Genomic DNA, 62,031 nt, shown 5'->3' with positions numbered 1-62,031 from the left:
CCCCCCAAGAAAAAATTCAATACCCTGAGGTGAACGCCAAAAGAAACGCCAACGCGCTAAGATCGAGAAGCCTGTTTGAATGCCATGAAATCAGATCGAGTGCAGTGGCAACCAGACTGAGTACTATTCAAAGGAGTTGATAAAGAATCCAAGTCCACATCATTCTAGTGCATAAACAGATAAAGGTCCGAGATTGAATAAAGATATATCCGTAGATCTATGACAATAAGATAATACAGTAGTAGAAAACAATTCTCATAGGACAGACAAACATAACTTTAACCCGGCAAAGTATGCCTCCACTTTTAATGCGATTCTTTTAAGTCATTTATTTCTCCTTTTTTAAAGACATTTTTAAAGCTCAAAAGTCGCAATCCTTCATATTTAAGTACGGAGATTGCAAATAAACTCGAAAACAGTCATAACTAGGAAGGGCCACAAGTTACATGAAACTTCCAAAATGAAGTGACAGAGGAATAATGTATTTGTCACAGCTAAAATTTGCTGAATGTCAATGAACTTGGACTGGAGGTTATATGATATTTAATCATCCAAAAGCAGTCCCAGTGACATTTTGTGAATGCAACACCAGTTATAGAAATCACCCCCCCCCCTTTCCCCCCAATGGCAGTTGGCACTGATCGTACGTAAGTATACTTTAGTACACAAAAATGGATGGATCTCTACGTAATCTACATTGACTAAAGAAGAATATTTAAACAACAAAATAGTGAGAGTTTGGAGCTTGTAAGGCGACAAAAATTGTTTTAATAATCAATATTCATTCGAGGTTGATATTTTCTTACTAAGGGAAATATCTCCAGTTCTGGCCTTCAGATCGTAACAAAAAAGCAGGAATTGTAAAGTTGTTTTGCCTCGGTCTAAAATCATGAATCGGAAGTGCCCCAGAAACCGTGATTTAGAAACAAATAAATATCCCCTGTTAGTTATCAAACACCAGAATGCTGGACTGAGCTCCACGTCAAAAAACTCTACGGGCAATTTGGCGTCATAGTTGGCGTTTAGCCAGTTGTTTCACTAAACTGCAACGCATCTTCAGTTGGAAATAAGCAGGGTGACTATAATTTCATTTTAGCAATAAAAATGTCATTGCGTAAAGGAATTCTGGTTACTCCGGCTTTGCAGACATCGATAAGACTGATTCCTAATTCGAAAATGTTAAAAATATTTATTATTCTGTTTATATCCCTAACAGCTCTTGGTGGAAACTTGTATTGATGTAAGACAAAAGAACCACCACTATCAGAACGTTTAGCAACCGCAGAATGTCGAACTCCCCTGTTTGCAAAGTGCTTGCACTGTTTAGGCCCGATAGGAACAAAGAACGCGTGACGTCTGTGTGTGTGTGTGTGTGTGTGTGTGTGTGTGTGTGTGTGTGTGTGTGTGTGTTGGCCCACGTGAGAAAGCTTGGAGGCCATTTCTAAACCATTGCCAGAAATCGATGTTCCTATCAAATAGGACTACTGGTATTAAAAGGGGGAAGGGGTGGGGTGAAGTGGGGACGGGGGCATAACAGAAAAAAAATCAAAAGAATCACCATTAGCGGAGTAGATGTCACGGGTGGGTATTGATGAAAGTCAACCTGATGAGGCGAATCGGTTCCACATCCAACTTAATTTACTCTCTATAGAATTTTTTGTTTGTTGTAGTTGTTGTTGTTGTTGTTGTTGTTGTTGTTGTTGTGGTTGTGGTTGGGAGACGGGTTGTTTTGTTTCCTTTCATTTTTTTTTAGGTGCTGCATGATTAAAGGCCCCAGATTCGTGTATCCAATATATACGACAAAAGTCCCATAGGTGCAAGTGTTGATCCAATGTTGACGCAATTATTAAATTAATTATTCTTGGTTATTTAAAGGGAAGCGAACTTATGTGCATGTATTAAGGATTCGTCGGGTCATTTAGTGGTGCTTTGTCTACAAGAGGAAACAATATGTAAAAGTTCCATCGCATGGTTAATGTGCGCGTTTCGTTTTCATTTGTAAAACATAAAAACCTCTTTCGATGTAATCACCGAGTAGGGTGGTGTAAATCTGCGTAAAGAGATCAAGATAAAATATTGGAAATTGTGTGTGTGAGAGAGAGAGGGAGGGGGAGAAAGAGAAAAAGGGGGGGGGGGGTGAGGAGCCGCCAGGCATTGCTAAAATCTTGTATTTAAATACATGTATATCAATATCAGTAGTGACCACTCCCAATGAATAGGTCCTAACCGCCCTTACTTTACGAGTACAAACCGGCATTTTAACACCCCCCCCCCCCCCCCCCATCCAACCAGAGAATAACATTTTCTTTCCTTTCTCGTTTTCTATTTCGACACCAAATATTCATTAGTGTGAAATACAATAGTGCTCACTTCTGCAACGCCCAATACAAGTTTTGACACGAATGCTGACATATGCAGCGCCCAAAGCATGTTCTGAATTATATCGACCAGGGTACAAACCCGGTGTTTGCAGGTTGGGATTATATAATTGTGAACAGATTTTCACTAACACTAACACTTGGAAAGTGAACTTGACAGCACCTACAACAGTGGTGCATCTGATTTCGCAATTACGATACATGTATAAGAGGAGGTACAATGTTCGAAATCGACAGGAGTACCTACTTTTCGACACCTATAAATCTATTGTGTGTCCTGTGGGACGTTACCGAAAACAAACAAGCAAACAAATGAAAGTTAAAATAGCCACATTGCAAACCTCAGTTCAGTTCTGTTTCTAAACATTGACTGTTTCCGGGGCTCATTGTCCCTGACTTTCGAACAACTTATTAACCAAGATGAGAACTCTCTACTCAAAACTCAAGCGTCGCCGTTTTAGTACGTGGCTTACCCTCTTCAAAATAACAACACAAGTGCCTAAGTTATTTATTTAGATTAGATTTGTAACTATTGGCGATGTAAAAATGCCTGTTACCTGTTTATTAACCTCAACATAGCATACGTTCAATTTGTGCTCTAAAAATCCAAGTTTAGTCATTTTCACTTTTGCTCAAGTTGTAAGGTTTTATTTGAGTAAGCACTCTATTCTAAAGTTTTATCGAAGCAACAAGATATTTAATTAATAATATCTAGAATCTATTAGACAATTGCGTTATGACAGTGATGTTCTGGTAATCTGTATCTTTGAATACCCCAGTAGTAGATGCCAATATGAGAATGAGGTTCCACGCCACCCTGACTCAACAACTACTGCTAGTTTTCCTCATGTGTGTATGCCACAAATCCCAGGCGGACACTTCACCAAGCAAATACTCCATGATGACAATGGAAGAAGCCTACATTCAACTCCGGCAACACCTCTTATCCAAGCAAAGCATCATCCACAGAGTGCCACCTCCTGCTTATGGGTCAAATGAGATCAGCCTCAGCTTCACGCCCTTCCAGGTCTTGAATGTGGACGAAATCCAGCAGTCTGTGGACTTGTCATCGATGATCATTATGTCGTGGAGATTGAACAACTCATTGTGGCAGCCAGCAGATTACAACGGTCTACATGGACTATTTGTTGACTCTGACCTTATGTGGACTCCCACAGTTCTGACACCTAAAGCTATTACTAATCCAAAAATAGAAATGCCTTCTTCCATACTGGTGAACTACGATGGTACCTTGGTGGTGTATATTCCCGGGAAACTGAGCACTCTGTGCTACCTTGACCTTGCCAATTACCCGTTTGACGCACACACGTGTACTGTGGCGTTTGTTGAGCCCTCTGGCTTTGTTGAAGTGGTGCCTGACAACTTTCTTCCCAGTTATACTATTTCCGGTTTGTCAAAATACTTCAGCACCAGCGCTGAGTGGATGTTAGAGGGCAGCAGTTGTAAACTCATACAGGTCAGTGAATTCGTGTTGTGAATGGGCCATGGTGTACTGGTAACACTAGTGCCCTAAAGAGATAAGGGAACGAAGACACTAAAATTTGTGAGTTCCGATAACATGTCATTACCCTAAAATTACAAAGTTCTGTCTGCTAAGTACCTAGTTTTGAGAAATTTGACGTCAGAAATGTTGGGTTTTACAACATCTCAAGCTTTTTCAAATGCAATGTTTTGAAGATTTTGATAAAGATTTCGAATAATCTTACAATTTTGATACAGCAGATAGAATATTGGTTTCTGACCGAATGGTCTTAGTGACTGAAAGCGTCTAAAAATGCCAGGAAGAACTTTGTAATTCTAATGTAGCGACTTTGCTTTATGTAAACAGTTGGTAAAACGCTTTACAAAATTCGTACAACTGTTCATCTCCATGCAAGATGTGTCGTAGACAAACACAAAATCATATTTTGAAACAGTACGGTGCAAAATAATCTTGTTGGAGAGCTTCTTAGAAAGATACAACAACGACACAAGAGCAAAGCAAGCAGAAACGATAATTTTCAAAATACACGTCAAATAATAATATGTCGTTCGTTGTTGAGGCAATATGCTGTAGGCTTTGTTATCCTCAAAACACGTTGTGTGTGAAGAGCTTGTACTTTTTTATTTTGGAAAGCTTCCGTAACTCTCGTCTAAGAAGGCAGAACAACCATGATCTCCGCAGTTAATTTATAATTTATGTTTTGGATATCAAAATTTTACTCTTTTTTTCCGATGTATTCCCGCTCGTCAGCACAGTATATAGAAACAATGATAATAAATCTATGATTTTCGTCTCCAAGCATCGACGCCTTTCTTGCATTTCCGCTTCATTACAAGTTTAACGAGGAAAACAGTTTTAGTTCTTAAGAGCACAGGATATAACATCAATGTAAATTTATGCCTCCCCCCCCCCTTTTTTCCCCCCTGAACCATATTGTCTGGATGGATTGTGGAACTCCTCTCCACGACCATATAGTCATTGATAAGGGAGTCCCAAAGAAAAAACAAAAGTGGCACACTGTATACGGGTGGTTCCCTAAAGGAAACTGAGCGTGCTCGGACGCTGGTCAATGTCAATAATAGGGAACATCTTTTTTTGTTGGCTGCATAGACGGTGTTCTACAAAAGCTAACATTCCCTGCGTCTGCATACACAAAGGAAACGCTATCGCTCTCGGGCGTCGCGTGTGAGCGTGTGTGCATACATGCACACACACACACACACACACACACACACACACACACACACACACACACACACACACACACACACACACACACACACACACACACACACACACACACACACACACACACATTCTATATATATGTGTATATATATATAGATAGATAGATAGATAGATAGATAGATAGATAGATAGATAGATATATATATACACACATATATATTGAGCGTCATTAAAAACGAAACACTTCGTTTGCAGAGTCTGTACACGTTTGTATCAAATGAAGATAATTTGAAAGAGATGTTTTTGAAGTTGATTCATTTCCTAACAAACGTGGAACCTTTTCAACACATACTTCAAATCATTTCGATACCTTGTCATCCTTCTTTCAGAGTACCCCCTCAAGACACATTATTTTGTAGATAAGAGCCAATCGAAACTTTATAAAGATATCTCACTCTTAGCAAACTATATGGCCATCATTAACATGCTTAAAGACCAAAAGACGTCTGCATGGATTTTCTTACTTTTTGAGAGTTTTGTTTAGAAATTCTGACACAATATGGCGGCAGCGCGATCTCCAACGGCAGCAGATTCACAAAAAGACCTCTTGCACGCACTTTGCGGTTCAGTCAAGCAAATAAACTCTTTGGGTTCAGTTCATCACACAATCTAGCATATGCGTTTGTCGTGGCCGCGATTTTTGGCATTTTTTGGTCCGCGAATCGGGCAGAGATTTTTGCATTTTTCCGGCAAAAAACCACCGTCGGGAAGGAAAAATGATTTTTTAAACTACAACAATAACCAAAAAAACGGGGAATAATATTTGTGGAAAAAAAAAGAAGCCCAACCTTTTTACTTTTAGAAAGAAAGTTCATTTTCACTTTCGCTTCACTTCGTCTCTTTCTCACTTGTTAACACCACGTTGATTTGTAATTTTCATGTGAAGAATATAAGTATGCTACATTACATACTATTTATCTTGCTGTTTCTCTTTCATGTTTCCCTCTTTGTTGAGTTTTATTTTGTTGGCGTGTTAATTTTTGAAACTTGTTATTGTTCTGATGTGTGGTTTTCTTTTTGTGTGTGTGTTTATATAGCGTAATGTTGTTCCTACCTTTTTTATTGTGTTATGTTAGAGCGTGTCTCCACCAAAACCGAATACTGACACTGGCAGGCCCCTTGTGTGTGATTCCATCTATATCCTGTACTTTTTCTTGAATTACACAAGTTTAGGCTTAAAACGGCCAGTCTATGGATGGGTTGCCACGCGCCCTTATTTGTTAATTTTTTTGGGTTGTTTAAGTGCTGTTCTGATTTGATTTAATTCTGTCGGGAAACCTTTATTTTTGACGTTTTTATACTGTGCGTGGCTACAAACGATATTCTGGATGCTTAAAACAGAGCGCAAGATATTCTGGTGTTTCAGATTAAGTTACCTCTATCAACATATTGCTATATCACGTCATCACAGAGGGTTGAAAGCTTGAAAATTAATGGCAACTTTTTTGACAACTTTTGCCATTTTTGTGGCAACTTTTGGCAACTTTTGGACAAAAAAATGGCAACAAACGCAGATGCTAGCACAATATGTGCGCTGTTTGAGACATGTCCGGTGATAACACAGGCTAGACCATGACATTCGTGTTATGATCTTCCAGAAACTATGCTGTTTGTTATGTGGGCAGTGTGCGGGTAGGAGTGTCGTGTTGGATGACTGAGAGGTTCTAATTTTTTTCCCATTCTTGTTGCGCACAGTGCATACAGTGCTGTTGTCGCAGATTCGTTAATAGCAGTTCTAAATAAAGCGTTCTTGATCTAAGTGCTGGATAACTACTCGGCACCTCACATGATGGAAGAGGCATTTTCAAGCACACCTTGCATGCTTTCAGCTGTTTGTTTTGCAAGAAGGAAGAAATTTTCCTGATGTGACAGTATGATATGCCTGTCTTGAGCAGAGCTGGTCACTCGAAACTGTCTTTTTTTTTGGGGGGGGAGGTTAAAAGTCTATCCTGGACATCGCAAGTATGCTATAAAATCTTTGGATAAGTCAAAAAACAATACACGCACCACGTTTTAGCCTTCTTGCTGCTTCTCGGGCAGATTTTCTGCCTTGAACCAGACCGGGGCAAAACTCTCGGTCAGCTTCGCCCAAATTGAGGCATTTTTAAAGGAAAGAATGATCAAAATTAATTGCAAAAATGTCCAGACTTTTGATTGCAAAGAGCTACTTATCACCTTCTAAGTGAATTGAATTCTTTTCATGAGTAATATTGTGTCTCCTTAACACATTCTACCAAAGCACAGGTCACTCTGTTGTGATGAAAAGTACTCGTGGATATATCAAAAATCGTGGGCGTGTGAATTAACAACTGCTTACCTCTGCCTCCAAAAATCGTGGCGATCAACGAATCTGACTTTCTTACAGCCTTTTAAAAACGTTCGGTACCAGATAGATAGATAGATAGATAGATAGATAGATAGATAGATAGATAGATAGATAGACAGACAGACATTAGCGAGCAAAAAAAATTGCGAAATCTTACTTACCTTTTACATGGTGGTCATATTTGAATTCCGTTTATTACAAAACAGGAGAACTTAAACACAAGCTGGTTTTTTTGTGTGTGTGAACATTAAATTTTCACCAAAGACCTTTCCAGCTTCCGTTTAATGCATGAAAAATGCTCAGCGGCGGGTATGGCCACCCTTAGATAGGATAACATCAGTACATCTCCGCTACCTGGAAGCATCTAGGTTGTTGGTGACGTAGCGGGATCTGCCTCCATATCTCCTGGATAGCCACTTCCAGTTACTGCGCGGTTTTCGGCCTTGGTTTTCTCCCCTCGAAGCGCCTTTTAATGAGGCCTAAGAACTTCTGCTAGGTAGCGGGCAGCATTGACACCTCGAGTTCGTCTCTCTCTCTCTCTCTCTCTCTCTCTCTCTCTCTCTCTCTCTCTCTCTCTCTCTCTCTCTCTCTCTCTCTCTCTCTCGGTAAACTCCGTGGCGCCTGTTTGTCGTATCTACATAAAAGAGGCAATCGCCCGAAAAGAGAGCCAGAGACGTCAGTTGACATGGTACTGAGGCCAGTTGGGACACTCCTGGTGATGGCCCACGGTCAAGCCTAGGCCTTGGTAAGGCCGATGGCGTCTAAAGCCTACCTGGTGCAGTTGTCAGTTCCCAGTGTGTCGACTTATAGGTCTTCTGTGGGACTCCCTTATCAAATCTGGCGTCTCTCTGAAGTCGATTTGCACAATGCATCCAGACAATATGTTTGTCTGAACGTGCATCGGTCATTCTGGGTCGACTTGCCCTTTGTCGGTCCACCGTAGAATTCGTAAGCTGAAAGCGGGTTAACCGTCTCCAGATTACCGAAATACGAACACCAGAATGGTTGGCTACCACATTTGGTCTTTTTCCACCTTCCAAAGGGCCAATTGCTCTTTCCTGTTTTATTGCCCTTATTATACGTGGTATTGTCTTTGCAAACGCAGGCGAAAAGCCTTTCTTATTTTATACCACGGCTTTTATAGCCGAGTTCAGGTGAGTACTTTTCACCCCGTGTTTGCTTATTAAGACTGTGTTTCGAAGGCACCATTTACTTGTCTTTTTCCACGCTTAAGGTAAGAGGCAATAGCTCTAGTTTTCGGCGCCAAGCAAGACTGATGACTTCTGATTTCCCAAGAGCATATTATTATTATTATTACATACCATCGATGGTGTTCTTTTCAGACTTCTGCCATTGATAATTATTTAGTTATGGCAGAAAAGGGTTTTCGCGTTCCTTTTGCTCGTTATATCGTAAAATATGACTCTTTTTCTCATCCTGATTCTGAGTGCAGACCACAAACGAAGACTTTCCACTTGTCTCGATCTTGGGATAGCCTCTTGATATGGCTCCATGTCTTCCCACTTATTCATATGTGTACATCTTTCAGACTGAAACTGGTCCCCAATAGCCGCTTTGATTCCGTATTCTATGAAACAGGCGTTACTTTTCAGCTTCTTCTTACTTTGTCTTATACGTGGGGCCCCCTATGGCAGAGTGGTTTATGAGTTCAGGCTCACGGTACTGTCAAGACTATGTCCTTGACATGGCGTTCATGTGTATGTACGTAGGTTTGTCTGAATGCCAATGTAACCCAGATTCCCCCTCGGAAATCAATAAAGTGAAATTCAATTCATTTATTCATTTATTCTACCCCCCCCCCCTCCCAACTACACACACTTCCACCCCTTCCCAAACTTTTTTTCCATCCCCGACCCCTCCCAACGCTCTTTCTCTCCATCCCTTCCCTTTTTTCAGCCCCAACGTCAAGGTTTTAGCAAGTACACAGAATGCCGTATCACGATCAAAAGACGCAGCATCTTCTACACTGTGACCATCGTGGTGCCCCTCATCTTCATGTCCTACATGACGCTCATCGTCTTCTGGGTGCCTGCCGAGTCCGGGGAGAAAATCTCCTACGTCGTCTCCATCTTCGTCTCCATGACCGTCTTCATCAACTTTGTGATTGACGTCATTCCCAGGAGCACTGACCAGTTGCCTCGTCTGGTGTATCTGGTCACTCTCGTTACGGCCAATGCCGGGCTAGTAGCCGCGGCGACTGCTCACGTGCTCAACCGTTATCACCAACAGGCAAAGAACCAGGAGATGGATTGTCAGGGAGAAACTGGTGAAGAAGAATGCGCCAATACAAATCGACGGAGAGGTCAGAAAAGGAACTGCGTCCACCCAGGAAATGGTTCGGATTTTAAAGCAGGTTGTAAAAAGCATGCTTTGCAGGAACCCAAAGCGAACAGCATGCGCTATCTTGAGCCAAGTAGAGACAACACCAGGGCTTGTCTGGAGGATCTCGAGTTAAATTCCGATACTCAGGAAATGACAAAGCAATCAGGGGAAGCAAACGGTATGATATTCTTCACTCAGCAAGACCGTGGTGGAGAGCTAGAATCTGGCAACCCCAGCGTCAGCCAAACACAGCGCGGAGGAGTCAACTTTTGGCTCCGAACATACGACGACAAGCGTCTGGACAGGATGTATTTTACTGCGTTTATCATCGTCAGTTCGGTACTGTATTCGTTGGTATTATTTCTCTGAAAGTCTTTTATAGTGCAATTACAGGCGTTGGCGATCTGGGTGCCTTCAATCAATGAATAAACTATATCCAGCAACAACAACCCCCCCCCCCCTTTCCCCCCCACCCCCCCCCCCCCCCTTTTTTACGAAACGCCAAATTCACCAATAAAATTCTTTTTTGTTTGAAATTTATCTACTAGTATATAGTATAATTTCTTGCCCAAAAGAAACGTGCACGTACTGTGGTATGCATTTGCCACGCTTGAGAGAAAGCAAAAAATAAATCCATGTAATCAGATATATTTACCACAGTGCAGCGCATTGGGTCTCTGTGGTTGGTTGGGCTTTTTTACAAAGGGATTATGAGCAAACGTTGTTGCTGTTTGTTTGTTTGTTTGTTTTTTGGTTGTTGTTTTTTTTTGGGGGGGGGTTGTTGTTGTTATTTTGTGGGGGATTTTTTGGCTAGTTTTATTTTGCTTGTTTATTCATTGTTGTTGTTTTGGGGGGGGGGGTTTATGTTGTTGTTTGTTTTTGTTTTGTTTTGTTTTTGTTTTGTTTTTGTTTTTTTGGGGGGGGGTAATCAAGGAAACCAAGTCAGAGACAGAACCATGAATAAACTTTTGAAGTAAATATTGGAGTTAGACAATGCTGTATATTATCACCCACCTGTACTTTTCGGAATTGAGATCGATTTTGTACTGAGACAGAGCATAGACATTGAAACAGGCATTGGGTGGACAAATGGATCATATTTAGGAGATCTAAATTTTGCGGATGACATCTGACCACAGTACATGAAATGCAATCAGAAGAGCAACTGAATTAGAAATAGCTGCGGGGAAAAAGTTGACCTAGTAATAAATGTATCCAAAACAGAAGTGCTGCGATTAAAACGACTCGCATCACTCTCTTTGGACAACCCTTTCGGAAATGAGTAAATCCAAGTACCTTAGCATCATTATCTCCAAAACTGCAGACTGCATCAAAAATTATGCATGAATTGCTTTTGTAAAACTAAAAACCCAATAGACGTCAAAGATGATTTATTTGAAGACGAAATAAAAAATACATTGTTAGATAGCAATCAAAGACATGGAAAACTAGCAAAACAATTCATCGTTAATTTAAAACTTTCCAACCAAAATGTTATGAAGAATTTGGATAGTAAACTAAAATTAATTTATTACAAATAATGAAGAGTTGGAAAGAGCTGGAATTGAAGATATCAACACGACCATAAAAGAGAAAGATTGAGATATTTAGGACATGATCTAAGAATGCGAAAGACAAAAATTCCCCATCAGACATGGCATTGAAGACTAGAAAAGAAAAAGAGGAAGACCAACTGAAAGCTATAGAGGCACAATAAGGGATGAGGTGGCCAGGCTTTGTGTACCTAACGGCATCGGGAGAGAGTCCTGGTGTGAAATTTGAGTTCGAGAAGGGCTCAAAAGAAGGAAAATAATTCTGAAAAATTATACCTTTTTTTTGTGTAAAATTTGCGGTAGTTTACGGAAAGTTGCGGAATTCGAGGCCGCAAATTTGCATTTGCGGCCGCGAATAACCGCGATGACAGGTAAGTACGTAAGCGCATAACAGCCCACTGGTCTGTACCTCTGGTTACTAAGATTGGGATTTGGAATTTGGAAAGTAGCCTACAAACTCGCGTGAAAGTGAAAGGTTCTTGTTGCGTCGTGTTGAGTCGCGTGGGATTTCCCTTTGAAGTTGAAGGAATACAAGACCCGAAATTATCAGTGTGACTGCCTCACAATCTGTAATCTGTGGAATAATGAGACGGCATTACAACTTAAATTAAGTTCATGGTGATCCCTTTGAAAGAGCTTTGTCTGAAATTCGTTTTCACATTTTTTGTTCTCAGTTATTCTTTACTATTTTGGTTTTGTGAATTGTATGCTTCTCAAAAATCTGGCGTAGACTTTGAGTTTCAAGTCTTTGTTTTTATCGCTGGAAAAGTGGGGGAAATCTCAAACTTCTTTTTTTATCAAAAAAATATATATAATCACAGAGAAATTCCAGTGGAACTTGGTGTTTTGGTCACAAAAGGTATTGACTTAAACGTCGGGAGAGAAGTCGCTATAATCCAGAAATATCAAGAAAGTGACATTGTGATGTTTGTCGTGCGTTTTATTCTGAAGTAGGAGAGACAATAGGCCTACACGTGACTTTGAATGCTCTTTTTTTTATCTATACTCCCTAAAATGTATGTCCTTTTAGGAGAAGTTTTCTAAATAGGGTAATTAGTTTTCTCTGGGTTTTTTGGGGGGGTCTCGTGTTTTGTTGTTGTTGGTTTGCCAAGTGTCGCCATTGAGTCTTTAAAGTGTTAGTTATACATGAACATAACTGAGAGTCTTCTTTCTCTTACATGAGTTCAAACGGAATATAGAACAGCGTTTTCTGCCTTGAATAAACGACAATGTTACGTGAATGTGGTGCTGCTGTTTATGCTATTATTGCTTTCATATTGGTTACTGCTGTTTTTGCTGTTGATCATGCAAACGACGACGATGACGACGACGATGATGGTGATGTTGAAGATGATGATGAGGATGAGGAGGAGGAGGAGGAGGAGGAGGAGGAGGAGGAGGAGGAGGAGGAGGAGGAGGAGGAGGAGGAGGAGGAGGAGGAAGAGGAGGAGGAAGAGGGGGAGGAGGAGGAGGAGGAGGAGGAGGAGGAGGAGGAGGAGGAGGAGGAGGAGGAGGAGGAGAAGGAGGAGGAGGAGGAGGAGGAAGAGGAGGAGGAGGAGGAGGAAGAGGAGGAGGAACAAAGTTGAACCTCGTTTCTAATCGTTTATAATGTGTCGCCTACTGAGCGTCCCCTCAAGCTACCCCGAGTGACGGTTACACATCCAATTATTATCAAAACCTCGTACAGTGACCAGATATCAGTGTCCCAAACATAGTTTAACAAAGTTGTGCCGAAATATTACGTGGTTTCCACTTCTAAATGATGACAATGACTTTTTGTTCGTATAATGACCCAAAACCTATGCTACAAAATTTGACATGTAAAAAGTGTTTACGTAACTCTTTGAACTTTGATACAGTGCAGCCTCTCTATAACGACATTGTTGGGACCAGAAAAAAAATCTCGCTCTAAAGAGTTGTCGTTATAGAGAGGCAACTGAAATATTACTTATGATAAATATATAAGGCAAAAACGGGACCTGGGCACTATGTCGCTAAACAGAGGATGTCGTTATACCGAAGGTCGCTATAAAGATGATGAACTGTATCTCTCTGATTTTTTAAGGTGATTCAAGGTTGTGACATCTGAAAGGTGTCCTTCCAAGTAATCGCCTCTCACTGAGCCCTCCTTTTCCTGAGACACTACAGTGATCGTCAGGGCGTGTAAAAAGCCCAAAATGCCATGCCCGGTGGCTCACTGAATTACAAAGAACCTCTCTCAACTGTGTACATTACACGATGAAAAATAGATAAATTAAAGCATTACATACAAGAGTTAGACTAGTTATATTAAACAACAAAGTGCAGTTTCCTTTAAACTTTAAACGATCTCTCTGACACTAGGCAGACCCAAAAGTTACTCGAAGCTTCATTTCCAAGATTTTTAGAGAGGCAGGTTATTATCAGAGAAAGCAGAGAGTCAGTTTAAAGTGACTGACAAATATAACTCCATATGTTTTCTTAATCTACCCCATTTGAAAGCACGCACACGCGAAAGTCACCATTTAGCTTGAAATAGACTACTAACTAAAGCAACAAACATGATGACAAAACGTACGCACATTTACCATTGATATTGTCAAAAACGAAACACTAGTTTAACTTGCACGGCTAATTACATCGTTCTATCTCCTATAATGGCATCGAAACGAAAATATTAGAGAGTAAAGCATAAAAAACCACTCAAATTACTCATCGCCATAGTTTCTTGAGCCAAAACACATAATTAAAATTTGATAAAACTCATGCAGACGGACCGTCACATCCAAGACAGGACCTCTATCTCATGGACTTAGGTGTTGATGCCACTTCTCCCTTCGTCATGGAGGCAGCACATACTTGAGCTTCTTCTTCTGATAATTTGGGAAGGTCAAGTTGACTTTTAAATCCGTCCAGACCCAAGAGTTTGTTCCAGAGTCATACAGACACCGCGATCATCGAAGAAAGGCCTACTTGTGACTTTTATTGTACAGTTTTATTCAGAATAAGACCCTATTTTGGTGCCGGTTTTAAAGGTCTGTCGCGTTACGGTGGTCTACTGTAAGTCCCGCCTGATCGACCACAGCCTATTGCATGGCGTATGTCCCTCCTGACTGACCACTGTAACGACAGCATTGCGAGGGGTATTTAGACCAAATTGCGGTGTATGGGTGTGTGGATTACTTCATGTTGCGGTGTTGTTTACATCAAAGAATTTTACGATGGTAAAAATTATTATTGACAAGTAAGATAAGATAAGGGATAAGATAAGATAATACTTCATTATCCCAGAGGGAAATTTTTCTTGGCTGTACAGGACCGTAAAAACACTTGCAGGTATACATTTTTTTTAAATTAATTATATATTACTCTCATTAAAATTCAATATGAAAAGAGAAGTAAAGCTGACAAAACGTCAAACGTACATTCACATCAAATATCAAATGCATCCTTCAACCACATGCAGGAGTTTAAATACAAGACCTTTAGAGTTATATATAAATACATACTCCAAGAGCAAAACACATATATGCTCATTCTGACAAAAGCTTTATGCTAGATGATTTTTAAAAACGTCTTTTATGTCTTTCTCTCTTTGTTTTTGGATGTACATATCTGCCGCTGCGTGATCTTACAATTTGTATGGAAAGGGGTGTGATGGGTCGTTTATAATGCTTTTTATCTTTTTTATACGTGTGGTGTTATACATTTTATCCATTCTATTAAAATCATATCCAGAGATCTTGCTGGCTTTCTTAATGCTTGAGTCAAATTTTTCTATATCTTCCACCTTACAATTCCCACCCCAGCGGCAAATACAAAATAATAGCACACGTTCAGTCATAGAATGGTAAAAAAGGGACATAATCTTATTGTCAACACGGAAACTTCTTAATTTTCTTAAAAGTATAAAAGAAACATTCTTTGATGCACCTTTTTATGCACAAGAGCAGCGTGGGGATGCCAGTCAAGTGTGTTATCAATTGTTACTCCGAGATACCTGTAAGAGCTTACCACCTCTACCTCCTCATCTTTAATAAATAGTGGTTGCAATGGGTCTTTTTTACTCTAAAGTCTATTATTAATTCCTCTGTCTTTTTTACATTTAGTAAAAGGAAGTTGTTATCTCACCAATTTGTAAATAGATTTACAGCGTCCCTGTATTCATTCTCATTTGTTGTTATAAGGCTTTGTAGAGTGGAATCATCTGCAAATTTTATTAGTTTCATGTTTTTGTTATCAAAAGTACAGTCATTGGTGTAGAGCGTAAACAAGACAGGGGATATTACACAGCCTTGGGGCGCACCGGTGTTCGTGAATATTAGGTCGAATTTTACACCATTTAATTTTACATATTGAGGTCGATTGGTTAAGAACTCAAGAATCCAAGCTATAATGTTCTTGTTTATGTTCATGTTAATTAATTTTGAAACCATTATGTGCGGCTGGATTGTGTTGATGAATGCGGATCGAAAATCAACAAAAAGTATGCTGAAGTAATGTCTTGGTGCGTCTATGTGTTTGTAGATGTTATCTAAGAACACGAGAATGGCATCCTCCACGCCCCTCTTGTCACAATAGGTGGCGACAACAAGTGACTAGAAGGGATTATTTTTCAGGAAATCGATGAGCCACTTGGTGCTTACTTGGTTGGGGAACAGGCATCACTGCAGGCGACACAATGCCATAGCTGCTCCTCCCTGCTCCCTAGGATCCACAAAAGGGTCTGCTTGCTGATCGTGCCAGTTATCAGCTGTTTGGATATTCTTCTGGCTTTTCCACGCAAGTTGCTTTCTCTCCTCGACCCTCTAGAGACACCAGCTTCCCTCTGTCTTTCCATTATGTATAATGTGGTGCCTTCATCTTTTTTGTGGTCGTTGAACCATGCTGTCAATGCCGCCATGACTGTTGGTGGATCTAACTGTATGTTGCCCCTCTAATCTCAGCATGGCAGACTAGCTTATCAGCACGGTACCGGTACGTTCATTGCCTCGAAAGCATGCATGACCAGGGTTAAAGATCCATAAAAGCCAGCACCCCAGAACGCCCCCCCCCCCCTTCCTCTGCTCGCACTCCCCCGCCCCCTCCCCAACAAACTTCATCAACAAAAACATGTTTAATACAGCCAGTGACTGTCCTAAACCAATATAAAAGTAAATAGAAAATTATGTAAACTGATCCTTGTTACAAGCCCCAAGCCTATATAAACTGGTGGATCTTCAGCTTGACCAGTTGTCAGACTGGTCCAGTGGTACACTTTCAACTAAACCAGAAACAACGCGGTAAACCTTCAACTAAACCGGCACCCACATTTCTTCCACCAAAAAAGAGTCTTTATTAATATACCCACCAGAAAATCCTTGCAACTGTTTGATTGTGCTGAGCTTTGTCCTACAATGCTCGAGAAACCGAAACGTCATTCTTGTTCTCTCTTTCCTCAATCCATCTCATACCAGTCCTCAGTTGAGAGCCCCATGCCCTTTGTACTTCTTAAATATCCAACTTAATTTTGGTTTGTGCTATCTGACACCACGCATTAATTATGCTGTTAGGGCTAACGATCAAACATTTCTCCATCGGAGATGAGGGTTTAAGTTTTCGTATTTCTCTTTCACAAGGATTTCACATTACTCTGAATCTTTTAACAGGTAAACATAAACGTAATAAAATACAACTACTTAATAGCTCTGCAAAGATATAGCCCCACTCCTATCCATTTTTCTTTTCTTTCTTTTTATTTTCTTCTTTTTTTTTTACATCAAAATGCCTTTAAAAGTCTTGCAAAAGCATTGGCGTTTTAGCCTTCTGTAAATACCGCTTTTTATCGCAAAAACAGTGCTTGGGGCTATAGCAAAAGTGGTACATGTAGGCTACAAGCTTAGTTAAGGATGAAAATCAAATTTCACAAAAATCGACTTCAATGCATAGTTGTTTCAGTCAACCAGAAGTGCATTATATTTTTAGAACGGTTTATCAGAACTTTTGACTTCAAGAAAAAGAACTTTAAAATGATATAAAGAGAACGTTTTATCGTAGTAGGGAAAGGAAACTTCTTCGGTACATACAACATACAAGGATTTCTCTCTCGACGTACCAGATCTACTACGTGCATTGGGTGTATCTGACAATGACTATGATCCAAAAGATTGGAGAATTTTTTTCAGACAGTTCACTAGTGTTTGTTACTCCATTGGGAATGTATTTGGATCCGTTCTTATTGATCTCTCTGTTCTTCTTAAAGAAGAATGCAGTCTAATAAAACATATGCAGGGACCACAACAAGTGTGTGTGTGTTTTTTTGTTTGTTTTTTTGTTTGTTTGTGTTTGTGCATGTATAAGTGTATATGGATGGATGGATGAATGGATGGATGGATGGGTGGATGGATGGATGGGTGGATGGATGGATGGATGGATGGATGGATGATTGGATGGATGGATGGATGGATGGATGGATGGATGGATGGATGGATGGATGGATGGGTGGATGGATGGATGGATGGATTCTTCAATACAGCACAGAATATCCAATTGTAGAATATTTATGTAATGAGAGCAAGAACAGATCCCTGCTTAACATTAATTTTAGACAATCCGAAAGATTACAAACGTCTTTACCTCGTCTTATACTAGGTCGACTACCCTCGTTGAACACTCGGACCTGAACTGTTTTAAAACAAATCTGTGAGTAATATTTTAGTCAAGGACCCACCAAGCTACAAGTAGGCCTATAGACATATATTATATTACCGTAAGCCTACACATAAGTAAAAATAGTAGGCTAATTATGTTCTACATTGAGAGTTGAGAGTGCAACGATCAGCACAACATCTTATTAAAGACTTTCGGATGACAGAGAAATAATTCAACTTGCTTGCAAACTTGCAGGACGGGGGTTGTAATACAAAACTATTTGTTATTTATGACAATTAGACATACACATAAATAAACAGATCATGTTCAACACTGAGTATTTATCTTTGTCGAGATGACCACAAATAACAACTCATGATAACAACAAATAACAACAAACTACCTTAAAAACCAAGTAAAGGTAACTAAATTAGGACGTTTGTGTTGATATCTGTCGTTGTTTTATTGTTATCAGTTGTTATTTGTTGTTATCTCGACAAAGATAAATACCCGAAAATTTGAATGACGAAGGAATGAAGCTGTTTCAGTCTCGAGATCTCAAAACAGGACAGGTCACCTCCAATACTGACAGTGTAACGACTGGCATAAAAAGTTACAAAGTTAAATAGATTTAGATGACAATAAAGAGCATGTCGGCTTTTTAATCTAGCTTCTCGGATTACTTGGCCTACTAAGGCTTGGTTAGGTTTAGTCATGATACATTTTTACGTAAAATTGCAAGATATAGGGGGTAAAACAAAATCTGTTTTGGCTGTTACAAATTACTTGTAGACATAAATAAATAGATTAGGCCTATGTTCAACACTACGACCAGCAGAACGTATTAATAAGGACATTAATTAACATTTAGCGACAAAGAATAAGCCTGTTTCAAGTCTCTGAGTTCGAAACTGGATTTGGCTATTGTAAAGTTAGTAAGCTACAATCTGCTAGTAAAATTGCAGACCCAGGTTGTTAAACAAAGTTATTTGTTAGTCGTTACAAAACTAGACAAACACAAAAAGAAATACATGTACCGTGTCCAATATAAGAGTAACAAACGACCCCAAAAAAAAGTGACTATGTAGATTTGGATGGCAAAGAAGCTCCCCAGATCAACAGTAAACTTGGGTAGACTTTAGTCAGTACAAATTTACAGGGAAAATTGCAGGACAAAGGTTGTAAAACATTTTTTATAATTAGTTGCCATGTCAAAATTATAAGTATTATAATGGTAACGAAAAGGAAAAGAGCGAAATGCTCTCTCTCTCTGTATTTCCGTTTTCTTGCGGCCAAAATATAACTTCCTCCTAACCTATAAAATTGCCTCTATTGTAAACAAAATGGCCGCGCACAAGACATTTGAAATGCATTATTTTTAGATGTTATGGGATAGAGTTTCTCTTGTATCTATGGATTCTTCTCCAAGACCAGCCAGGAGATTCTCGTGAGTTGTTTGAAAATTGATTTTGGTTCGATTCAGAATCTGTAACTTAATGTTACTAGCGACAGTCTAAATGATAAATGATTCTAAACAAAACTATTATTGTCTATTGACTGTGTTGACAAACAAGGCGAAAGGAGAGACCAAGACACCGAAGTCGAAAGTGAAAGCCAAAAACAAACGAAAATGGGGGGGTTGTATGATCATACCCTCACTCCCCTTAGCTCTCTGCCTTTTTCAAAGATGAGTTTATGCTTTGTTAATATTAAATTCCAAGTTGGTATTGTTCATTGTTTTAGAGTTAGATTCTAGATCTAGGGGTAGAGGAATTTGTCAAATTTGACAGCCACTCTCACTCATCATGAATCAGTAGCCAGTGGCCTACTCAACATACTACTAGATCTAGAGCTCTAGATCTAGAGCTCTAGAGTCTAACCAGGTCACTGCGCATCTCTTTGGGTGCGCAACCCCCGGTCTCCTGCTTTGTTTTGGATATAAGAACAGCGAAAACGAGGTCACTTTCTGTGAGTGTGAGCATGCGCAGAATGCAGCTTATTTCACTTTCGTTTTGGAGGTTCCCGTCAACACACGTGATTCTACGGTGTCGGAAAGTTTTGCCTCTTCATATTAATGGTTTTCATAACCGGTATCGGTGAATTTACTAGTCTAAGCTAAGCGCTTGAGTAGTCGATTATTTAACCCATATCTAGTTAATCTAGCTTTAATGTATCGTAGAATGTATACTAGAATCTACTATCGCAGGCTGCTTCTTAATGCCCAGGAATATGCCAGATTGGGTTACGCACTGAAGCAGACCAAATTTATGCAGTCCGTTTCAGTGCGCAATATCGGCTTTTTTGCTATTTGGCATTGATAGTGTGGCTTCTGGGCCCTTTGCCTTTGTTTGTTTTACTTATTAAGTTATTTCTTTAAATGACCTGCATTGTGCACTGAAACAGACTGTTTTCCTTCCATTTGGATGCATTATATTCCCCTTCTTGTGTCCACAGCACCTTTCTTTTTATCCATTTTATCAAAACACATACACACGGTGTAAGGAAATCTCCTGTTAGGGGGCGCACAGCTCCCAAAAAGAACACGCCTCATTGACCTTGTTGGCCTTCCGTTATGGTCAGTACAGGAATTTCTTGCAAGGAAAAGAAGACAAGGCCAGGATAGAGAAAGATGAAAAGTGTCAGAAAAGAGCTAGAGTACATCCTGTGGTGCGATATAAAACAGTAAGCAATCTTTTGTGGATATATCTCTGGAAGTTACAGGTCGATCTCCATGATTTTTTCACCAGAAGTTAGAAAAACTTCCTCTCTATACAGTGTAGCGCATTACTGTAACAGCAGTTTAAAAATTTCTATATGTTGTGGTGGTGTTTGTTTGGTAACGTGTGTCTGTTTGGTGCGCAAGGTGTCTGTTTGGTGCAACATATAATGTCGTCTGGTTGGGTGCACAATAGTACCATGTTTACAGCTCCAGATCTAGATGTAGCTCTTTTCTGACACTTTTCATCTTTCTCTATCGTGGCCTTGTCTTTTTTTCCTTGCAAGAAGTTCCTGTACTGACCATAACGGAAGGCCACTTAGGTCAATGAGGCGTGTTCTTTTTGGGGGCTGTGGGCCCCCAAACAGGAGATTTCCTTACACTGTGTGTATGTGTTTTGATAATGGATAAAAAGAAAGGTGCTGTGGACACGAGAAGGGGAAAGAAGAAAACAAGAATTAGACTATACCTCTAGACTAGTATTTTTGAAGGAAAAAGACACAAAAAAGAAGAAAAAAACGTGAAAAGAAGAAATTGAAAAAGAAAGGTGCTGTGGACACAAGGAGGTGAAAGAAGAAAACAAGAATTAGACTATACCTAGACTAGTATTCTTTTAAAAAGGAAAAGGACAAAAAAGAAGAAGAAAAAGACATGAAAAGAAGAAATTGAACATTTTGGAGATTTAATTTCCATATTAATTAATTTTGACATGAATACATACTGATCATCTTCCAATGGCAATATATAATGCATCCAAACGGAAGGATAACAGTCTGTTTCAGTGCACAATGCAGGTCATAAAGAAATAACTTAATAAGTAAAACAACCAAAGGGCCTAGAAGCCACACTATCAATGCCAAATAGCAAAAAAGCCGATGTTGCGCACTGAAACGGACTGCACAAATTTGGTCTGCTTCAGTGCGCAACCCTATCTGGCATGTTCCTGGGCACTAAGAAGCAGCCTGCGATAGTATTTATCGATTCTAGTATACATTCTACGATACATTAGAGCTAGATTAGCTAGATGTGCTAAATAATCGACTACTCAAGCGCTTAGTAAATTCACTGGGCAAAACTTTCCGAAACCGTAGAATCACGTGTGTTGACGGGAACCTCCAAAACGAAAGTGAAATAAGCTGCATTCTGCGCATGCTCACAGAAAGTGACCTCGTTTTCGCTGTTCTTATCCAAAACAAAGCAGGAGACCGGGGGTTGCACACCCAAACAGATGCGCGGTGACGCGGCCCTACTCTAGATCTAGATCTAGAGCTGTAAACGTGGAACTATTGCGCACCCAACCAGACAATATATGTTGCACCAAACAGACACCTTGCGCACCAAACCAGACACACGTTACCAAACAAACACCACCGCAAAATATAGAAATTTTTAACTGCTGTTACAGTAATGCGCTACACCGTATAGAGAGGAAGTTTTTCTAACTTCTGCTGAAAAAATCATGAAGATCGACCTGTAACTTCCAGAGATATCCACAAAAGATCGCTTACTGTATATATGGCACCACAGGATGTACTCTTGTAGACAAGGAGTAGAGTACTGGACTAGAGGCCCCTCTGTTCCTCTACGACAGACTGGCAGACTACGGCAGTGCTGTCCTATAATGTAAAATAATTTAGATAATGTTAGGCCTAGCTTACTATGCTCTGTCTTGAAAGGGGTTGATGAATGATGTCATTTAAAATCAAATCGCTCGGTTTATCTTGTTCTCGTAATCTCAAATCTTTGCACACAGGTCAAGTTTAAAAATTGGATGATCAACAATCTAAAATAAAATTCATTCTTTCATCATTCGTACATAAAGTCAGACACAAAGAAAGTAACTATTATAATCTAAGGTTGCAACACATTTATTTTGATGTTACTGTGTTACTTCAGCCAAAATTTCAGCAGGAAAGTAAACAGTCCGTAGGAAAATAAAATCTAAAGGGGATTTATAGAGCACGCACCTTTACTAAAGTAAAGTACGGAAAATTAAAAAAGTTTACTGCTGCTTCCCACAACACACACTGTCCATGAAATGCGGTCCAACAAATGGGTTGAGTATTTTTCAAGAGTAAAGACTCACGTGGAGATGACTAGACAGTGGTGAGATGAAATCTAAGCTTTAACACTAAATTGTGGAGGCAAAGTGGTCTCTGAAATGTCCCAGAAGAGGTGGTGTTGCTGTCTGAAAATATTCATGAGGGACTGAGATCATGCAAAACCTGAGCTGCGACCATCCATTTTAGTAGCACTTTCGAGAAAATTTAGTAATAATTTGACAAAACCAGATCCTGAAAAAAGAATGGTCCACTCTACAACACTTTTAGAAAGCTGTCATAGATAGGAATAGGGGGCTCTCGTGGCCTAGAGGTTAAGGTGTTGGCCTCTCATTCAAAGGTCCCCGGGTTCGAATCCGGGTAGCGACCGAAAAATTTTCTTCTCTAAAATTGTCTCCTTTCACCTCCTTTCCAGCTCTAGCAATGTTCTGTTGTCTGCTTTCAATTCCACTTTCTGCCCCCACCCCCTCACCTCCTTTGCTCCCTCCTCTGGGCTCCTGACTCTTTCTGCAGCCTTTCTACTGCTACTCCTTGGCTCCTCCTTACTGCTGTCTTTCTGCCACACCTCTGATCTTCTGGTAGGAAAGATCTACACCTAGCCTTCTCGGACAAGGGCGAAAAATCTCGGAGGGCCCGTGTGCAAGTTGCGCACGTTAAAGATCCCTTGGTGGTCTAAAATCGATAAGAGTAGGCTTCGGCCGCCACCCGGGCAAAAATTCCAAATTTCCTATCAACTGAAAATATTAGGTGTGTCCCGCGAGCTCATATGACCTATGCAGTTGCGAGCGCCGTAAAACACTTTACAAAAACAAATAGATAAGAATTGATTTTTTGTGTGCTGGTAGAGGGTGTTGGTGAGCTATCTATCTCTTTCGAACTAAATGAGCTGATATTGTTTTGGGCTGGACAAAACTACTTACTCTATAATGTGAACACCCTTTTGAAGAGGAAGTCAAGTGACAGGATCTGGAAATTTAATTGACTGGTAGAGAAAATTTTAGAATATCGAGTCTAGAAAAAATATGATTTTGGATGTAACGGGTTTTGCGTAAAAAGAAGATTTTTTTGTGGTTCTGAAGGATGTTTTGGGTTTTGGCTGAACACTGTGCATGTGATAGCCGGTACCGTAACATATATATATGTGTGTGCATTTTTGTATTTAAGAAAAAAAATCTCAATATTTTCCAAACGAAGTGACTATTCGGACTCGAGTCCGAATATGAAAAAATGTTATTCGGACTCTGATTCTTGTCCAGCATGACATCACTTCCGACTTCCTGTGACTCGTGACTCCGGCTTCCTGTCCTGCCTCACTCGTGACTTGCCTCAGGCTGGGTAGAGACCGGGATCACTTTGGGCAAGATGGCGTTAAATTGTGCCGGAGCCGAGTTTTTATCTTATGATGAATTTGAGGCCGGCCTGAAAAGTTAGAGCGCTTCTAATAAATGTTTATTTGTCAAGAGGTCATCAGAAGCAATTAAAGATGGCTTGTTAGCGTGTGTCGGGGTCGGATGGGCGGCCTGCACACGTGTGGCTGTGTGTGCGTGTCAGGGGAGGGGGGGCGCTATCGGTCCAGGCGTTGAACGTCGCATACGCGTCAGCCCCCCCCCCGGCAACTGATCATTATTACAATAAGCTAGTCTTGACGTACATCTACGAAATGAATTGTGCGCTGGTCTATGGAATCAAAAGTTGCCGTATGCTCGGCTCTACACAGCAACACAACTCACAACTTTTTCTTGGTAAACAATCGAGATGACACAGGCTTGTGTATTTGAACGAATCGGTCTTCTTTTTTTTACACAGCTCATAATATGTAGGTGCCAGGAGATCTGCTAATCTTCAATTTTACCTTTTTCTACAACAAAGAAAGTTGGAAACATGGGGGTGGGGGTGGCGTATCAATGAGGCGGCGGGCATCGGATCGGCAGAAAAGGTGTGGGGGAAACTAAAAAATGGCGGGAAATTGGAAGCACTGAACGTTAGATCTATAGAACGAAGACACTTCCTTTTTTCCGGACCCGTGTCCGAATAACATTTTTTCTTATTCGGACTCGAGTCCGAATATGAAAAAATGTTATTCGGACAATGACAGAATAATAATGTCACTTAGCGGGTTTTGCTTCTCACCCGTCATGAGCAATTTGTAGACTAGGTTACTGTAAGTCGTTTATTGTGTGTGTGTATTTTTGTTTGGTCACTAGCCTGCAGAAGTGCCCTGCAAAGTTTAGTGGGCATATATTTCTTTCCAGACATAGTTTTTGGGGGGTCAATGGGGTCTAGACGTAAGTTAACTTGTGGCCAGACTTGGCTAAACAGGTGATGTACAAAATAATTTTAAGCATAGCCATCACTCAAAAGGTAACATTTATTTATTGTGTAACGACGCAGTTGGAATCAGGCACTCATCAATTTTTAGGCATATATGGATTTATTGGTATCATCTTAAAGCCTGTTCATTTGCCTTGCTTTTTGTGAGAAAAAAAATAACCTATTTACCTTAAATAGAAGTCGAGATATTTGCGATTGATGGAGGTGGGGGTCACCGGGTTCAGAGGTTATCGAGAAAATGGATGCCGAAGTCTGGTGACTTATAGCTTCTGCTTGAGAGTTTGAAAGAAAATTTACAGATTTTGTCCCTTTAATCAATGTTTTTCTGTAAAATCCACACAAGTGTGTTTTCAAGTGGACATAAAACAATGTTCAGCCAAAATTTTAAAAATTCAATAAAAATTGCCAAACCAGCAGAAACGTGACGGTTTCTTCAAATTCACTCAGCTGTTCACAGGCAGCCGGCTACTTTAGTTCTACCAACACCCCGCAGTGCCCCGGCGCTCAGCATAACTCGAACCAACCATTACCAGCTGGTCAAGAGGTCAGCGAGGGGAATTTTACCTGACTGACAGATTCGCTATGAAAATGTTATATAATTTGCAGTAATTTTTTTTAGGCTTTGTTTTACCTGCGACTAAGCCCAAACTACAACACCAACTGTGCTTCAAACCGTATTCTACGAATAAGCATCATCTGACATATCTTAAAGCTATCTTGCAACAAATTAAGCAAGGTAAAGAAATATGAGATGACGAAGAAAGAAAAATGGATACTTGTTTAAAACATTGATAGAAGGTCAGGGGGTCATGTTTATTTAATTGAATTTGAACAAATGATGAAAAGGAGCGGTTTGCTGACGAGTTGAACAGGCGTGTTTATTATTTTGACAAGCGCCTGATTTCACCATGATGCCTCACATATATAAATAATATATCAAAGTCAAATTGAAGGAAATTGAATGAAGAATACATTCAAGCATGAAACAAGGATTAATTTTAAACACATATATATGCATTACAAGGGTTAGAATGGGTGATGGCGATAAGAAAAATAAATTTTGACTGAAAAAAATTACGCTCACCAAACATATCAAAGCAAATCAGCATGTGTTAAGCCAAGAGTGTAGCCTATATCCATTAATTTCTGAATGCACAGCTTTTTATTTGAAAGCCATAAATCTTCCCATTTTTGTTTGTATATATATATATTTCTACTGATTCTGGTTACATCGTTTAGTTGATGTAAGTCACTTGTTTTTCACCGAACAGATGCTTTGACAAAGTGAAACTAGATATTTTCATTTTCTAAATCCATTCCCAAGTTTACAATAACAATAATAAGTACTTAGGTCTATAAATAACGAATCGCATTAAAACAAAACAAAACTGAGGTATCCCATCATTGCTGATATATTGGCGATGCATCTGCAAGGGGTGTGGACTCGCGTAGATATATCAGCGATACGTCCAGGAAGAGTTAACAGGTAATTTAATATGAGACTATACCTTTAGTAAATTTTTACTTTCATTTCCACACACAGGCCCTGCTTTGGGGGTCAAACTGCAGTATTTTCTGATGCAAATCACACACATGATAGCCCTTAAAAGTGTTGCAAATCAATTGCTTTCAAGAAAAGGGTAAACCTAACTGCAAAACATCAAATTATGGGTTAAAACATGGGGGCATAAAAATTCAATTTTCTGTTTCCAAGAACTCTCAAGCAATGGAAATAACCAAATTTTGGCGGTCTATTTTCTCTAATTTCACCTCTGAAACCAGGCGATCCTAACTTCCTTCAATCGCAAATATTTCAACTTTCATTCAACATAGATTGATTATTTTTCACCATAAGCAAGGCAAATGAAGAGGCTTTAACATGATACCAATAACCCCATATATACCCAAAAATTGACGAGCGCCCGATTCCACGACGTCGCGACACATATATATATGTAGATTTAGATCCGGTCAATTTTTACTCTATATTCAACTGGACTTTTCAGAAAATGTTTTATGGAATTTTTTAAAAGAAATGACAACAAAACTATTTTATTTAGGTGGATACTTCCTTCTCTAGTTTGTATTAGACTCAGAGGAAATTGAATGAATAAAAGTCCTTTTTTTTCGTCAGAAGTCCAAGGTCTAGATAATAGGTGCAAGTTCAAGTTGCAAATTTTCTGTGAAAAAGATTTAGGTGTTGACTTCTGCCTCTGTGCCCTATCAGCGTGATGGTTGAAACTTAGTTAACTTTTGTCGTCATTACCTTTTCTGCTTTCCCTTCTGTCCAAACATAATTGTTAGAGAGGTGTTTCCGCCATGAAATTCTGAAAGCAATGAATTTTTATTTAGCTTTCAAATTTTACCTTGTCGTAAAAAGTTTTCATTGTATCATTTTATTTTGAATGAATACTATACTTTAATTTTCTCAAGTTTAACAAAATAGCCTCTTAGCTTTTTTATGATGTATTGTCAACATGCTCATTTCACAACAGCTTTTCTATAGTGATTCCTAGTTATCTTTATGCCTGGGTGATCTTAAGTCTCATCATTTATTTCTAAAGCTGGAACATTTTAGTGAACCATATTCTAAGATTAAAAATTATCTCTTTGTTTTTACTTACTTACTTACTTACTTACTTACTTACTTACTTACTTACTTACTTACTTACTTACTTACTCACTTACTTACTTACTTACTTGACTTACTTACTTGACTTACTTACTGATAGTTATTCGTTATCTCCACACTGTTTAATAAACAAATTAACTTCCTCAAGGTAACTTTTTTTGCTGTAAATGGATGATTCCTATAATGGATGAATCTTCAGCAAAATTAATGTCTGTGTTATTTATTTTTCTGTTTACATAATATAACTGTTGGAGTAGATGGTATAAATAATTTGTTATATGTACATGACATCGCTTTTCATTGGATAAAAAAGTGAACAAAAGACTATTTTTTCTTAGAAAGCTAAAGTATTTTAAAGTTGATAAAACATTGATGTCCATGTTCTACCATTCAACCATAGAAAGTATTATCAATTTTTGTATAACAGCATGGGCCGGGAACACAAGACAACAAGATAAAGAAAAATTAAATCGACTAATACGGAAAGCATGTAAAATTTCAACATCTTCATTCCCCTACTTGGATGAATTGTACATAACAGCTTGCACTAAGAAAATTAATTCCATCTTTTTAGACAACAAACATCCCTTGTTCCCTCAAATAAAAACATCAGTCAGAAGTAAAAGACCCATGCTTCTGATCTGTAACAAAGAAAGATACAGAAGGTCATTTTTACCATCATCTATCAAAATGCTTCCATCTTAACCATCTATCTTGTTTAGTGTACTTACGACCTTAGAGCATGCATCAAAATAACATTGAGTGTGTATCTAGCTTACGATTATTATTGTTTAAATTGCTGCTCATTTATATTATGTATGTGATTGTAAGCCTACTTGTGTGTGCATGTGTGTGTACGTGTGTTTGTGTGTGTGTGCGTGTGTGTGTGTGTGTGTACTCGTGGTGGAACACCAAACCAATGTGCCAGGATCTGGACAATAAAGATGTATCTTATCTTATCTTATCTTATAGTGTTATAGGCTGATAAAAAAATTAACAAAAATTGCTTAAGTATACCAGATGTTTCAAGGTGTTTTATGGATTCAGAAACACTAGCTCAACACCTTCAACATTTCTTTTGTCTTTGTAAGCAAATTAAAAAGGATCCAGGTCTTCAAGAGCATTAATTATTTTCTGAAGAATTTGAATGCAACAAATGTCTGGGCCACAGGCTGCAAGTCATAGATAAAATACGAGACTACAGGTACAGCACAACTTCTGCTGTCTTCCATAAGGACGGAATGACCAAAATCTTCACCACAGATGCAGTATCCAAAGAACAAGACTGATTCACATGATAGTTCAGAAACAATTGATGATGAGGATATTGTGTTAACCACTCTGCCTCTTTGGCTCTTCTGTTTAATCCTAAAAAGAAGACTGTTAAATATAGTTTGTTTTTTTAAGTTGAAATATGATGGAGATTTTGTACCTTGTCCTTTCATGTGTATTTGTGATTTTAACCCTATCCATACGTATGTTTTACTATTGTATCCAAACGACGTGGGGAACTCTGTGCCACCACTTTCCAAAGAAGAAATTTACTCGCTAATCCAATCCATACGCTTTGCATAGCAGTCTGTCAAAATTATTTTTTTTTAAATACTGAAAGTTTCAAAGAGATATTCGCACTAGAAGTATACTGAAATGTGTGAAGAATACAACCTCAGGGGTACAAAATGACCCCCGGGCGTACGGATAGGGTTAATTTGCAAAGTATCTTTTATTCACATTAGTTTAATCTGGTTCGTTTTTTAATTGTTTTGTCTCGTTGGGTTTTTTCCTCAGTCGTTGGCAAACCAGCAAAAGGACATTTGTGCTGGATGGAGTGGTTCACAAAACTACAAATGACAAAGGAAAGGGGGTAAGGAACAGATTTTCTGTACGTAGACAGATGATGGAACAATATACAGATTTGCAATATGATGCAAATTTTAAAATTCTATTCTATGTCGTATTATGGCTATGATGTGTGTTTGTGTGTTTTTTGGTGAGGGAGGGGGATGACAATAATAGGCCAAATGTGTACTTTTTCTTGAATCATTTGTTATTCTTAATAAAAGTCAATTCCATCTTTGAATCATGAACCTTGGTTTTCATACCATTTGAGGCTGGTAATAAAGTTCAGGAGTCGAACCTGTCTTAGATGGAATCGCTAGGGAGCGAGAGAAAAATTATGTCTTGGACAGGGGAATTTAAGGAGAGAGGGGGGGATTCTAGAGGCCCAGCCAGGATGATCAAGGGCCACTTGTCTGTTCAGCAAGCAGTGGTCAAAACTTCACACTTCTCAAGAGCTATTATGGCCTGTCTGATAATAACATGCCCCAGTCTTCATCCATTGCCACCAGTGTTTGCATCTCGTATATAAGTCCACTGTTTGGCCTATTAAATGCAGAAATGGTTGAACATCTCCTTTGCTTCAACCCTTAGCCCCACCCATTGGTTTAGTAAGCACTGTCAACCAATGCCACCCCCTCTAGTGCATGTAACAAACCACTTGGGAAACTTTTTTTCTCATCTGGCCATACAATCAAGGTAGCGGGCATTGGTCAAATGACCCTCAAGTCACACCCCTACCCCCCTTCCTGGCCTGGTGACATGGCGTAAGGGTCAGAGCCAATGGAACCTAACTTGATAGTTTTGTTTGAAATCAGGGCTGAGTGAACAAAGCATTTTCCGTCTAAGGTAAAAACCCTCCAAAGGGAAGGAATTTCTCTTTCCGTTTCCGTGTGAGGCAGGTTTCCATTTTATTTTTGCTAATTTTTGTGAGGACCAACTTTAATGAAAAGGTAAACCTTGAATTTTGAAATTGATGATTTGTTTCTCTTTCTTTCAGGTACCTTCCAAAACAGTCAAACCAACAAAACCACAAAGTAAGAGCAAGCTGAAGTGTTGTTCTAACTATTATTATTATATGATATATTGTTACCTGGATGTTACAGTAGTGTGGTGTATAGCCTCAGTTTTGAATATGAATGTTTTGGGTCGTATTGTGAAGTGTCAATTCCCATTTCTCCCATAAGTGCAAAGGAGTTTTGGTCTTAATAAAATAATGTTTCCATGCTGTGAAAGGTTTGGTGATCTTTTTATTACGATCGGAAATAAACCAAACAGAAATTTATTTTCTTGTTTGTGACGTTTGACCAAATATTTTGTAAGAGCATAGAAATGGCCTTAATTATAATGGTTTTAAGCTGACTAATAGGTTTCTTTTCTTTTCAGGCAGCAAAGGTGTGAAAGGTGGTGTGAATGAGTTTATCCCTGAGGCATCTGATAGCCTGCGTAAGGAGAAGCATGTGTCACCACAGGAAAAAGACCTATCGTTAAGCAAAGGGCAGGTTGTGAGCAATAGTCCCCGTCTTTCAGAGGCTGTTCTATGTTTACATCGTCTGAATCACACCCCTGGTGAATCAATACATGTTGATGACCATGTTGACAGTGTTGTGCGTCCATCTGTCATTAAGGCAGTGGATAATGATGATGTGGCATGTAGCAGTTCACAAACTTTGAAAACCAGATCATGTTCTTCTGGAGAAAGTGACAAAATTGATGTGACACCCAATGAGACTTTGTCACGAGACAAGGCCCTGGCAAATGTTTCCCAGAACACAGATTCTGAGGTGGAGAGAGCGAAAACACATCAGAGTCCGTCTCAGATTGTGGTTCAAAATGGAAGTGTCAGTGATGGCGACACTCCACACCACATTGTGAAAGATGGCGTAGATGAGTCAGATGCGTCCAGCTCAAGCACTGACAAAGAGAATTCGGAGAGAAAGGGCAGACATCGGAAAGACCATCACAGTCATGAGGTCCCTGGCATCTCCCCTGCCAAAAAAGCTAAATTGGAAAGTACTTCAGAGCATCCTACATCATCTGATGCAACACCTTTAGTCGAGGAACCTCACCAAGATGACAGTGTCAAAAGTTCAAACAGACTGCGAAAACACTCTTCTTCTAAATTGAATAGGAAATCTGAAGTGTTGACTAAAAAGTCCTGTATGCCAAGCGCCAGTTTCAACGAAAGTGATAGTACAGAAAGACCCCGTCGTCTCAGAGACAAAAGTTTGCTGTCTACACCAGAATTTATGTTGAAACAACGACAATATCCTGTAGATTTTAGGTTTCCAAAACGTTCTCCTGATGGTGTCTCTCACAGTCGAAAAACATCCCCTCTGGCAGCTAGCTCCAGAACAACTCATCGTGCTGAAATTTCTGATGCTCGCACATCGAACTCAATACGCAGAAAAGCACAGGCAGGCTCCAACTCCAAGAGCACTTCACATCATGATAAAAAAGTGTCTCCAAAATCTGGAAGAGTGAGTTCCTCTCACAAAAAAGAATTCATAAGCCCAGTCTCTCAAAATAATTCTCCAAAAAGTAAAAAAGAATCAGCGATGCTGAATTCCAGTAAGAGAAAAGATACCCTAAGCTGTGACTCTAGTGTAGGCAAAAAAATGTCAAAACCAGGAAAACAAAATTCCAGTAAAACTTTTGCAAAGGACCTAAGTTCTTCTCGGGAACGACCTAGTCGTCTCAGAAATGTAAGTTTGCTGTCGACACCAGAGTCAATGTTGAAGCAAAGACAATATCCCATTGACTTCTGGTTCTCCAGCCATTCTCCCCAACAAGGAGATTCTTCTCTTCTGCAAACCTCCACCAAGGTTGCAAGTTCCAAAATAACAAAATGTGTTGAAATGTCGAACACAAAAACTTTAAACTCTCAGCACAGTAAACAACGCCCAAACTCAAAGTCTCAGTCCCGCATTTCGGCTCAGCGAACTTCTCATCAAGGCAAAAAAGCGTTGTCAAAGTCAACTGCTGAGAATGCCAGTCAAAGCTCGGCAGAGGCGAACTCCTCTCGGAAAACACAGCGAAAGCTTTCCATTCCCCGCCGCAGTGCCAATAAAATCCTTCAAACAGACTGCGAGACAAAGAAGACAAGAAGAGGGAACAGACAGTTCGGACAGCAAGATGAGTCTTCAGTGGATATGGTAAGCAACTGTTCTTTCCCCATTCACCTTTGACGTCAAAAGTTGAACATGAATCCCAACGATCACATAGTTTTTTTGTTCTCAGTCATCTTAAAACATAATAATTGTACCCCCCAACTGTGACCCCACTGCTACTCTAGATTTGTGCACTAAATCATGCAATTGGAAATGGGGAAGGGGGGGGGATTCCAATTTAACTTTTACCCCTTTGGCTTGTCCTTTGTTCCTCCACTTTCGGGAGTAAGCCTTGGCTAGATCTCTACATGATGCATCTGCTCCGCTTTTTTTTTTCCCTTTGACTTGAAATACTGCTCTATCTGTATCATTACACCTACTCATTGTTTTACTCTTTTTCTTTTCTAGGTTCAGTTTTTAGTTCTGAGTGTCATTGTCTGTCCATCTTCTTCTTCCATGTCTGTCTGTTTGCTGCTTCCTTGTTGCTATTACCTTACACCACAGGGGCAACATTTCCAAACCTTTACTTCTTTGTTTTTGTTGACATGTTTGACTTAATTATACAACGATCTCCAGCTATTATATTAGCATGCACCTCAGGTGGCAAGTGAGAGAGGAGGGCCCTCGATGAATATACACTGAAAGTATAGTCCATTCTCATTGCTCACACTGTTTTTGATTTGTCAAAAAAAAAATTGTCCGACAATTTATGGCAATGAAGGTTGCTGCTAGAGGAAAAGCTTGCTGTTAAAGGGGTTATTTATGAAGAAATATTTGGTTACACAAGCTTATGTTGCTGTTAGGCAGAGGTTGCTCTTATCTAGTTGCTGTTATGTGAACATAACCACACTTCCGGCATGCTTTACATAGGATCGTGCTTTTATCAACTTGCCTCCTCCTGTTCTGTCAGACAACATACTCCTAAATATGTTTATTTGTTTCCCTCTCGTGTCTCCTGTGTGTGCTCGATATATTCACATATCCATACTGCAGGCTTCAGATGAAACCTTCAACATTGTGAACCAGAGTCAGCAGTCAGCCTCTAGAACTCTCCAGAAGAAGTCCAAGAGTCCTCCCAAAGCAGCTCCTGTGGTCTCCAGCTCACAAAGAAAGCATCACGTTTCCTTCAACGAGACCGTTGTTGGGAGTCAGAGGGCACTGCAGAGGAGGAACCTCACCAAAGTGTTGGAGGAAGTTTCTCAGAAACACACCCCCCCTCGGGGTTCCAAGAAAAGTGAGTTGATAATGAGGTTCACTGTTTTATTTGGAACCTGTCTAATATTTTTGTTGTTCAGGAAAAATGTATTATACAGAGACTTTCTTTCAAATAGTCTTGGTTATACTTGTCAAAATGAGGTTGTGTCAAATGCGACTTTTCATCTTGTTTCTCTATAGTTTGAATGTTTTTGTGTTGCATGTGGATTCTGAGATAGAACTCGGGTTTTTCTCAAGGAGCTGCAAATAACTTATTATAGTCAAATAACTGACCGTGAGTATTTCTCTGTAGAGTTGTTCATGTTTCTCATTTATTCATTTCTGCTTTTAATATTGATATGGTGCATCCTAAAAAATCAAAAATCTTTTCCAGAAAATGTCACATTGGTTTGCATTTACCTCAGTCTCTTTAGATTTGAGTCTCAGAATCCTTTCTATAAATATATTCTTAGATATAGCTCATTTTGGTTAGACTGCATGTCTAAAACCGTTTCTAGAAAAATGTATCAAATATTTTTCTAGATTGATTTGTTGAAATTGAAGTCTCATAATTATTTCTAGAAAGGGGGCTCTCGTGGCCTGGAGGTTAAGGTGTTGGCCTCTCATTCAAAAGTTCCGGGTTCGAATCCGGATAGCGACCGAAAAATTTTCTTCTCTAAATTTGTCTCCTTTCACCTCATTTCCTGCTCTCTAGCAATGTTCTGTCGTCTGCTTTCGTCTCCTCTTCCTGCCCCCACCCCCTCACCTCCTTTGCCCCTTCCTCTGGGGTCCTGATTCTTTCTGCAGCCTTTCTACTGATACTCCTTCGCTTCTTCTTACTGCTGTCTTTCAGCCACACCCCTGATCTTCTGGTAGGAAAGATCTACACCCAGCCTTCTCGGACATGGGCGAAAAATCCCGGAGGGCCCGTGTGCAAGTTGCGCACGTTAAAGATTCCTTGATGGTCTAAAATCGATAAGAGTAGGCTTCGGCGCCACCTAGGCAAAATTCAAAATTTCCTACCAACTGAACGTATTAGGTGTGTCCCGCGCGCTCATATGACCTTATGCAGTTGCGAGCACCGTAAAACACTTTACCAAACAAATTTCTAGAAATCATATCGTCGGCAGAGAATTCTAACCGTCTAACTCGAAATTTTCTCGAATTGCTTTTTTCCTTAAAATAGATCGACATAATGAATGGCTACGTCCTATTAAAATCTAGAACAATTTTGACAAACAAAAGTCTTGTTTTAAAGAGAAATTCTAACCGTATATTCCGACTGACTTCCGTGACTGAAGAATTCTAACCGTCTAATTCGTTTAGGTAGCCCGCCATTGTGGATCACGGCGATAACGTTTTGCTCTGAAGGAGGCGTTTGATTATAAATAAATGTTAAATCAGAAAAGGCTGCTTTTGTTAAAGGGTTGGTTGACTGTGTCGAGCCTGTGGAGAAAAAGGAAAGAGAAAGCAGAAGATCGTAGTCCATGAAGTACCATCTGCGAGTGAATGGGGCCAGAGTCAAAGTGTGCACGGCTTTCTTCTTAAGTCCTGTACTTTGTTACTAGTGTGTTCACATTGTTCTCACATGTGGGTTGGGTGTAGCAGAGGGTGAGGTTCCAGACCAGAGAAAAGGGGTTAGGGAGGAGACTACAGCATCAAAGGTATTTAAACAGTTTCTTCGTGATCTGCCCAAGTTGCCATCTCACTATTGCCGAAGGACTCCAGTAAGTTATACTTGGAACCTGTTTTCCAGAGCTTACAGGCAGTGTACCGCCGTTTGTATAAAGAAAAGTATGAGTGTGTGTGGGGGGGGGGGTTCTTTCTACCTTCAAGTTTAAAGAGGAGATCAATGCTATGAACCTGTCTTTGTTCCATCCTCGAAAAGATAGGTGTGATCTTTGTGTGGGCTTTGAGGAGGGGAATGTGGAAGAGGGGGCATACAATAAAGACAGCAGGCAAGAAAAACTGCATTGGCAGCCCCAAAATCAAATACATCAAAACAGACCAGCAATCAGTTCTGCTATATCCACGCACCAATGCTTCTGCTTTGTACTACAAGACAAAATTGAATGTACACAATTTCACAGTATAGGAACTACAGAGCAAGGACTGTGTATGTTATGTCTCTAATGAATTCGAAGGTGCTCTGACTGCAAATAAATTTGCTCCTTGTGTGGCTGATTTTTTGTCATCTGATTTGACTCCAGATCATTATATTCAGATGGATGTTGTTGTATCCGAACTGCAAAGTCACAATGAGTTCTGCACTGCTACATTTCAGCTCTGTCAATGGTAAAACTGTAACATTAAAATTCCTAGAGAAAGGCTATACACAGATGGAGTTGGACAGTGCTCACAGCACATCTACTACCCTGCTGATTATGTCAGGCTAATGGAAGATAGTAGGAAAGTGAAGCCATATGGAGTCAAGTATTTGACTCATTGTATCTTTTCTGATTTCATCAAACTAACCAACCAGAGTTTACACACCAGATGGTCAAATTAAATACAAACTGGGATTTGATGATGACTGGTCACATCTGCCTTTGAAGCGCGACGAGTCCACAGACATTCTCCATAAAGACATGAAGGGACTGCCTCTGTACCACGGTAGAAAGTTTAATTCGTCCATAGAGAACTTTAATAACAAATGCAAGAAATGAAGTCTGTTGTGCCATCTGCTTACCACAAGTTCTATGACAATCTAGAATTGAGTACGTCACCAGTGTGCAAGTTAAAACCCACGGTTAAGTCTAATTTGATATGCAGTGTATTGTGTTTTGGTTTATGTAGTTTATTTTTAGCTAACCAGAGCTTTAGCTTCATTGGGTAGAGCATTTTAAAGCCTCATAATGGTGCTTGGACAAGAGGATAATTCATTCCTGTTGACACTGGATGCTGCTATGGCGTACCTCATCTTGATGACTTTCTATGTAAAATGTGTTATTTAATTAGGCCATACTTTAGATGGGGATGCATTATATGAGGTTTAGTTGAGCTTTAAAAAAATCATATTACTTCTAGAGTCTTCCAACCAAGTTAAACCATGTTTTTAGAGTTACAAGCATTTCAGTTTCTTCCACTGGAGAACTGATGGGTGGCTTTTCAATCTTGCTCGACTTCGAGCCAAGACCAAAATCAAAAAACCAAACAAGAATACGAGACCTTTTCTTTGCCGATGATGCTGCTGTTGTCGCTCATAATGAATCAACCCTACAAATAATCCTGTGTTTAAGAAGATTGAGATAGCTGGGCCATGTCAAGAGAATGGACGACAACCGGATTCCGAAGCAATTTCTCTATGGACAACTTGCCCAGGGAAAGAGACCAAGGGGAAGGTCAAAACTGAGGTACAAAGACATCTGCAAAAACAGATTACCTAAGCTTTGAGTAGATGTCAGCATCTATGAAGAAATAACCGAGGACAGGAAAACATGGAGGAAAATGATAAATGAAAGAACTATTATGCTAGTGATTAGGAGCAAGCACTGCGACAGAATCTGCACTTCAAACAGGAAAAAAGTAGATCTAGCCATAAAAGAAGCTCCATGAAGACAATTAGTATACGGAAATTCTTCTCTGCCCCCCCCCCCCCCCCCCTCTCTCTCTCTCTCTCTCTCTCTCTCTCTCTCTCTCTCTCTCTCTCTCTCTCTCTCTCTCTCTCTCTTTCAGACCCCTCCCCCCTCTCTCTCTCTCAGTCCCTCCCCCCTTCTCTCTCTCAATCTCTCTCTCTCTCTCTCTCTCTCTCTCTCTCCCTCTCTCTCTCTCTCTCTCTCTCTCTCTCTCTTGTAGCTAGACAAGAAACCAATCCTTCTCACAATTTCCTTGAGAATGGAGGATCAAATAGTAGCTTTATAGTAAAAACTTAAGGACGCACTTAATCTGTCGACAAGCCCATTGCCTAATTAGAATTATGTGGAAATAAAGTGCGACGTTCAGTGTTAGATATAATAACAGTATTATTGTTAGATTCTAGATCTACAGTACTATGTAGTACTAATTAAAACTTTTATAGTAGGTTTCCTATTGGATTGACTGCAGGTGTAGTCATTTCGAGTTGTTCGGTAACGCTAACGTGTCACGATGACTGAGTTAGACGTAACGAAGCGTGTGGAGTCCCCGCCGGGTTGGAGAATTCTAAACGAACAATTCGTTCGTCGACACTTGGACGGTTAGAAATCCAAAACTGAGCGGTCTATCCGTATAACTCTGGTTTAGGACTTAAAATAATAAAATTTCGGTAATTTTGTTTTAAATACTTAAAAGTAGAGTCATGTATTCCAGTCTAGCGCATTTAAAGACGGTAAATCCCCATAAGAGCCTTTGAATTCAGTTTTTTGTCTCTCCTGCAAAATTTACTAAATCGGAGTTGGATGGTTAGAATTCTCCGCGGACGATATCCTAGTTATCTCTCAGTTTCTTTCGATTGCAAATATTTTTAATCCTCTTTGGATATTGTTGGATTGATTGTATTTCAGTCTGGAGATTTCAACGTCTGAGAATCCTTTGTCACTATATTGGTACTCCATGGTCAACAACACAAATAAGCAATTATTTGCCAGTTCTTATATTTGGTCGCCTGAGTACAACAACCCTGTATCCCACAAAAACAAAATTTTACTGGAGAAGGAAAAAACTTTGTCAATTCATTTAACAATGTTTGTTAAAAATTTAAGTTGGAATGTTCCACTGGCAATGTTTATTGAGCTACATGTCTACAAATTTGACACAAAATCGGCAACGTTACATTTAGTAGAAAAAGGCAAAAAAAAGTTTTTTGTTATTGTGTGGGTTACAAGGTTGTTGTACTCAGGCGACGATTTGTTCTTTTCCCCCTTTCTCAAAGTTTCGGTTTTCACGCGATTTTGTGCCTTGTAGCTGGTTTGACTCATCAGCCTTCTGTGGCTTCTCCTCTCAGGACCATAGGAGTCAACTTGCCTGGAGACAGATTCAGTGATAGCGGTTATCAAGTTCGCAATTTTGCCAACATTTTAAACAATATAACTTTCTGCTCATGGTAGGCAGCAAACCGCTAAATGATAGCTCCATGTTCCAAGATTTATACTGCTTTGGAGCTGTTGTTTTACTTTTTTTCAAGTTTTCATTTATGGTGTTTGTTTGGTGCCCACTTTATGGTATTTTTAATATGGATTTTAATCCGTACATTTGAGTCAGAAAAACCCAGCTTTTCAGATTTAATGATTTACTCTGTGTTACCTAATATAATATGTGACATCAGCAGTTTTTAGAACATGTAGTACCATTCATTGACTGTTATTTTTCCTCAATGTTTCAGCAGGTGGTCAGACTGTCTGTTTGTGGCGAGAGGAAGGCCAGACGTGTGTGGGGACAGACTTGAGTCCGCTGGATGTTATCTTTGACTCTTTCCTGGATCTGGAGCATCAGTTGTGGTGAGGCATGGGCAAAGGCGGCTTATGTGGAGCTTTTTTTGTTGTTGGTTTTTTGGGGTTTTTTTGTGTATATTTTTGATGCCCTACCAGACACAAATAGTAGTTTTAAAGGCATGTTCCTCACTACGAGGTTTCAGACATTCGTAACGTGGAGGGGGGGGGGGGGGGGGTGTTGTCATGTCCCCTGATGGTTCGAAAGTGAACTTTTTAATCCCGCCAAACCCTCTGTTGTTTGTTTTCTTGGCATGCTTATTTAAAGCTTTGTTGGAAAAAGATTACCGCATATTGTGGTGCCTTTAGGTACTGCCTGTCACTACAAATTACAGTGCTAGTGCTTTCTTGGTACAGTCGAACCTACTCTTCCGGCCAGCTGTATAAGGTAATCACCTATATAAACAGTCGCTTCCCATGTCTTCTCTTGCCTATTAAAAAGAATTTTTTACACAATAATGAGACAGTCACTCATCTCCTTGATAATACGGTGGCCATAAAAGACAATATAGTGATACTTGTAACTGGTCAGGCAAATGCGTGCCTGAAAGTGCTGGTTGCAGCAAGTAGTCGAAATTACCTAAAGTGTAACAGCCACCCATTGTCAAGGAGGAAAATGGTTGTCTTTGAGTTGGGGGGACGTCTTGGACAGTGTCGTTACATTCAAGAAAAAAAAAAGCAAATGAGAAGTGGTTGTCTGTACAGTTTTTACTTGTCTTGAACAAGTAATCATTGAAGCATGTTCAGCTGTACAAGAAAAGGGTCACTGATCTGCACCATGTTAGATTATAGGGACCTTGAGTCTCATAACTTTGCTACATCTTGATCTCAGACTTAACTCCTTATCTCCGGCAAGCCTCTCCCAGCGGCTTGCGGTCAGAGCCGAAAACAGGTCTCTTTTATCGGATTTCATTCATTAGATGAAGAACTGTCAAAATAGGTTCACTTGTTTTGATTTAATGACCCATTTAATGATGTTTTTATCATTTTTAGATGTAGTACCAAAAAGGGCCCCAGCGTAATGGGTTTAACCACCCCCCCTCGGAGATAAAGAGTTAAACCAGACACTAAAATTTGGTTGTACCCATGCCTACTCGCTGCATTTACTACACTGAACAAAAAAAAATGTCCACATATTGTGTGAGCAGCCTGTAATATTTTCAATAATGAAATTATCCTCATAGTGTTTCTGGGGTTTTTTATAAGTATACTTTTGTCAGGAAAGAAGTGATCCTGACCTAGAGAAATCTTTTTCATCAAGGGGCGTGATGCTTTAGTTTGTTCAATAACTTTGAGCAGGTAGATAATTGGTGCTGAGATGATTACATTCAATTTGATAAATAACAATTATCATTGGTAAATTCTTGTTTCTCTCCTCTCAGCGAAGCGGAAGATGACCCTGTGGCTAGGAAACTGGTTCAGAAAGTCTTTAAAGGAGTGAAGCAGGCAGTGAAGCCTATGGTAAGTCTTTTTCTGTTTTCCTTAAGTTTTATTTTTGCTTAAAATGTTATGATGATGACGATCCAGTTTGCACGATGATCAGTCTTTTGGTTGCCATAGAATCGATATTGTCTTGATTTCTGTTTTTTTTAAATAAATAGTACAAGTAGTGTTTAATAATAATAGATAGCATTTGAAAAGCGCAAATCCCCACTCTATGCGTTTCACAATCTATACTATTACCCCAGCAGACCTGAGAGCATTCTGAAACAACCTCAACTTCCTGGGAAATATACTGTGCAAGCGGCCATTTATAGGCGCTAAAACACTAACATACTGACAAGATCTTTCACTGTCTATGGCCTTGTACCCATTCCCACCTGGGTGAAGTGAGGAAAATATGTGTAAAGTGCCTTTCCCATGGACACAACGTCGGGCCTGCGGCTCGAACCACCAAACCTACAACCTCACGATTACGAGTCCGGTAGCCTAACCACATGTTTACCATGTGATTTGTTGTTTTGGAGAGCTGAGGATGAAATCTTATATCATATTTTTCTCCACTGTAACTTGATACTTCTGTTTTCTCTTACATTTTGTTGTTGGTTTGTGAAGGGCAAAATATGATTTTTCCACAAATTTATTCATTTTTCTCAGTTTCAGAGTGGGTGGTTGGCGGGTGCTCTAGTGTGGTTTGCTCTTTCTTTCCTATCAAACATCTATCATCTTTATCTCCCCTCATTCTTTTTTGTGTTTGTTACTCCCTTGTAACACCTCTTATCCTTGGCTCTTATATGACCTTATTGTGTTGCAAGTGCCGTAAAACTCTTACGAAAAAATCAAGTTTCAGTTTCTCAACTACGGGAAAGATAACAAAATGAAATGAAATAAATCATTTCTTGTATAGTGTCAATGTCAGACCATATGCCCAACAGTAATCCTTTATGTGTGTATTTTAGTTTTCAAGCAACTGAAGTTTTAAAAACGAGAATGGAAAGTCTCCATGATATGAGGTCTGTTTGAATAGATTAATTTTTCTCTCAATGTATTTGGGGAATTGAAAACTATTCTCAAAGACCAAAACAATTCGCATACCTGCCAACCCTACAGAAAAAATCGGTAGATCACCGACTTTAGGGTCAAACTACCGATCCACCGATTTTGAGATGAAGCCACCGACTTCGGGATTCAGCAGGGTGACTGCCAGGCCCCGGGAATTTGAGAAAGTTATCAAATATTTGAAAACCAAATCCGATAACGCCCGAAAGTTCATTTTTGCCGGTCGCGATTGTGATTCATTCGGCTCCCTCGAGAGTATGTTTCTTCACGCAGACAGGCGGCTATGGTGGCAAGCGGGTGTGATACCGACGTTTGATCGGGATAATCAACATACACTTTCACTTTTGTTACCACCCAGAAATTTGCTGGTAGTAGTTTGATAACGCAACATTAATTGTAACAACATGCAGACTGTGCATGGCAAACGCTGTGTCGCCTTGAAAATAAATCAATATTTGTGCTGTGCTGTCACTTGTGAAAAAGAAAAGAAAGTTATAGTTATACAAGCGTCTTGTCGGGTTCGCCATTGTGACCGGTCAATGAACTTGCGCGTTCCGTCACATTGTGAGCACGGGCACTTGTAGGGGTCACCAAAGTTCATTCAAAGTCTGAGCGCTGCGTAGTATAGGACTCCGGAATGGGGGGAGGATTTTTTTTTTTAAAGATACACTCGGGGGAGAGGGGGGGGGGGGGGTGAAGGCAACACCAGGGGACAAAAACTGAACTTGGAAGCAAATTTTAGTATTCTAAATTTTTTTATTACCTCTAGATCTAGAAAACTCTCTGCAAAACGCGTGTTGGTGCAGGCCTTGTGTGGACTCGGGATCTGTCCTACTCTTTCCTTGTAAACTCTGCAAAGACAAAAGGCCAAGGCTAGGCCTAAGTCATCCAAGGCCCACTTTTTCTTCATCTTTTTTTCTTTGCGTCTGTTTTTGTTTTTTTGATTGGGGGGGGGGGTTGTTGTTTTTTGGTTTCATTTGTGTGTGTGTTCGTGCAGGTATGAATAGGACAGGAACTGCACCAACTACTAATAGGGTAAATGCCTCAGGTAGTTTTCATATCAGTCAATTTTTTTTCTTAGTCATTTTCTACATTTGTTTGAAGTCGCAAACACAATCATGCATATTTGATGTGGGTCAAAATAAAATATTAATAAGGGTCCCAAATTAAGTATGCGACAAGAGGTAATATAGCCTACTACAGATTTTTTTAGGTCAACTACAGATTTTTGGACAAAAATTTGCGTCCAACTACAGATTTTGGCCCAGGCAATGTTGGCAGGTATGAATTCCTGTATTGAGAAGCTGCTAACGTTTTGTGTGGGGTTTTTTTGTTTTTTTTATTGTTCTGTTGTTCCTTATTATTTACTTCAACAGATTGTCAAAACTCAACTAATAAAAGACATGCAGAAAAGCTTGAAAAAGGTGAGGCCTGTCTGTTCCTTGTCTTCATTTTCTTCTTAGATTATGTTAGCGTTCTTATGGATACACAGCTATAAATAGCTCCTAAATTTTAAAAACTGTTTTGTGTTCGTGGTTGATGGGTGTAGTTTGTTCCTTCTTTCCTATCAAATATCTATCATCTTTATCTCTCCTCCTTCTCTTTTGTGTTTGTTACTCTCTTGTAACACCTCAAAACTTTGGCACTTGTAATCAGCAACTAATTGTGTCGCAAGTGCGTTAAAACTCTTACTAAAGCTATTATATCTTGAGTGGTGGTGTGAGGATAAAAAAACAGAACATATTTTTGTGATGAACATCGACTCTTTTTATAATGCTGTTGACATTGATTGTAAAATGGACCGTCGGGTAGCTGTTGTTTCCTGGCCTGTCAGGTCAAGGGTTTTTTGTTTCTGATACTGCAGTAGAGGTTGTGTAAGTTAAAGAAAATACCATGTCACAATACTACACTTGAAATGACGCAGGGATTGTTTGCTTTTGAAAGTAAGTTGAATTCCCAGATTTGTGGTGTCTTTATTTGCTGATGGTCAAAAAGTAATGTGGCAGACTGAACATGACTTACAGGCCTTAGTGGAGGTGGTTGGCAAGTGATCTGGTGTGGTTTGCTCATTCTTTCCTCTCACACATCTATTTACTTTATCTCTTCTACTTCTTTTCTTTGTATGTTACTGTCTAGTAGTAACACCTTTAATCATCGGCTTTTATATGACCTAATTGTGTTGCAAGTTCCATATAAATCAAACTAAAACTCAAAAAGAAAAGTGTTATCCATCTTGTCATTTCGTTATCATCAAGCTCATTTGTCCTCAGAAAAAAGCTCAATGTGCCAAACTGATGGGGGACCTTAAGGAACAGGAGCTGGTGAAAGCAAGGTCAGTGGGATCTGTCTTGGTTGGGCTACACCCACGTTATAGGCTTAACGACGATCAAGACCTAAGACAAAAATGCTATCTACTAAACATACAGGACTTTTTACTTTTCAGCTCCATTTGTTTTCTCCATCAGGTTTGGTATGAAAGTAATTGCTCCAATGAGCCTTGTGTTACGTTCTACCTAATGCTATTTGATGCTTTCCAATATGTGGTATGCTATGAAACCTTAGTGCAACACATTCTCTGTGATCAAGATTTTAAAATCTTTTATTGATGTTGTGCATTGTCGTAATAATTTCAAAGGATACCTCTGTATAGATTGATCTACCTTACACTGCCTCAGAATTACAAAGTTCTATCTATTTTGAGTTATTAAGACCATGAAGTCAAAAAAACAAATGTCCTATCTGCTCTATCAAAATCGTAAGATTATTTAGAGTTGTTATCAAGATATTCAAAGAATTGCATTCTTAAAAGCTTGACATGATGTACTCAAAATCTTTTATGTTAAATTTCTCAAAACTAAGTCCTGAGCAGATAGAACTTTGTAATTCTGAGGTAACGATAAGTTAATATCCTACAGTAGGAGACTAATTTTATAACCTTATAGTAACGCAGTAGATACAACCTCCTGCACTAGATTTTTATCTACACTTAAATACGTGTAGTTGACTTTTACTTTGAGGATGGCTGGCAGATGCTCTGGTGTGGCTGCTTCTTCTTTCCTGTCAAACATCCCTCTTCCTTATCTCTCCTCCTTTTCTTTATATGCTACTCCCTAGTAACATCTCTAATCTTTGGCACCTCTATGGTTTGAGTTGCAAATGTCATGAAATTTTTACTTGATGTATCAACTGGGCCAAGTGTGCACTTTTCAAATTGACCTTACTATGTCTGGTAGAATGACAGAGGGCACCATTGGTAGATCATTGTTCTTTTCTTTCCCACTGTTATTTTGTAAGTCTGTCTTGCCTTTTCTTTGTATCAAATGACTGTTATCTTGTCAAATTGCTTTTCTGTACTCAAAATCAAACAAGATGTTGAATTTCTACTGCTGCCAAACTATAAAGATAATCTATTTTTGTTTTGATGTGGCTTTGTTTCCCCCTTCTTGAAGGCTCCAGAGCCAGGTGTCGGAGCTGCGCGAGGGACATGTGGACACACTGTTGAGCCGATGGATGACCGGCTACTCTGAGCTCATGTCCACTTTTGACCACAGCACATGAGGGTGGACGGGACAGAGCGTGTTGATGAAGTTATGCGAATTGGGGCTCCAGACGATTTGTGGACAGTGTGTGTCTCTTCTAGGCTACAGTAGTCTCTGCCTAAACGCACGCCATACAAAAGCACGCTCCGCTCAAATGCATGCTTTTGTCGTATGATGAGGTTTTTACTATATAGTTCAGATGTACGAACGCACGTTCGCTTCTTCTAAACGCTCTCTTCGATCCGCGAAAACAAGTCGAGACAACCGGATATTCGGTAAAACTGCCCCCCCCACACAGAACAAAGAGAGGGATGGACTGGGTTTTCACACCCAATCTTCAGCAAACACATAGGTCTAGGACTGGTCAAGTAGTATTTTGGGGGACTGAAATGATTTTTGATTGGTTACTCGAAATGTGTCTTTGAGAGAAGTTTCCTGACTGATATTTGAATGACTGCAAACGTAATGTTGAGTTAGGCCTATGATGCGCAACACACGTTAATGATGTAGGACTCTGGGTAGGCCTCTACAGGGTTAAAGATTAGGCTACGCTCAAAGTACTTTTAACATACTTGTTCAACAAATCCGAGAAAAGTTTCTCAAAATGTCTGATTCTGATGTCTACCATGAATTATTTAAGTTGCAATAAATGACAGGGAGTCGGGAGTCTTTTCTTGGAAAGCCGCATGGCTGAGTGCTTGTCCATACCCTTTGACTATCACGAACAGTTTCCTTTTGTCTGTTCCTGACATTTTATATTGCATTTCATGCTCTCCCCCCCCCTTGACCAACCCATTCAACGCCTTTGTATATATTACCGCTGTCAGGGAATCCTTCACTAAACAGTCATGTGTAATCACATTATCGGCTAGTGACCCTCAGCCCCCCAAGGAGGTCACTAAAATATCAAGGCAATGTGATGGTTGCGTTCCTTCCTCTCTTTGCACAGGTTCATGTAAACACACACTCCGTATAAACCCATGCTAAGGAGCCCTCCCGAACACCGTGCATTTAGGGGGAGACTACTGTATATTAACTACATGTGTGGACTTTTTTTTGTGTGTGTTAGCTCTGCAAATCTATATTGAGGTAATAATATACATTGTAAAGCGCATGGAACTTGCCAGAAATTTGAGCTATACAAATGCCAACTATTTTTTAAAATTATTATTATTATGTGTTTATCAGTGTGTATGTGTGTGCGAATAAGAGGAAAGAACAAAGGGGCTTTGAATGGAAGTTAGAGACAGTCTCTGATCAGAAAGATACAAACAAAAATTCATTTTTGTACATTGCATACCAGATTTTTTTTCTACCTTATATGGGATTCATGGTCTTCTGTTTTCTTCTTACCTCTGTATTTCTCTTTTCTTTAGGCTGCTGCTTATGTTAGATTTTTTATATACAAAGATTTGCATTATTCGGAATACAGATTGAGTCTATGCCCTCATCAACTCTGCTATCTTTTATATCTTATGCAGCATCGTCACTGTCATAACACAAATGCCTTTGTCATTTTTTGCTGTTTGTGAACATTTTAAAGAATAATTCTGACCTACATCGAACTTGCAACTTGAGCAAAAGTAGAAATATCTCAAAAATTGTTTTTTGGTTGTTTTTTTACAAATCGATACCCTGCTATATTGAGAATATAATATAAAGATGAACAAGCATTCTTATCATGCCAGTAACTAGTAACCTGAAAAAAATTACTGCAATTGCCTTATGACCATGATAATGTGCATGCTTATCGGGGTACCTTAATGATATGATATGTGATTTCCTGCAGCTTTTCTAACCTGTACTACAACTCTTTATAGAGTCAGAAGATAAGAAAGTTTATAGATCACTAGGCACGGCTGTTCAGTTTCATTCTCTGAGAGGCGCACTTAGTTGTAGCCCATCTGACCCTTCTGACCCCTGTGACCTCTTGCGGAAGGTAATAAATCTCGATGCGTTACGCCACTTCCACCGGCCTATCCCTAGATCTGACCGCTCCGTACGGAAAGGGTACAATTTCAAGAAATTAACTGGAATTTACAGCTTAGTACTCCCTTTCTCCATCCCGTAAACCTAGGAGTGTTATATATCAAATAAAAGCTCAGCATCTCCTCTATAACCGGCAGTTTGAAACCAGTTTCTATCTTGTTTTATATTCCCTTGGGATACTTATATACTACCACTGTTGTACAGCTCTGTGTTATTTATTTTTTTGGATTTAAAAGCGGATTTTAATAATTCGAACCGACAATTTTTGTTTTAACCTTCATATTTCTTTTTGTAAATCTATTCTCTCAATTGTGGTGAAAAATCTCAGGGTCCGAGCTAAATTTACATGAACTAGCGCACTTTATGTGACTAGTCTAGTGCAACGCTCAGTGCAAAGAAAAACTCTGTGAAGCGGGAACTTGCCGTCTGACTTTCTTGTGTGTTTATAATAATAGAGCCTTTTAACATCAAAGATGGAACACTCTTATAACTTCCACTTTGAGAATTTAAACAAGTTGTGTCGTACTTGTAGTGGAAGAACTTTAAAAACTAAAGTTTCTAAGCAGCGTCAATTTTTGTGTGAAAACTTTAAGTCTGACTTATTACAAGATTATAGACTGAACATTGACAACGACACAGCTGACAAGCATTCCAACACTCTGTGCAGGAAATGTGGCTCGCGAATATACACACTACGGAAACAAATTACAAATACGGCTTTGAAGGCCGCACAGAATTAATGTGTAGAAGACAGTGCCTATGTTTGGTCCGCTTACGATGCAAGCATATGCATTAACGAGTGCCCTGTGTGTGCTCGCTGTGTTAAACTTAGCAAAGGGTGCAGTAAAGAGCGCATTCCTTTGCTTACGGAAGGACACGAGTTGCCTTGTCCATCCCCCGCGAGCATAACGTATACCCCCACCCCAGATACTTCTTCTGTACTCCCGTCAGAACACATTTCCATTAGCGCAGACATCGATTCATATCTAAAACTATTCCGCAAAGTATTTCCTCACACAGTGACACCAAAAATACACATGCTAGAGCGCCATTGCTTGCCATTTATGAAAGCCTGCGGATTTGGCCTTGGCATGCTGGGCGAACAAGGGGGGGGGGGGGGGGGGTGTATGCTCATGGCACAATCGCCAGAGTAGAAAAGAGAACAGTAGGCATAAAAATTTTTTTTAAAAATAACTTAAAGCTGTGTTGGAAGCACACCGACTACAGACATCTTCAGATTTAAAGGCCACACTCCATGAGCCAGTGGAAAAACGCATGAAAAAGTAAACAAGACGATTTAGACGATTCAGACTATTCACAGATAAAACCTTAGTTCCTAAACAGTTTTATAGTAGTATGTTTATCAAATTATTTACTATAGTAACATCAATTTAGCTGTGAAGGTGTAAAGAACGGTCTTCAATCTCATGTGAAATATACTCGTGCGTTGGCTGGACTCAACTGTTTTCCCACTCATTGACAAGACTGTGTGCATTAATCAACAATAGCAACAAGACTTTTTGGTCTTACCTCATAAACGTAAGTATGTTTGAAAGTTCAAAGTCTGACTGTGAGCTGACAATGAAGACTGTAAAAATCCGTGGGTCCGTTTATTTTTAATTATTTTTAAAAAAACATGTTTGTTTGTAATAACCAATCTATGATGAAAGCCCCCTCTTTTAAACAACACTTTCTTTTACTTCTCCGTGATAAAAATTATACTGTCGTAAACATCACCTTCGTCTTCATGTGATCATTTGGTTGTTGTTTCATTGACTTTCTCGGCTTTCATAAAAACTGGTGTTGCTTTATGTGTACAAAACATAACATCGCGGGGGAGCCACTGACCGCGAGGCCGAACGCCCGCAAGTAGCGTGACCAGGGCGTGACCTTGTCTCAGAGGTCAGGTCGGCCGGCAACTAAGTGATCCTGAGTGGAACAGCCGTGTAGAGAAAGTCATTAATTTTAAACTGTGCCAAGATTAACTTTAATAGGTTTATGTTTATTGGTGTATACAATAAAATAGCAAAACAAGTTTCTCTAAATATTTCATAGACAGGCTTGCTGAAAAACCTCGGAATTGCATAATTTGCAATTTTCTGTGACAAAAAGAAGTGATCCTTTCTGTTTCTCACATATTTTGGGGAAAGATTTGAAAGCACAAGATAAAGCTCTTTCTTCTAATCATCATCATCATTACCTCTCTCACCCTGGATCAGGATATAGGCCACGAACAAACACTCTCCACCTTTCCCTATCCTGGGCTAGTCGCTTGATGTCACTCCACGTCTTCCCACTTTTCTGTACATCCATTTCCGTGACTCTTCTCCAGGTTCCACGAGGTCTTCCCCTTGATCTTTTACCCTGTGGGTTCCAATCTAACACTTTCATTTCCTTGTTGTGCAGCTGCTTGACTTCCTGAGAGTGTGTCCAATCCATCGCCAACGTCTTCTTCCCACCTCATCTCTGACTAGGTTCTGTCTGGTTCTTCTTAATACTTCCTCGTTGGTGATCCTGTCTGTCCATTTGATCCTCAGCAGCCTCCTCAGACACTTGTTCAAGAAAACCTGGGTCCTCTTTATGCACGTATGGGATGCGCTTTCTTCTAATGTTTCCCCCTTTTTTTTCTTATTCAATCTGCTGGACTATGGCTGATTTTCGATGGCTGATCACCCTAGCCTTGTTATTTTTGGATAACTTGAGAAATTGAAGATTTATGAACTAAAAAAGGTAGGGGAATGAAGATTGGCACGGTACTCAACCTTTTCAAAATATTTTTGATAAACCAGGTGGCCTATCTATTTTTTTCTGTGATCAACATTCATTTGAAAGATAATTCAGTTCTTCATTGTTACCATGTTTCTCGAAAGATCAGCTGGTTGCATTGAATTTTTGCTTGCTGGTACAATCAGTAAAACTCTTACTTTACCTGTGGTTGTTGTGTGAATGGGCTTGCCGTAGTGTTTTGCTTAAGAATTGTAGCTTAGCTGTTAATCCATACATGATGGTTGAACGTTGGCTTCATAACTGCACCATGAAATTTTCCTAATCTGATTCTGATAATGGTTAGGATGGGGTTTGATGGTTGTCAGGGTCCAGTGAATTAGAAATTATTTAAATGCAAATTTTGAAAAAAAAACCCATTTTGTAGTGATCTCCATAATTTATAGCATTTTGAAGTGAATGTTCCTATGCCTCCAAGTTTTGGAGATGTGGAAGTTTTCATCTTTCTCCTATTTGATGTCTATTTTATTCATGTCATTGATTTCCTGTTGGCATAACACACTTTATGCAAAGCCTACCAGAGCCTTTTACATCAAGCAATTAATCACACAAGTGCTCACTGCTTTAGAAAATGTGCTCTTGATTCCTAATCTGAAGAAAGTGTTCTTCAAAGACCAAGGAAAATCTATGCTATACTTAAGCTTGTATCGCTCAATGAGGTACAGATCTTGATTAATTTGATAATTAATGTTTTAAGTCCTCATCCACACATTTAGATCACTTTGGAGACATGCTACTTGGACTCTGTCATGCTGAGTGAAAAACAGCACTCCAGCACACAGAGGTATATACTCACTTGAATAGCTTCTCTCTTGGGTGTAGAATTCAGGTCTTCAACTTATTAATGGAGAAGAGCCTAGCCATATCACAAGTGCTGGTATACATGCCTTGTTGAAAGGGGATAGAGGCGAGTGGGGGGGGGGGGGGGGGTTTGAGTAGAGGTACCCCAGGTCAGCTGGTTCTGACCAGACCATGGCTGATAGCCATAACTATTTGGGGGGGGGGGGTGTACTTGCCCTCTCTCTCAGAAGGATTTCCCCAAACAAAGGTCAACAAACCTTGCAGTTTTCCTTTTCTCATTCCTTGACACTGAATAGTTTTTGACCATGTGAACATTCAATTTTTCACAACTTGTCGCAATTTGGCTTTTGAACTTTTGAGGTGACTTCATTTTCAACTTTGTTGTCCTTTTAATTTGGTGGAGACTTTAAAGTGAGGTGACAATTTCAAATAATGATTTCATTGAAACATCCCCTGAAGTCCACGCTTGCATGCACACATAGCAAACATACGCATAGTGAAAACCACTCTTAGCAAACTTGTTTTCAGGTTCAGAATTTTTCTTATATATTCTTTGTATTCAAATCAGTCACATTGTGTAAACAATTCGTATGTAGAAAAAAAATAATAAAAAATTAGGCCATGTTCTTATGCACAGTAGAATTTATTTGTAAATGGGCTGATTTATCAGTGTCATGCTCATAACTGTGCCTGAACTGCAACAGGGAACTACTGCTTTTTCTTTCCTAATTCTTACTATCGTCATTTTTCCTCTACTTCTTTTGTTTGTTTGTCACACTCTTGTGACCCACTATTTCCGGGGTGCCTTGATAGTCGAAGCAGACTTTGTGCTGTTGAAGCTGGAGAGGTGAGCAGTCTAAGTCCGATTCCCTGTAAAGACTTCTCTGTTGACACCCATCCCTTGGCGCTCATATTACCTTATCCAGTTGCAAGCGCCGTAAAACCCTCTACTATTTTTTCTTTTTAAATGGTACATATATGACAAAATTATTGTCTTTTTTCATGGGCCCTCTTTTTATTAAAAGACACCCTGTAGTTAGTCATTAGCTTTGATAAAAGGTAAGTTGTAGTATTAACAAATATTTAATATGTGCATATTCTCCTGTAAATCACCAGTTTATTATTCATAATGCTTGCAATGCTTTCAATGTAATTATCCTGTTGTGTGTGTTGTTTTGTCTGAAGGGTTATGATATCAAGGAAGTGTATATGGTCACAAAGCAAATCTCTTCTTGCACAGTGTATAATTATTGGTAATAATAATGATACTAATAGTTTGTTCACCATGGACTGATGTTGACTTTCAACATGCGAAGAGGAAGTGGAAGAGAAGTTGTAGACCTTGTTAGCTACCGCAAGTTCATGTTTGATAATGAAGCATGTGGATATAAAGAACTTATTGCTCTGTGTTTTGTTGTGCAATTTTGGGACGAGGGTTCTTATGTTGTAGATATGTGATATGATAATATGGGAGCAAGGGTTGTTCAGGCTGTTAGCAGAATTGTATCTTATAATGATAAATGGACCATAGACTCCTCTCTTGACTGGACATTTGGAAAATACGCTTCTCCATGTTAATGTTACTGAGAGTTGGTGGTTAATGAGTGGGCAGGTGTGGTTTGCTCCTTGTTTTCTTTCAAACTATGATCTATCTTCCTTGTCTCTCCTCTTCCTTTTCTTTGTATGTTACTCTCTAGTAACTCCTCTAATCTTCGTCACTCAGTTTTAAGTATAAAGCTCCATAAAACTTTTATTAGAACTAAAAACGAATGTTACTGAGACATAGCTAATATGTCATCCAGTTAGATTTGTAGCGTTGCTGTTTCCCTTGATGAAAGGGATGAAAACTTTAAAAAACATTTTATAGCTTGTATGATCGCCTTCTCTTTTCTGAGTGTGGATTATCGACTTCATCATGTGTAGAGTCTTGGACGTTTTGTACAGTGTGCTGGCTGCTCGAGCCTGTGTGTTCAGAATGTATAAATCATGTATAGATTTGTCATATGTAGTAATGGTAATACGACACTGTTTTCTCCTTCTTACCTTGTTATTATTACGAACAGTTATATGCTATTGTTGCTATTGTTCAAATATAAATGTTCACCCATTTGTTGTTGTTAGATCCTTCCTTAATAAGAACTGCTTAGCAATGGACTTTCAAAATTGAAAGAAGAGGTAAAGGTGTCGTTCTTCCTGTCCCATTTTCTGATCCTGTTTCTTCAATTCTCCTGCGAACTTGACACATCTGCTTTTCCCATTCCTGAATTGTATATAATTCAATGCTGTATCTCTTGAATTATTTATGGGACCATACTGCTTAGTCAACTGCTATGAATAAAAGACATTCTGATTACTCTGGATGGTGTGCAGAGTATTTTTTTTTTGTCCCCTGTAACTTGAGTGCTTGCCTCAACTCAAATTCCTCCAAGGTTTTCTCTCCAGATTAAATGCTTTCTTTTTCAAGATAACCACCTATGTTTTTGGTGGTCATGCCCAGTTGGTAAACCCGTTATTGCATGAATCTTGAGTTGAGGCAATGCTTGATGCATATAGATACAGTAGAACTCTGATTCAACTAAGTCTTCGGGCCCGACCTTCAATTTAGTTGAATCTGAGTGTTCGTCATAGCGAACGTGAGTTTTTTTTGTAGATAATTACAGGCACTGAGCAAGTAATGTATAAAGTGAAGTAATAAGTTGTAGGCCACCCTGAAATGCCTGGGGTTTTTTTCCCCTTTTCGACTTTAATCAAAAGTGGTTTTGGTTTCAATTTAATGACAGGCATTTTCGTTTCTTTGATACCGTACCACAGAAATGCTGAAAAAGTTCAAGAAAATACCCGTGAACTCTACCAAGCACATAGGCCTACTGTGCAAAAGGGCCAATTCATTCAAATGCACCCCTGTGTCATTTATGATGTATTGCTTGCCAAACAAGTTGTGTTGCTATGTAGAGCTTAGCATACGCCAACATTTGATTACAAAGACAAGCGCGGAACGCGTAATTCATTACGTAGATCTATATCAAAACTAGCTTATCATTTATCATTGTAGTATTGATTGGTAGCTGGGGAAAAATGCCTAGGCTGCTTGTGCCCCCTCCCCCTTCCCCAAGACACACGTACACACAGTCACGAGTGTGCTGGCTGCCCGTCCGACCTTGACACAGGCTAAGACACATGCACCTGCCAACAACGCGTGTGTTGGTATGAAAGAAGGTGGCTGATTGGTAGCATAAGATATAAACAATAGACTAAGTGAATAATGGTTCATAATGCAGGTTCCATGAATGGTTTCCAGGAACAGATAGGGTTCGTTGCAAGAGGAAAATGAGCGAAGTCATGGCAGCGGGGACTGTTCACCCTGCAACTACAAACTATTTCTTTGAATCCGAGCTTGCTCATTTATGTATTCAATGAATCCAAGTTAATTGTTTTACTGAATATAAAGATGCGGATTACATCTCCTTTCATTGAATCAGAGTATATTAAGCTACGAATAATATGAAGCATACTGCTGGTTTATTCATGTGATTCTGAATGCTTCAGTCAAAATTCTTCTTTGTATAATTCAGATTCTTAAATTTTGTAGGAATATGGCGTAAACTTTGGACTCTTTTTGGTGCAGTTGATCAAAAAGTGCAAAGAAAGGCACTGATTTTATTGGGGCATTAAATTAAGAAGTCCCAAATTTTTCTTTGATTTCCCAAATTAATATTAAATAACAAATGGGAAACTGGCACTCCAAACGGTTATATTTGAAAAATGTGTTGCAATTTCTCATCGACATTTAACCCTTTGAGCCCTGGACCTCCTGAGGCTTCTGTGCCCCTCTGCCTGAGCTCCTGAGTGATTCACGCCTTCATTCATATCATCGCCAGAATCACATTCCACATCCCACTCAAGGTAGTCCTCAACATTACCAACATCTAATTCAGAAAGATCTACAAATTAATCGAAAACATCCTGTGTAGTAAACAGTTTTCTGTGGGAGTCTTGTTCCAGGTGGGCAGGGGATAGGGTCTCGCTCACCGGTGTACCATGGGCTAAGTATACAGGGGTTTTATGAGCCACCGGGGTAGGGCTCAAAGGGTTACGCTATGTACACAATAAAAAGATAATTTTGACTGAACAACACCAGATATAAATCATTGGTTTTGTGTTTATTGTCCATTGATGCGCATGCACAAGATATGACATAATATGTGACAAAATATTCAGTCTCAAACAGCAGAATATAAAATATATATGCGTAACCAGCAGAGAACATGTTGCACAGGACCATGTGGGTCAGGCCTCCATAAACCTGGAGGGTACCTGTGAGGCATCCAAGCCTAGCGGTAAGACAGCAGGCAGTAATCTTCACTTCCTCGGCTCAGCCGAGTTGGACATTGTCTCCTTAGGGAAACAGGTTAAAGTAAAATATGACCCCTCACCCCTCACCCCACACCATGTCAATAAGAATACAACCCGCCGTTTCCTGTTTCTATAAGACGTAGATACATTTCAAAACTGGATGTTACACACTACGTCAAGCACTTCAGAATAGGGAGCTAAACTGGACTTGAAACTTACGCTCTTCGTTACCATACTTTCCTTAGATCACACTGCCGTGAAAGGGTACGTGGCAACCAGTAGGAAAATGATATTTTTCATGTCTGAAGCAAACCATGCATCTGTTAAGTTAGGTCAAACATTTGGGGGGGGGAGATTTCTTTTTCTTTTTTATTAGTATCTTCCAAAATTGCTCAAAATTTTGTGTAGAGTGTACTTTTTACTTATTTTAATACACAAATCACCAATTATACTTACAGTTGTGAATAACATAATTTGAGACCAAAAAAAATGTTTCTTACCTACTTTGGCAGAAACATGGTTATATAGTCGGACACCGACGAGACGATATGTGAATGATATGTGACTGCATTATACATTCCCTGCAGGATTGAAACTGTCAATTAGAATTAAATGGCCAGCCAAGGGAGGGTCCTAAGCTACAAACTGGAAACTATTGAGAACCCTCCAGTAAATCATGAGTAAATCATCCTCTCACAGACCTGCCTAATATTCCAAATAAAATCTTATCTTTTTTGTCCAATGACGAACCTATATCAGATTAGCATAGAATCGTATTGTTTTCTTGAATTTCATTTCCATCAGTCTTACGCAACTTATTGTAAATGACATGGAAGCACACTGGTTTATTTGCAATATTTTTGTGAAATCGTAAATGATGTTAAAATACACATTTATAGATATTCATTCGCTATTTTAACGTTTGAAACATTAGTTTACTCTACAGGGGTTCTGGAGACTACGATTTTTCCCCCCTAAACTTCAATTTTTCAGGAGTATTTCAGTACATCATGTTCACAAGGGTATCGTGAGGTGAACAGTACAGGCACTTCTAGTGCTCAGTGATACCATGAGACAAACAGAACATACATATATTGTTAGGGGCTCCATGACGTAGAGTGTGCACATACTGAAAGTGGTTGGTGATTCTGTGAAGCAGAAAAATTATCATTAAAAAGTTCAAATTCTTCTTCGATTCCCCAAAATGTTATATAACAGTGGAATACCAGTGCTCCAAAATGCTATAAAATTTTTGTTCAAGAAATATTTTTGAATTTCTCAGACTTTTGTGGTCAATAATACCTTTAGACAGACTGTAACTGGCAAGTGATGCTAATGTGAAGCAATATGTTTGAAATGCAAATCTCTTCTTGCAATATGTTAATGTTATTATTAATACAGGTAGTATTATCTCGTCAGCTAATAAAAAGCAGGTAGGAAAGCTTGCTCCATCTACCACTATATGTCCCAGCAAGGGAGAGCGCATAGCGTTGCTTGTGGAAGGTAAATAAAGATAAAACCTGGCCGTAAACATATTTCTAGAACTTCCCGTAGTAAATGTTTTACACCTCAACCAATACAATGTAGTTTTAGGAGTGCAGCTGCTTCAACCCTACTTGTCAGGGCTGTCCCAGGTTGCAGGGGATACATCGTAGCAGAAAAATAGTTGTCAAACTCATTTCTTTCACACGCAAGATGAGGAGCTAGACTATTTCACTAGACTCCCCAAGTGGCATAACTCAGTAAAAACAGTGCTCTGAGCACATTTTTGAAGTTAGTGTAGTGGCATTCTACATACGATGCTTCTTCTTCTATTTCCAAATATATCTCATCGGCATTTTGCTTAGTTAATTAGCAATGTAGGTAAATTTTCTTTGAATATTAACAGTCTTCTTAGTAAGGTTTAGTTATAGAAAAGTATACTTTCAAACCCCCTCCCTTCCAAAATATAGTAAATGGCTACAGAAGCCCTTCAAGACCAAGAGAATGCCAAAAAGTATTTTTGCCAGTTAGTATAATTTTGCCAAGCCATCTAGCTTGCAGAAAATGTACGGCTACAAGATAATTGGAATTGATTTAGGCTAACAGCGTTTTCAAGAATTTTATTGACTCCTCCTAGTGAAAACTATCAACTTCCCTGACACCACAGATGGTTAAAACTTAAATGGGTAGTCTAGAGTGTCAAATGTGGGTGGTCGGGTACTTAAGTTGCCAGACTTGCGAGCCTTAGGCTGAGTGTTAAATTCAAGTCCAGGGCCTGTCACTTTACACAAATTTTCCTCCCTTCATCATCGTGAGAATGGTCACTCAGATAAGAAAGAGAAAGGCCTAGTTAATGTTTGAAAGGCGGTAAGATGGCAGCTTGTATTGAATGATCAGGATGTTTTGGAACGTCAAAGAGCCTTTCATGATAATAATAAATTGCAAGGTGCATAGAGTCTACTGTTGAGCAGGGACATACATTGTAGAAATGCAATCAATAATTATTATTATTTCAATAGCTCAGTGTAAGACTCCATTATTCATCACTTTTCAAAATTACTTACACCAACCAGTTGATTTTTTAAATTATTATTATCATTAATACAACATCAAGTCATCACGACAATAAAAAAAAAAATGTGTCATCTTAAGGTCATCACTAAGACAAAATGTCATCGAGTCATATTAAGGCGATCAACATGGCAAGATAGTGTTGTGTCACCTTAAGGTCATCGCCATGGCAAAATAATGTTGTGACATTCTAAGGCCAATGCCATAGCAAAATAATGTTGTACAGTCTTAAAGTCATCCCCATGGCATGAAAAATATTTTATACACAGGAGACAGATAGGTCAAGATCTAGAGTCAACTCTACACCTACGTGAGGTAAATTTAAAACCTAAGGAGAGAAAAATCATACTAGAGACAACTAAGACTAGGAGGGACCATTAAGACGTAAGGGTAAAAAAAACAATCGTTTCCAGAAGAAAAAAATGGTCAATACAAATGTACAAAATCAATCGAACAATTCATTTCTTCAAACACTTGCAAGAAGACTACACAAAATAACATACAACTGGGTAGATTCATCAGCTCTTTGACAAAATACTGGCTAGCTAAAGTCCTCAATAGTTTTCAAAATTAAAAGATAAAGCTATAGAGAAAATAGACTTCTCACATCCCATTTTGGGATAAAAGATCATTGTCACATACACACTGATCAGTATATCACTCGCGTTCATCCCCAAATCAAAGTACCATTGTCGTGAAATTGAGCATGTACTCACTGCTACTCTCTCATGGCATTTTCAAACAAACCTAAGTTGCATCAAAATAACCAGGAACACAGCAGTCTCATAATGATTTAAAATATGTACACATTTCATTTGTATATAATGTAAAATGCACCTATGAACAGTTCACAGAAGTAAGTGCCCATAATAAGGTTCTGTCATGGAAAAGTACTTAAAAATATGTTTGAGGATGGAAGATTAGGAAAGCATATCACAGTGGAGTCAACTCATAACCTGCCTCATCAAATAAAACTCTTTTGTCAGTACTGTCACTACATTTTTGCTTTTCCTTCTCTTGCTTTCCCCTGCACGACCTCAAAAGCAAATGACTGGATTTGCTCCTTTGGAGCATACGACTATGCCTTATCTTTCAGGCAGCTATGTGCTGCTCTTAAATGTCATCATGTTTCTGCCCTTTAGATTCTACTGTGGGTGGTTTGCAAGTGCTCTGATGTGGTTTGCTCCTTCTTTCCTATCAAACATCTGTCATCGTTGTCTCTCCTTCTTTTCCATGTATACTACTCTTTATACTAATACTATTAAAACCTTTAATCTTTGGCGTTTATATGACCCATTTGCGCTGCAAGTGATATAAAACTCTTACTTACTTTTGATCGTAATCAATATCTGATGCGTAATACGACCTTTGCCCTTGCATGCTAATGTTTTTACCTTTCTAATGGGATACTGTACTATATCCCTCTCACGGTAAAAGCAGCACATCGTCAAAATGATGTACATTAGGTTGATGGGGCAAAAAATATAAATTTATAAAAATTCAGATTTTTGCCCAAGCAGAAGCCATAGAACAGCAGCTCTTCAACTTCAGGCTGCCATGGGGACCTCAATATATGTGTTTGCCTGGTGAAAGGTACCAAATGACATATTTTGAAGAATCCCTGGGTTTTTTAAAATTATTTTCAAGTAAAGGAATTATTTCTGAACAATATGCTTTTTGAATTTTTAAGATATCTTCCGTAGTTTTTGAGATATGGGTGATTTTGTAAGGCAGGGTACGGAAACAAAGTTTTGAGAAAAATAGCTTTATAGTTTCTTTGTTTCTGCTTCAAATAGATAGATCTACGCTTCGAGACAACTTGACAACCCATTCGCTCCTCGCAAACCAACTTTAAAATGCAGCTAAGATTTTTAAAAAGCTTCAAAATGTTTATATTACGTCTTCAAAACAAATTCGCCATCACCTTGAGCAAGAATATTCAAGAAATTAGATTTCGGTTTGCGCAGGGAAGAAATATGCGATAAAATTTGCTCTCCAAAAAGACGAAAGGGTGTCGATGCCCAAAGCTTCGCTATGTTTACACATTCTAGATATTCATGCGCACTACTCGCCATTAGACAGGGGAGAGAGAAAGACCTAAATTTTTTGGTATGCAATGTGATTGGGTCGACTTTATGAATGGACTAGAGAATCCATCCGCAGTGTATACTCTGAAACCAATTTTCTCACACACTTTTTGGGATTATGCAATATACCTGTGGTTATAAAACATCTCTAAGCATTTTAAAGTAAAAGCAACTCAACTCCTTGTAAATATCTATATTAATGGCTTAAGAATCCATTTTTAATGGAACTTAGTTTTTGTCAAAAATTCTATTTTTGACCTTTGAAGCCCGATATCTCGGTTCGAACAAATGCGTCTTTTGGTACCTTTCACCAGGCACGCTTACATAAGCAAAATGCCCACTAGACAAGACTGTGAGATTTTGTTCCTCTCCACAAAGTCTAGGTATGCACTTACTCCCAACAACCCCAGAATCGGAGCAGAGGGAAACATGAATATATAAGCCCAAAGTCAGCTCATGGCCAAGCTTCTTGATAATAATAAGTCAAGAATTGAACAAGGTACCTTGGCTTATATCACCAATGTCCAATTCTAACCATGTTTCTGCCAAATTAGGTCTAATACTTTTCTTTATTATTGTCCTCCAGGATAGCTCAGTATTTTGTGTAGAAGAGTGTTTGCTTTTCTTATGATAATTATAGAATCACACATTGTTTGAGTTTGAGTAAAGAGAAGTTCATCAGCACAATAATGGTCATTTAGTGCTTGGAAAAAGTGAGACAGACAGACAAAACAGAAGGATAGTAAAGAAGGAGGACCTACCAGTGGTGCCCTCCAATCATATGTTCACAAATGGTGATTATTTATGGTTGAGTGTTACATAAATTATAAATTTAAGAGAAAATAAGTTTTTTTTACCTAATTTGACAGATACATCGTTAGAATCAGACACTGAAAATCTGACTTAATGACACGCACCAAACCTTTTGGCAAACAAACCCCCCTCACCCACTTAACAGTAACCTTAGGTCCACCCACATATGTACTGTAACTTTGAGACTAGACAGGTAAAATAAAATTTTCGGACTTAAGGCACACCGTTTTTGCTCCTTCTTTCCGGTCAAACATCCATCGTCTTGTCTCTTCTCCTTCTTTTCTATGTTTGTTACTCTTTATTCTATTAACACCTCCTATCTTTTATTTTAGTTTTAGTAAGAGTTTTACAGCACTTGCAACACAATAAGGTCATAAAAGTGCCGAAGATTAGAGGTGTTACAAAGAGAGTAACAAACACAAAAAAGAAGGAGAGACAGGGAAGATAGACATTTGATAGGAAAGAAGGTTCAAACCACCCACACCTCTAATCTTTGGCGCTTATATGACCCATATATATCATAATAAGCAGAACACCTATACCTACAGAAATATGACTAACAATGTTATACTAGCTGGGCTCCACTATGCAACATGCTACATATAGACAAACAACATCAGTTTCAATATATATAGATTATCTGCAGCCATATTTTAATACACAAATTCTTATTAACAACCTGAGAGAGTATCACATTCCACAGGCAGGCTCTCGGGAGAGAATTTGTTCAGAAAGGACCCCCTTTCTTATCAATCAAACTTATAATTTCATGTGTAGATACTTGGAGATTTCCAATCTTACAAGAATATACATTGTACTCGGTTCTGTCAAACTCAGCAATTCTGAGATTGAGCAGATTAAGCATAGTATCTCATTATACCCATATCTCCTATTTGCTGAAATTCAAGGGAGGGTAACAGTAAAAAGCCCATATGAGGATACTGACAACAAAGTATTGGATTGAAACCTCGACATTTTAAGCATTTGTCTTATCGTTTCGATCAATTTACTCAATAATGACCTCTTTCGTCTCAAGTGTAATGAGTGTGATCCATTTCGGCTGCGTCGCTCTTGTCTCTCATTCATTCAAGCCACCAACTCTTGTTGGGGGAAAAAAAGCAACAAATTCGACCAATGCTGAAAACAGCCTGATAAATTGACATAAAATAGCTATTCGTCCCTGATTTCAATACAATATTCCCTTCATCCCCTTTATTTGTATCTGTGGCTAGAGTAAATCAACAAACACGACCTGAATGTCATCAATTCCTGATCATGTGTCACAAACATTCAAATCAACAAAGTATCTTGACAGCTCGGTGTAAGACTACGGCATCTTACACTAATCTAAGCAACCAATCAGCATCA

The 62,031-nt window shown here is 39.2% G+C and overlaps 2 protein-coding genes across 4 annotated transcripts; both read left to right on the top strand.

Annotated features, from left to right (window-relative positions):
* The first annotated feature begins 3,171 nt into the window (after positions 1–3,171).
* Positions 3,172–15,097, top strand: LOC101861495 (acetylcholine receptor subunit alpha-1-B). Its single transcript, XM_005092837.1, has 4 exons — positions 3,172–3,855; positions 9,374–10,138; positions 11,656–11,723; positions 15,070–15,097. The coding sequence occupies exons 1-4, from the start codon at positions 3,172–3,174 to the stop codon at positions 15,095–15,097; spliced, it is 1,545 nt and encodes a 514-aa protein (XP_005092894.1).
* A 4,197-nt stretch (positions 15,098–19,294) lies between these two features.
* Positions 19,295–46,337, top strand: LOC101854852. Of its 3 annotated transcripts, none has more exons than XM_005092809.3 (10): positions 19,295–19,408; positions 29,489–29,564; positions 30,537–30,573; positions 30,923–32,691; positions 33,640–33,880; positions 39,140–39,254; positions 40,628–40,706; positions 43,121–43,168; positions 44,015–44,076; positions 45,194–46,337. In XM_005092809.3, exons 1-10 carry the CDS (start codon positions 19,344–19,346, stop codon positions 45,300–45,302), a joined length of 2,601 nt encoding a protein of 866 aa, XP_005092866.1. In that variant the 5' UTR covers positions 19,295–19,343; the 3' UTR covers positions 45,303–46,337. The 3 variants fall into 3 exon arrangements, with proteins under 3 accessions (XP_005092866.1, XP_035824251.1, XP_035824250.1); XM_035968358.1 differs by lacking the exon at positions 19,295–19,408 and adding an exon at positions 21,770–22,300 and having other exon boundaries at positions 39,143–39,254; XM_035968357.1 differs by lacking the exon at positions 19,295–19,408 and adding an exon at positions 21,771–22,300.
* Positions 46,338–62,031: the final 15,694 nt, after the last annotated feature.

Source organism: Aplysia californica, unplaced genomic scaffold, assembly GCF_000002075.1.
Source record: "Aplysia californica isolate F4 #8 unplaced genomic scaffold, AplCal3.0 scaffold00053, whole genome shotgun sequence".
NCBI lineage: Eukaryota > Metazoa > Mollusca > Gastropoda > Aplysiida > Aplysiidae > Aplysia > Aplysia californica.
This window is presented reverse-complemented; position numbering and strand designations above follow the sequence as displayed.

Coding starts and splice junctions, on each gene's coding strand:
- LOC101861495 (XM_005092837.1), top strand. CDS start 3,172: ATGAGAATGAGGTTCCACGCCACCCTGACTCAACAACTACTGCTAGTT. Junction 3,856..9,373: donor GCAGTTGTAAACTCATACAG/GTCAGTGAATTC, acceptor CCCTTTTTTCAG/CCCCAACGTCAAGGTTTTAG. Junction 11,724..15,069: donor GCGAATAACCGCGATGACAG/GTAAGTACGTAA, acceptor AATCATATCCAG/AGATCTTGCTGGCTTTCTTA.
- LOC101854852 (XM_035968357.1), top strand. CDS start 22,206: ATGTACTCTTGTAGACAAGGAGTAGAGTACTGGACTAGAGGCCCCTCT. Junction 29,565..30,536: donor CAAATGACAAAGGAAAGGGG/GTAAGGAACAGA, acceptor TCTTTCTTTCAG/GTACCTTCCAAAACAGTCAA. Junction 33,881..39,139: donor CCCTCGGGGTTCCAAGAAAA/GTGAGTTGATAA, acceptor TCAATGTTTCAG/CAGGTGGTCAGACTGTCTGT.